Raw genomic sequence first — 72089 nt, 5'->3', positions numbered from 1 at the left:
CAATCTACATAAAGCACTCACTAGAACTAGCTATTAAAGAAAGCAAAGTGGAATTGAATCTGTTGCAGGCAGCTATAATGGAAGGTTATCGGGGTAAAGGAGGCAATGTAGCACTGCTGCTAATACATGCTTACATCAAAGCATATGGTCCAAAAACACTGTAAATAACACAAATGGTGATAGCTCACCTTGAAAAGTTACTGTGAAAATGTACAACTCTAGACACAGTAATCACATGGAACTTCTATTTACATAACCTCAGTGCAGCTAGGTGGAGCCTGGCTGAAAAGAGATGTAACAATTTTTTACAATCTTTCAATGTTGGCTTCAGCAAAAACATATTAAAAGACCAGCCTAGCACACCCTTTGTTCACTCTTACAATAAATGTACCACCCTAGACTGTAGGAAGCTTGCTCTTTATACAGTATATCAAAATGAGGTGTACTGTTTAAAGAGTCCTGGTATTCGCTTATGAGTGGACAGGGGCTTTCACTAGGAAGCCTAAAGTGCTCTCTTTTAGGGGTGAGCGAGGTCGAGCAGCCTTAAGCTTATAGAGAAGTGCAAGACATCTGCAATACACACACAGTTAATAAATGAGACAGACAACTCAATAAGGAGATCAACACCAATTTATAAAAAAAACTCATATCTTTATATATATATTTTGGCATCAAGATCATCAACCATAGGTAAGTATGTTTTGGAATAGAAATACTTTTATGTTTCAAAGGTTTTCAACAACAAGAGGAACTCAAGAGCGGACGATATTTAAATGGGGTCCAGTGTACGTGTCCAGGACTAGAGCGCACAGAAGGATACAAAGTTCCCCTGGGGGGTGGGGGGTAATTTGGAGTGGAGAGATAAATACAGAGTATACAGTCAAGGAACTAGGAGGTTCCTCTGTCGGAATTAGAGAGCCTCACACACCCAGAGCGTTTAGGTGTGAAACACACCCTGACCGTAGAGTGTCCAGTGTCATCATTGGCTCACTGCTCCTCGTCAGACCGGCGCTGCAATGTCTGACGGAGTGCCAGAAGGCACCCTTTTGACGGAGTTCTTTTATTCCTTGCCGATGGTGTGTGTGAGTCAGAAGGAAAGTGGTGTAGTCAGTGCGGAGTATGTGAGTGTTAAAAAGGGTAACCAGTCCACAATAGGATTTATTGGCGTGGCTGCTTCCCTGATTAAAAGGGGGTGAGAGGGGAGCTAGAGACTGTGGTGAAGTTCAGACCCTAACTCTACCCCCTGGTGTGGTCAACATGTTTCTCGCCATCCGGCGATTCGTCAGGACCAAAACAGAGCGCTACACGTGAAAAAGGTTCAAACACAAGGTAAAAAACACAAATACAACCTCACTGGGTCGGTTGAGAAGAGGGCCAGAGGTCCTGCTCTAGTTATGTGACCTAAGGGGTGAAAGAAAAGCAAAAAGACAGAAAAACAGGTACAACCATATCTCAAGATAGTGTTTATACATTGAGATAGTGTAAGGTAACTCTAAGATATATTGCTCTCCACACTGTGGGGTATGAGGGGGCGGAAACGTGCAGGGAGTACATTCATACAGATCATTCATAATCGGTTTAGTATTAGCACGACTATAATCTCTCACTGGAGACTTCAGAATGTAGTGAATACATAATTATTAGCTAAGTAGCCGAATCCGTCCATGCAGCACCCTGGCCAAGGGGACACACAGGAAGACAAACCAGCAATTTCTTACCCTAAGGAGGATTAACAAAGGTCTCGCAGTCTGCTCCCGTGAGGCCAGCGCTGTCTGATGGTTATGCCTGCGGAATGTAAAGGAGCAGGAATGTAGTTGAGAAATCAAGGATATGGGGTAAGACAGAGGTGCCTGATAATGGGGGCTCCCCCAAGGGGGCAGGTGGAGGTCCCAGGCACTGTCAGAGAAAAAGGGTGAGGGCGTTTTTGAGTGTCAAGGGTGGATATTGAGTGACCCTTCCAAGTACAAATGCCGCATGACATAGTCCTGGTAATCTGGTAAATGTGGGCTCCCATGATGTAAACTCCGGGGCATAAGTGGGATTAGGGTCAGGTGAACGCTCCCTGTTTCCAGCGACACCGTCCGTGGTATGGCGAGAGGGCGGGTGGCTCACCGGGCAGAGCTGTAGGTTGAGTCAGCACTCAACTGGGAGCGAGGCTGCTATGGTGTGGTGTAACTTTCACAACAGAAGGCAGATTACAAGGGGAGACAGGTGTAGTGACAGCGAGGGGAAGGGGGGAGGGAAGGGGAGGGAGGGGAAGGGGGGTGGGGGAAAGGGGAAGGGGGGGAAAACAAGGGGAGAGTGAAAGAGCGCTCGGGCTTACCTCAGTCCGGGCGCTGGGACGCTGGAAACACCTACCCCTCACGCTCGCGGCACCTGGTCAGGGTGCGGAGCAACTGGTGGAGAGTCCTGGTGTTTACCGCATATAAGGAGGCTGGGCAATCGTGTCTGTACATGCCACAGGTGCAGTGGCAATTAGCGCGCGTCATCCACATGCGCACCGGCAAACTGGAGCTCGAGGTAGTGGGAAGGAGTGGGTAGCGAACGTGGCGGCCATGATGGAATGGTGCAGTGGTCAGCGTCATGCGCGAAGCGCATGCGCACCTCCGACCCCGCAACTAGGGAGGTCGGTATTAACCGGTGGTGTTTGTCGCGGCCATGATTGAGAGGGCAATGATACTAGCATTGATCGGCTGTGTGGACTGCTTTAGGGCACAAAGTACGCTGTGTACTGCTCAGGAAGATTGAGTAGTGGGTATGGGGTCCAGACAGGTCACCACTTATGCAGAGAGGCTGCATGCCCGCTGAGTGCATTGGAAAAGGATTGACGGGGGGTGGGTTATGAGGTCGGATTGGGGGAGGGGAAAGGAGGGGAAGGGGGAAGAAGGGAAGGAGAGGAGGGGAGGGGGCAAGGTTTTGGTTGCTTGGGATAGGGGGTTAAATGGCCACTAATCCCTAATGTCCACTAGCATTAGTCAGGTATGGATAGAGGGTGTATCAGAACTAGACAGCGGTTCACCTAGAGACGGAGGCCCAGGGGACCGCATCGTTGAGTCCTACTGTGTCCAGCTGTAGGCGATGCACCCATCTCTGTTCCAATTTAAACAATGCCTGTCTGGACATGCCTGGTTGGGACTCAAGCACTAACCACTGAATGCTGTCTGCAGAGTGGTTGTGTTGTTGATAGTGTTCATACAGTCTTGTGTGGGTCCTGGAGCACCGTATGTTACTTTTGTGCTCCGTTATTCTCAATTTTATTTGTCTCATGGTCATACCTACATACAACTTATCACAGGGACAGAGCAGTAGGTAGATGCATTTAGTGCTAAGACAGTTGGTGTGTCTATTGAGTTTCCATGTGTAAGAGTCCGTAAGTCTGATCTCTTTACATTGTCTGGACTGAGGACATACTGAACAGCCACCACACGGGTAGTGTCCAACTACGGGGGGAGGTGCCATAATGTCTGTTGCCCACTGCTATGGTGTTTCTTAGGGCGTGTATGTATCAAGGAGTCTTTGAGGTTTGCTGTACCTTTAAAGGCGAACCTGGGTTTGGGTAGTTCAGTGCCCCCTGAGTTTAGGATGCCCCAGTGTTTGTTCACAGTTCTTTTAATGAAGTTGGAGTCCCTAGTAAAGCTGGTGACACAGGTAATCAAGTCATCACGCTCTTTCTGATGAACTTCAAGAAGGGCCTCTCTATGGTTGTTGAGTGCTCTCTTACTGGAGTCCCGTATTAGTTTCGTGGGGTACCCTCTATCCATCAATTTGTGTTGGAGGGTGTTAGCCTCTTTTCTATAGTCATCCCTGGAGGAGCAATTTCTTCGTACCCGCAAGAATTGGCCAAAGGGTAGATTCTCGTGTAGTGCTCTCGGGTGATGGCTATTAAACAAGAGGAGGCTATTTCTGTCAGTATTCTTCCGGAAAAGGGTAGTGCTCAATCCGGCTGTGCCCAGCCGTATCGTGAGGTCAAGGAAAGGGAGAGCCGTCGCAGACATAGTGCCTGTGAATTTAAGGTATGGATTCTGTTGGTTAATCCATGTGCAGAATTGGGTGCAACTATCTCGATCACCTTTCCATAGAATCAGGATGTCGTCGATGTAACGACGCCACAGTGTCAGATGTTCTCTGAAGGGGTTGGAATCTAGGTAGATAACTAGGTTCTCAAAGGCCGCCATATAAATACAGGCAATGCTAGGAGCAAAAGTAGAACCCATTGACGTGCCCCTGATTTGGTGATACATTTGGGAACCGTATTGGAAGAATTTTTCTGTCAGGGCAATGCTGGCGCATGCCATGACGAACGGTATTGGTGTGGGGGAGGACCATTCATCCTGCATTAAAGCAAATTCCACTGCTTCTAAAGTGGCAGCTTGGGGGATATTCGTGTACAACGCGTCCACATCAAGTGTGAGGAGGAGGTCCACGTCTTCCCTACCATCAATAGAGTCAATCAGACGAAGGACATCTCTAGTGTCCTGTAAGTAGGACACTAGAGATGTCCTTTCTTCCAACACGGTTCCCAAATGTATCACCAAATCAGGGGCACGTCAATGGGTTCTACTTTTGCTCCTAGCATTGCCTGTATTTATATGGCAGCCTTTGAGAACCTAGTTATCTACCTAGATTCCAACCCCTTCAGAGAACATCTGACACTGTGGCGTCGTTACATCGACGACATCCTGATTCTATGGAAAGGTGATCGAGATAGTTGCACCCAATTCTGCACATGGATTAACCAACAGAATCCATACCTTAAATTCACAGGCACTATGTCTGCGACGGCTCTCCCTTTCCTTGACCTCACGATACGGCTGGGCACAGCCGGATTGAGCACTACCCTTTTCCGGAAGAATACTGACAGAAATAGCCTCCTCTTGTTTAATAGCCATCACCCGAGAGCACTACGCGAGAATCTACCCTTTGGCCAATTCTTGCGGGTACGAAGAAATTGCTCCTCCAGGGATGACTATAGACAAGAGGGTAACACCCTCCATCACAAATTGATGGATAGAGGGTACCCCACGAAACTAATACGGGACTCCAGTAAGAGAGCACTCAACAACCATAGAGAGGCCCTTCTTGAAGTTCATCAGAAAGAGCGTGATGACTTGATTACCTGTGTCACCAGCTTTACTAGGAACTCCAACTTCATTAAAAGAACTGTGAACAAACACTGGAGCATCCTAAACTCAGGGGGCACTGTACTACCCAAACCCAGGTTCGCCTTTAAACGTACAGCAAGCCTCAAAGACTCCTTGATACATACACGCCCTAAGAAACACCATAGCAGTGGGCAACAGACATTATGGCACCTCCCCACCGTAGTTGGACACTACCCGTGTGGTGGCTGTGCAGTATGTCCTCAGTCCAGACAATGTAAAGAGATCAGACTTACGGACTCTTACACATGGAAACTCAATAGACACACCAACTGTCTTAGCACTAAATGCATCTACCTACTGATCTGTCCCTGTGATAAGTTGTATGTAGGTATGACCATGAGACAAATAAAATTGAGAATAACGGAGCACAAAAGTAACATACGGTGCTCCAGGACCCACACGAGACTGTATGAACACTATCAACAACACAACCACTCTGCAGACAGCATTCAGTGGTTAGTGCTTGAGTCCCAACAAGGCATGTCCAGACAGGCATTGTTTAAATTGGAACAGAGATGGGTGCATCGCCTACAGCTGGACACAGTAGGACTCAACGATGCGGTCCCCTGGGCCTCCGTCTCTAGGTGAACCGCTGTCTAGTTCTGATACACCCTCTATCCATACCTGACTAATGCTAGTGGACATTAGGGATTAGTGGCCATTTAACCCCCTATCCCAAGCAACCAAAACCTTGCCCCCTCCCCTCCTCTCCTTCCCTTCTTCCCCCTTCCCATCCTTTCCCCTTCCCCCCCCTTTCCCCCCTTTCCCCTCCCATCCCACCTCATAACCCACCCCCGTCAATCCTTTTCCCATGCACTCAGCGGGCATGCAGCCTCTCTGCATAAGTGGTGACCTGTCTGGACCCCACACCTTAAAATAACAACGAAGGGAGGTAGAGTAAAGAGATAGGATTCCTACTCCACAGGCACTGATAAATAAACAAGGAGAATCCTACTTCCAGTGTGCACCACAAGGATGGGGAACACTCAGTGTTGTGTAAAATACCCCTCACACACCAACAGGCCCCTTGGTGTCATGCTTCATCATCGGGGTCTTCGCACCCCGCTAAGGGGATGCGGCACGCTACGACCTGCGACTACGCGGGAGCGTTGACAAGTAATGACTATGTGTGGTGTGTGTTGAGTGCACGTGAGGGGATTAAATGTGAGTGAAGGGTGTGGTGAAAAATTAAAAAGTACCTGGCTAGTGGGTGTTGCGAAAAAAACTTTATTTCATACCCCTAGCTGGTGCTATTAAAAGGTGTGCAAAAGGCGAGGTTCAATGTCTTAATTAGGGACAGGACCTCTGGTGTGCGTCGACATGTTTCGGAACTGGTGTTCCTTCTTCAGGACGGGGCACAACTTCCCAACCCTACTCACGTATTTCTATTAAAAAGTGTTATTCTACTTATCAAAAAGTGATAATAATCTCACGGAGGCTAACAATGTGCCTACAGCGGTATCTTCGGTTCATGCAATTGCATGCCCTGAAAAAAAGAAAAATTCATTTTTAGTTTGGTTGTCAAATAGGACTGGCTCAGACAGGTGCAGTCACCTGGAGCCCCAAACAGTCTAATTGACCTGAAAAAAAGGGGGACATACAAAACACACAACATATAAGACACACTAGAAGGTTTTTTGTATATATTTTCTCTTTTGGACATACTCATAGTCACTGTTGTGAATTGCGTCATGAGCATATCCAGAAACATCAGGGTAGGTAGGTGAATCCACAATCTGTGAGGGTAAAGAAGTAGTTTCAGTACTTTTACTCCTATTACTCACTGTTGGACTCCACATTAGATCAGGATATCTGAGAGTTGTTCTCGTGTTTCATATGCATACTCACGAAATCCGCCTAAATTGGCCTCCTTCTACCACCCTGTGCTGCTCCGCCGTGAATGCGATAGCGAGCACCATTGTGGTATATATTGGGGATTTAGGAGGTCTCTCATTCGTTAATTAGCGGAAATCGGATGATGGCCTAAAAAGGCACATCCGTGTGCCCGCCTGTCATGTCCCTTTGCACGCTCTCCGTGTGGCATGTAGCCTGTTAGCATTGGTTAATTGCCGGGTTTCTTTGTAGACCAAATAAGGAGTGTCCGCTGCCCTGCCTATAGCGAGCCTAAACAACAGTACTTGCCGACCAAGGTCCCACTGCGCATGCCTCGTTGTCGGAATGGTTCCAAAAAAGGACGCGCATGCGCCTCTCGTGATTATAGTGCCCTTGATTTGATGGTTACCCGCGCATGCGCGAAAGCGTACCACTGGTCGTGCGGTGTTCCGGAAACCCCTTAGTTTTTCACCATATCGGAATACTGTTTTTACCTCCATTCTGGGTCATCCAATCGGGCCATCATTTTTCAAAAGGCGCATGCGTATTTCGTGTCTGGTGCGCCCTGGTTTTCTAGTTACCAACGCATGCGCAGATGTGGCAATCGCACTGTTCTCGTGCGGTGTATCTGGATGAGTGTTGCTTTACTTGAACTATGAGTGTTCTTTATTACTTATTTACTGTTTGTCATGACGGAAAAATGAAAATAAAGGGCATGTACCCGAAAGTATTAAAACTGTCCTGGTTTCTTTCCTTTTCCATGACTATTTATACCATTTCAAGGGTAGGAGACATATCAGGATCATGTTGGTATTGTAGGTTCTTATTCCCCTCAACCTTCAAGAGTGGTAGAATGAAATGTTTTCAATTACGGTCCAGTTATTTGGCTCCACGGGATGTCATCATTAAGTCCTGTGACATGGGTTCCCAAGCGAAATACCCACCGTTGTTCTTTCTGGAACAGGCCTGTGTCAGATGTTAGACGTTCGATAACCGTCCAGCGTAAATCATTGACACAATGCTGAAATTCCAAAAAATGTGACGCCATCTTGGTGGTCGTTTTTTTACAACGTATGTTGCTTTTATGTTCACCTATCCTCACTTTGACAGGTCGGGTGGTCATGCCTATATATTCCAAACCGCATGGGCACGTTATCATGTATACCACGTTCTTCGTGTTACAGTTAGAGAACTGGCGTTGTTCCCATGATGTGCCATTCCTAAAGGTTAGGGTTTTGCTTTTTCGGGTTTGATGACAGCAACTGCAATCGCCACAGGGGAAATGTCCCTGAACCCCAGTCACATTCTGTCTTCCTGTGGTGTTTTGTCGTGGTCTGGTATGTACAAGCATGTCTTTGATGTTTTTGCCCCTGCGGTGTGCAAGCATTGGTTTTTCGAAACCCAGGTCTCCACAGTTCAATATTCCCCAATGTTTGTTTATGACTTTCGATACCTGGTTTGATATGGATGTATATGTCGTAACGCAAATTGGTCTTTTGTTTGATCCCTTATCTTTAGGATTGTCTTCTAGAAGTGCCTCCCTGTGGTTGTTTCTTGCGTGCTTCATCGCTTTTTCAATGGTTTTGACAGGGTATTGTCTCTGTATCAGTTTGGTTTTCAAATCTTTTGCCTGCTTGTTGAATTGGTGCAGTTCTGTGCAGTTTCTTCGGAGTCGCAGGAATTGACCATACGGTAGATTCTCCCTAAGGTGTCTGGGATGGAAACTATCGTATCGTAACAAACAGTTTCTGGAGGTGGGTTTAAAATGGGTGGTACTTTTCAGCCTTCCCTCCTCCGTGTATATATTCAAATCCAGGAAGACCATTGATGTGTTGGAAATAGTGCTGGTGAATTTCAGGTACTCATTTTGGTTGTTGAGCCAGGTTACAAAACTGGTAGCACTGTTTACATCCCCATTCCATATAATGAAAATATCATCTATGTACCGTTTCCAGGTGTCAATCTGGGAACGGTATGGGTTATCCTCATGTAGGATCTTATGCTGTTCCAAATGGTGGACGTATAGTCCCGCTAGACTTGGGGCAAAGGTGCTACCCATGCTTGTTCCATGGGTCTGCAGGTATAGGGTATCCTTGTATTTGAAAAAATTGTCTTTCAAAGCCATGGCGATGCATTCTAGGACCAGATTTCTTGGTGTCTGGTACTTCCATGCATTACTGTAGAGGACTTCCTCTATGATCTGTAGTGTCTCCTCATGAGGTAAGCTCGTATATAAGCTCTCCACATCGAGGCTTAGCAGGAGCTGTGTGGATGGATCAAATTCCTTTTCTTCCAGTAGCTGTTATACCGCTTTGGTGTCTTTCAAATAGGTATTTGTGGATTGTACCATTGGTCTAAGGAAAGCGTCAGAGAATTTGGACAAGGGCTCCAGAATTGACCCGATCCCGGAAACAATTGGTCTTCCCGGTGGACTTTCGATGTTTTTGTGTATCTTCGGGATACAATAGAAATATGGTATTTTTGGAGTTGGTTGTTGAAGGAAATCCGCTTCCTTTTTGCTGAGCCAGTCATGGGCTAGGCCTTCCTCTACCATGCCGCCGATCCGGATCCGAAGTCCTTCCGTTGGGTCTCTTTCCAACACTTTGTAGTTCCGTTCATCCGATAGTAAACGTAGGCACTCTTTATCATATGCCTCCAAAGTTTGCAATACTATTGCTCCCCCTTTATCTGCTGGTTTTATAACGAGCTCATTGTTGGTTGACAGTTCTCTGAGGGCTCGTTGTTCATCACCGCTTGTGTTATAGAAGACACTGTTCCCTTTTGTATTCAGTTGGTTGACCTCCGTGGTTACTGCTTTTTCAAAGGCTAGGATTTCTACGGGGATTGTAGAATCTGGTGGGGTGAAGGTGGATTTCAACTTCAGTCCTGTGTCTGTTTTGTCTTCTGGTAAGGGTTTGTCTTTGAAGAAGGCCTGTAGTTTTAGTTTCCTGAAAAAGTCCTGTAACTCTTTGTTGAGTTTGAAAATGTCTGGTTTTTGAGTTGGTACAAACCCCAAGCCTTTGTTTAGAACAGTCTTCTGTGTCGCTGTTAGGGTCATGGGTGTGAGATTCACAACTAAGTCCCTCTCTTGCTGGTTGACGGTTGGTTGGGAAGCGATCCCGTCATGCTCCTGGTTGTCCGGGCGTTGGGCTGTTCCTGATCTTCCCAAGCGAATGTGGAGTCCAACAGTGAGTAATAGGAGTAACAGTACTGAAACTACTTCTTTACCCTCACAGATTGTGGATCCACCTACCTACCCTGATGTTTCTGGATATGCTCATGACGCAATTCACAACAGTGACTATGAGTATGTCCAAAAGAGAAAATATATACAAAAAACCTTCTAGTGTGTCTTATATGTTGTGTGTTTTGTATGTCCCCCTTTTTTTCAGGTCAATTAGACTGTTTGGGGCTCCAGGTGACTGCACCTGTCTGAGCCAGTCCTATTTGACAACCAAACTAAAAATGAATTTTTCTTTTTTTCAGGGCATGCAATTGCATGAACCGAAGATACCGCTGTAGGCACATTGTTAGCCTCCGTGAGATTATTATCACTTTTTGATAAGTAGAATAACACTTTTTAATAGAAATACGTGAGTAGGGTTGGGAAGTTGTGCCCCGTCCTGAAGAAGGAACACCAGTTCCGAAACATGTCGACGCACACCAGAGGTCCTGTCCCTAATTAAGACATTGAACCTCGCCTTTTGCACACCTTTTAATAGCACCAGCTAGGGGTATGAAATAAAGTTTTTTTCGCAACACCCACTAGCCAGGTACTTTTTAATTTTTCACCACACCCTTCACTCACATTTAATCCCCTCATGTGCACTCAACACACACCACACATAGTCATTACTTGTCAACGCTCCCGCGTAGTCGCAGGTCGTAGCGTGCCGCATCCCCTTAGCGGGGTGCGAAGACCCCGATGATGAAGCATGACACCAAGGGGCCTGTTGGTGTGTGAGGGGTATTTTACACAACACTGAGTGTTCCCCATCCTTGTGGTGCACACTGGAAGTTGGACCCCACACCCACTACTCAATCTGCCTGAGCAGTACACAGCGTCCTTTGTGCCCTAAAGCAGTCCACACAGCCGATCAATGCTAGTATCATTGCCCTCTCAATCATGGCCACCACAAACACCACCGGTTAATACCGACCTCCCTAATTCCGGGGTCGGAGGTGTGCATGCGCTTCGTGCATGACGCTGACCACTGCACCATTCCATCATGGCCGCCACGTTCGCTACCCACTCCTTCCCACTACCTCGAGCTCCAGTTTGCCGGTGCGCATGTGGATGACGCGCGCTAATTGCCACTGCACCTGTGGCACGTACAGACACGATTGCCCAGCCTCCTTATATGTGGTAAACACCAGGACTCTCCACCAGTTGCTCCGCACCCTGACCAGGTGCCGCGAGCGTGAGGGGTAGGTGTTTCCAGCGTCCCAGCGCCCGGACTGAGGTTAGTCAGAGCGCTCTTTCACTCTCCCCTTGTTTTCCCCCCTTCCCTTTCTCCCCCCCTTCCCCTCCCTCCCCTTCTCTCCCCCCTTCCCCTCGCTGTCACTACACCTGTCTCCCCTTGTAATCTGCCTTCTGTTGTGAAAGTTACACCACACCCTAGCAGCCTCGCTCCCAGTTGAGTGCTGACTCAACCTACAGCTCTGCCCGGTGAGCCACCCGCCCTCTCGCCATACCACGGACGGTGTCGCTGGAAACAGGGAACGTTCACCTGACCCTAATCCCACTTATGCCCCGGAGTTTACATCATGGGAGCCCACATTTACTAGATTACCAGGACTATGTCATGCGGCATTTGTACTTGGAAGGGCCACTCAATATCCACCCTTGACACTCAAAAACGCCCCCGCCCTTTTTCTCTGACAGTGCCTGGGACCTCCACCTGCCCCCTTGGGGGAGCCCCCATTATCAGGCACCTCTGTCTTACCCCATATCCTTGATTTCTCAACTACATTCCTGCTCCTTTACATTCTGCAGGCATAACCATCAGACAGCGCTGGCCTCACGGGAGCAGACTGCGAGGCCTTTGTTAATCCTCCTTAGGGTAAGAAATTGCTGGTTTGTCTTCCTGTGTGTCCCCTTGGCCAGGGTGCTGCATGGACGGATTCGGCTACTTAGCTAATAATTATGTATTCACTACATTCTGAAGTCTCCAGTGAGAGATTATAGTCGTGCTAATACTAAACCGATTATGAATGATCTGTATGAATGTACTCCCTGCACGTTTCCGCCCCCTCATACCCCACAGTGTGGAGAGCAATATATCTTAGAGTTACCTTACACTATCTCAATGTATAAACACTATCTTGAGATATGGTTGTACCTGTTTTTCTGTCTTTTTGCTTTTCTTTCACCCCTTAGGTCGCATAACTAGAGCAGGACCTCTGGCCCTCTTCTCAACCGACCCAGTGAGGTTGTATTTGTGTTTTTTCCCTTGTGTTTGAACCTTTTTCACGTGTAGTACTCTGTTTTGGTCCTGACGAATCGCCGGATGGCGAGAAACATGTTGACCACACCAGGGGGTAGAGTTAGGTTCTGAACTTCACCACAGTCTCTAGCTCCCCTCTCAACCCCTTTTAATCAGGGAAGCAGCCACGCCAATAAATCCTCCTATTGTGGACTGGTTACCCTTTTTAACACTCACATACCCCGCACTGACTACACCACTTTCCTTCTGACTCACACACACCATCGGCAAGGAATAAAAGAACTCCGTCAAAAGGGTGCCTTCTGGCACTCCGTCAGACATTGCAGCGCCGGTCTGACGAGGAGCAGTGAGCCAATGATGACACTGGACACCCTACGGTCAGGGTGTGTTTCACACCTAAACGCTCTGGGTGTGTGAGGCTCTCTAATTCCGACAGAGGAATCTCCAAGTTCCTTGACTGTATACTCTGTATTTATCTCTCCACTCCAAATTTCCCCCCCCCCCCCAACCCCCGGGGAACTTTGTATCCTTCTGTGCGCTCTATGTTTCAAAGGTTGACACTGCAATTTTCAGAAGCAGAAATGTTATCCTAAGGACGGAAAAGGATGTACTGAATCAAGGTATCATACAGTGGCTTACGAGACCAATCTCCTGGACTCAAGGTAAGTATGAGGCAAGGTTCAAGGCAGCAGCAAGAGTTCACGCTGGGAGTCATTGGGGCAGCTGGGTGCCAAGGTAAAATACAGCGTGGTGAGCCCAATGTTAGTCAATGGGGATTGGTCCGGTTGAAGAGAGGCTGCAGGCTTGGACTGGGGGACCAATCAGGCTGAACCAACAAAGGGGCTCAGGAGTCAGGAAACAGCTCCCCTTCTCCATGGGTGTTCCTGTCAAAGTTGCATCAAATACCAGGCAAAGAAGAGGGGGTGATCATGTTAAAAAGGGCACTTTCCTATGCACACGCCCACCCACAAAAGAAAGAGAATGAGACTAATCTTTGCCAAGAAAGTCCTCTTCTTCTAAGTGGAAAAATCTTGAAAGGCCATCTGCAGTGGCATGGTATTTCCCAGGTATGAGCTCTACTATAAAGTCAATACCCTGTAGGGAGATTGATCACCTCAACAGTTTTTTTTTCACCTTTCATTTGCATTAGCTATCTGAGAGGCCTCAGGTCAGTTTGAACAAGGAAGTGAGAACCAAACAGTTATGGTCTCAGCTTCTTCAGGGACCAAACCATAACAAAGGCTTCCATTTCAATGGCACTTCAATGCTGCTCTCTGGGGAGTAATCTCCTGCTCGTGAAAGCAAAAGGTTGGTCATGTCCCTAATCATTGGTTTGGGATTATACTGTTCCCATCCAATGTTCAGAGGCATATGTTTGCACTCTGAACTGCTTGGAGTAATCTGGAGTTTTTAGAATGGGTGCTGATCATGTTGCTTCTTTCAGCATATCAAAAGCCTTTTGACTGCTCACTGCCAAGATTACCTTATTTGGCATCTTCTGAGAGGTCAATTCTGTGAGGGGTGCCACAACAGTACCATGCCCCAAGCTCCTATAATACCCAGTCAAGAGGGGGAATGCCATGACTTGAGCCTGGGTGGTTAGAGCTAACCCAGTTCATAATTGTCTGAATCTTGGGTTGCAGGAGTTTGACTAGGCCTCCACCTACAAGCTGCCGAAGTATACAACAGAGCCACAGAGCCCTGCCCTAGCTGCATTTGCTTGCCTTGATTCGGAGGCCTGTACTTTTCATAACCTCAAGGGCCTGTCTTAGGTATAGCAGGTGATCCTGTCATGATTAGCTATAATGGTGTGAATTGGTAATGTTCATCTGGGGTTGAGGATGCAGATTTTTCTTTTGCTCCAAGGGTTAGACCAATCAGCCTGTACCCTGATATCAAATCAAAGGTACTGAGAAACCTGGCTGCCCCTAGACTGTCAATAAATTATTCTGCCCTTGGAAGAGAGTGTGCATCTGTCTTAGTGGCAGCATTGAGATCTCTATAGTCCGCACAAAACATCAGCTCTGTTTCCCTCCCTTGGTGTGCGGTTTGAAGACTAAGACCATTGGGCTGGCCCAGGGACTGTCAAAGGGATCAATCACCCATATCTCCAACATCCTGCTGACCTCAGCTCAGATGCTTTCCTTCACATGGTCAGACTGTTAATATATTTTGCTTTTGACAGGCATTTTGACTCAACTGTCAACATCATGGGTACACCAGTGAGTTTGACTAGGGCTGAGGGAAAAGTGCTCTGCATTCTGCCCCAGGACTTGCCTGAAATGAGCTTGCTGTTGAGCAGAGAGGGTGCCTGACCACTCCATCAATTGACCCATCTTTAGGACTGTGGGATAGGAGGTCAGGGAGAGGCTCCCTCTTTTCTTCCTGATCCTTATCAGTATCCATTAGCATGGGCACATCAGCCCTATCATAGCAAGGTTTAAGCCAGTTCACGTGGATCACCCTGTGAGGGGTCCCTCCAGTGTCTAGGTCAACCAAGAAGGCAACCTCATCTTTCTTTTCCAAGATAAGGGAAGGGGCACTCCATTTGCCCTGAAGTGCCCTGGGAGCCATAGTCTCCGGTACCCACACATTCTGCCCTGGTTGGAACTCCACCAGTGCAGCTGTTTGGTCATACCAGAGCTTCTGGAGCTCTTGGCTGGGCTCAAGTTTTTGCATGTTTTCTTCTTGAACATAGGCCAAGCACATGGTCCACTATGTCCTGTGTAAGCTCTTTGAGAGGTCTTTCCCAGCCTTGCTTTACTATACTTCATGTTCCCTTAATAGGATGATCAAACAGAAGTTCAAATGGGGAAACCACCACTCCCTTCAATGTCACTTCCTTGTAGGTGAAAAGCAAGCATGACAGAAGGACATTCCTTCTCCTTCTTAAGTTTTCAGGGAGTCCACCGATCATTCCTTTCATGATTTTTTTGAATCTCTCAAATAAACCATTTGTTTGTGGGTGATATGGGGTGGTAAACTAGTAGGACACCCCACATGACTTTCAGGTAGCCAGGCATGCCGTTACTACCGCTGTCTGACATCACCTCCTGATAGAAACTCACCATAGCAAGATTAATAATTAGGGCCTGGCAACTGCAAGAGCAATGACTGTCCTAAAGGGAATTACTTGAGGGTACCTTGTGGCATGATCCACCTGCACCAGTACAAATCTGTTCCCTGATCATGTTGAAGAGTCCAGGGGGCCAACAACGTAAACCCATTCCCTTTCAAAGGGTACCCCAACCCCTGGAGGTGGAAATAAATGGGCATTTGGTGGTTGCCCGTATTGGCACTGGCTTGACAGGGAATACAGGAGTTAAATAAACCCTTCACCTTCTGGGACATAACTGTCCAGTGGAAGTGGGTAACTAACCTACTACAGGATGAAAGATGCCCAGCTAAAGGGGATATAATATGCTAAAGTACTTCTGAGGCACTACCACTTTCCTAGAGGCGCCAATAGGTTCTGTGGGAGCCACTGACATCCACCATTTCCTTATCAAAAGCTTGCTGTCTTAGACTTTCAAGTGTGGGACAGGTCCTCTGTTCCTGGCAAAGATCTTCCCTAGAGGCTCCCCCTGAACCTAGGAGCTCAGCCTTGTAAGGCCTAAGTTCCTGGGGTTCGTCTCCCTCTGAGGCTGACGTGTTTTCTACCTGAGGAGAGGGAACCTATGCTGGTGTCTGATTAGAAGCTGTTTTCTCATAATTGTTGCCTTTTATTTTGTTGGGTTGGGCCTTTATTCCAGGCTCTAACTCCTCTTTGTCATCCTGGAATTTACATTGTGCACTGTTTGTAACACACACCCATTCAGGTATATCCAGCATAGCTGCATGGGTCGTTCTTTCAAATTCAGCCCATGATGAGGACTCAAGGAAATATCTTAGCAGACAGGCTACAGAAATTGTAGAATATACCACAACCATCATAAATACTTTCTTTCGACTTTAAGTTATAGAAGTTCACTTACAGCACAATGATTTTATTAAATTAGTACAATAAAGTGCAGATCTTGAACTTGAACACTACCTTCTTTTGGTGAGTAATCCCTCCCCACTCTAAGGACACCATTGCCATGGGATGTGCCTTAGCATTATTGTCAAAAGACACACAATTGATAGATGGTATGCAGAAAAAATCAAAACATTCACCCCCAGTACAGAGATCTGAGTTAAATCCATCATTCTTTTGCAGACGATGCCACCCCAATTTAGACCTGGCCATATATAAATCAGCCATGACCCTGTGTGTGGGAACAGTCCAGTTCGAACTGCCAAACCAGGTCCTACCTGGACCGGAAACAAGCAACCTATCCCGGTTTCAGGGTATCACCCCTTATCAGCCAATGGCACAATGGCCAATGAAACCAATGGCACAGTGAGCCCAGTACCCATGTTTGGGCATACCCGGCACACTTGGGGCGAAGAAGCAAAAGACACACAATTGATGGACGGAATGCAGAACAAATCAAAACATTCACTCCCAGTCAAATCAAATCAAATCAAAATACCTTTATTTGGTTATTATGCAGAATAAATTACTATAAAAGTGCAATTAATAAATCACAATTTCAAAATTTAAAAAGGTATAAAAATGGTCCTGGTTCATTAAAAATAGGCTAATTAAGTTTCATACATAAATTGATTTCCGTGATTTAATTTTTTTTTTCAAAGCAGAGTCAGATGCAAAAGTAAATATATTATCTAATTTCTGAATGGCTAAAAAAGTGAGGAGACATTGCCTAAATTCTATACTCTTCAATATTGGTACTATCCATCTTATCCTCGGTGTAGTGTAAAACCTATAGAAATAGAAGATGTGCATATCCGATTGACTGGATAAATCATCGCATGGACATTTACAAAATTGTCATGTTCAGTCATTCATCTTGGGGAAACTCAAGAATCTAAATAAAATGTTTAACCTAAGCCGCGTTAATAGGAACCTTTCAAAATCTCTCATGTGTAGCTTAACATACGGTTATGTATTCAAAGCGGTCATTGTTAGGTGGTGGGCCACCACGGTGGTCTTTGTCATTTCAGAGTTAGTTCTATGATCACTCAGATGCATCATAGAAAGGTTTTTGAGTTTTTTCCTAGAAACCTGACACATCACTAAGGGGTCACTGTAATATTCCTGGTGGCCTATTTGTGTGAGAAACGTCTTTACATAGTATAACCATTTTATCAATGCTCATTGCATCCTTCAGAATAGAACGATTAAAAACATACTCCTCGGTTGTCCATACTCAATGCCACAGAAGAACCGGTTGTACCTTAATAACATCTTCTAGATAAGGTTGTCCAAGTTCAGCATGGCAAATAAACGTGGAGACACTATCTGGGACTGCTAAAAGGTATCTCATAGAACAATTTTCTGCCAACTGTAATGATTTCACGTTTATATAACCCAATATTCCTGCACCATAGATCGGGATTGCAACACAAGTTGCTCTATAAACACATAAAAGTTCCCCAATCGGTCGCCTGCCCATTTTTCTGCTGAAATTAGTCAAAGCCATTAAAGATTTACAGAATAAAAACCTTCTTGCTTTTATCGCATTACTCCATGAACCGGACTGATCGAACAATATTCCTAAATAAGGGAATGTAAGTGTAAAATCCAGCAGTTTAGAATTAATGTACATTACTTTTTTCTTTTTAACTGCCCTAGACCACAATTCATGCAGAATGTTTTCGTACAATTAATTCTCAGGTCCAGATTTGTCATGAATTGAGAGAAAGATGTAACCATCCTTTGCATGGCAATGGGCGTCCGGGCCATCAAAACCGCGTCATCCGCGTATAGGAGTGTGGGGACAGATCTGTTAGCTATCATAGGCATGTCCTTGCATTCCCTCAACAATGTCCTTTCTAGGTCATTAATGTAAATTGCAAACAAGAACACATCCTTGCCGCACTCCTCTTGAGATACTAAATGACTTCATGTACAGTCCCCATTCTTCCCAAACCTAAGTGTGGCACTTGCCCCAGAATAGAGCTCCCTAAGAAAAATAATAATTTTTTCATCCACCCATAATTTTTCCAGGATCAGCCATAACTTACTGTGGGTGACGCAATCAAAGGCTGATGTTAAATCAACAAAGGTTAAAAATATGCGACCTCCCTTGCCTTTTTATTTAATTATCTAAAAGAATCTGTACATTAAGGCCCTGGTCAATAGCGCCAAGGCCCTTCCGAAAAGCCATATTGGAGATCACTAATTATCAAATATTCATCAGCCCATAGCTGTAATCTATTTAAAATTGCACGTCTAATAATCTTAATTGTTGAGTCTAGTAATGATTTAGGGCGATAGCACGAGCAACTTGTTCTATCCCCCTTTTTGAATATAGGTACAATAATAGACTCATATCATGACGGTGACAGTCCGCTCGAACAGCATTCATTGAACAATTGCGTAAGGAGTGTACCCCATAAAGCCACGTTATTTGTATACAGATCAACCGGCACCCCATCCGGGCCCGGCGCCTTTCCTCCCATGCTGGCTTTAATACCCAAGTTAACTTCGTTCAGAGTGATACCCAGATCCACTCTCTTGAAAGTATGTAGGGGCTCCTGGTCCACTACAATCTCAGTAGGTGACTTGTAAATATGTTTCACTTGCTGTCACTCAACTGTTTTGTTCTTTGGTTCTTCAAATACACTTGGGACACTTCGCACTGTTTGAAACCTATTGTGTACAATTTATGTGTTATTCACTCCTTTTGAAAAAAATACAAATTCAAATATGATATGAACCCTGGTGTCGTGAGCTTTATCTCTCTCTCTAACATCCCCTCCGAACCCTCAACTGATATCGCTAATATGCTTTGTACTGACTAAGGAACGTACATATATCGCCCCATTGGAACTGTTGTTTTCTATATAAAATCTCCCCTCACTCGCAGCAGCTGTGGAGAAGCAGTTGCACCTTGGGAGGTGTAGTCCTCCTCCCGGGTGAAGGCGTGCAGGCACCGGGAGTAAACAGCTGGTCTAACCGTGGGAGCTCGTCCCACCAGGGTACAAGTGGCAGCAGCAGCAAAGAGGCGACATTGAAGCCTCAGCAAAGTTAGCAATGTCAATGCGGCAGATTCCCAGTCAAGAGATCGGGGTTAAAGCCATCATGCATTTGCTCACCATGCCACCCCAGTTTAGACCTGGCTATATGCAAATCAGCCGTGACCCTGTGCCTCATGGGACCAGTCAAGCCCGAATTGCCAAGCGAGGTCCTTCCTGGATCGGAAACAAGCATCCAAGGACCGGTTTTAGGTTCTCACCACTCATCAGCCAGGATAGCTTGAATCCAGTGGCACAGGGAGCCCGGGACCTATGTCTGGGCATGCCCGGCACACTTAGAGTGAGGAAGCAAAAGACACACAATTGATGGACGGAATGGAGAACAAATCAAAACATTCACCCCCAGTCAAGCTATCTGGGTTAAATCCATCATTATTTTGCTCACCATGCCACCCCAGTTTAAACCTGGCGATATGCAAATCAACCTTGACCCTGTGCCTCATGGGAACAGTCCAGTCAGAACTGCCAAGCCAGATCCTCCCTGGACCAGAAACAAGAATCCTAGGACCGGTTTGAGTGTTTCCCCCTGACCAGCCATGACAGCTTGAATCCAGTGGCCCAGTGAGTCCTGGACCCATGTCTGGGCATACCCGGCGCACTTACGACAAGGTAGGAAAAGACACATAATTGATGGATGGAATGCAGAACATATCAAAACATTCACTCCCAGTCAAGAGATCTGGGTTAAATCCATCATGCTTTTGCTCACCATGCCACCCCAGTTTAGACCTGGCCATATGCAAATCAACCTTGACCCTGGGCCTCATGGGAACAGTCCAGTCAGAACTGCCAAGCCAGATCCTCCCTGGACCAGAAACAAGAATCCTAGGACCCGTTTGAGTGTTTCCCCCTGACCAGCCATGATAGCTTGAATCCAGTGGCCCAGTGAGTCCTGGACCCATGTCAGGGCATACCCGGCGCACTTACGACGAGGTAGGAAAAGACACATAATTGATGGATGGAATGCATAACATATCAAAACATTCACTCCCAGTCAAGAGATCTGGGTTAAATCCATCATGCTTTTGCTCACCATGCCACGCCAGTTTAGACCTGGCCATATGCAAATCAGTCTTGACCCGGTGTCGCATGGGAACAGTCCAGCCCGAACTGCCAAGCCAGGACCTCCCTAGATCGGAAACAAGAATCCTAGAACCCATTTCAGGGTTTCACCCCTTATCGGCCAGGATAACTTGAATCCAGTGACACAGTGAGCCCGGGACCCAAGTCTGGGCATACTTGGCGCACTCAGGACCAGGAAGCAAAAGACACACAATTGATGGACGGACTACAAAAAAAATCAAAACATTCGCATCCAGTCAAGAGATCTGGGATAGATCCATCATGCTTTTGCTCACCATGCCACCCCAGTTTAGAATTGGCCATATGCAAATCAGCCTTGACCCGGTGCCTCATGGGAACAGTCCAGCCCGAAATGCCAAGACAGGCCCTCCCTGGACAGGAAACAAGCTCCATAGGACTGATTTCAGCTATTTCACGCGTGATCAGGCAGGATATCTTGAATCCAGTGGCACAGTGAGCCCGGGACTCACGTCTAGGCATACCTGGCGCACTTAGGGCGAGGAAGCAAAAGACACACAATTGATGGATGGACTACGGAACAAATTAAAACATTCACTCCCAGTCAAGAGATCTGGGTAAATCTGTCATTCGTTTGCTCACAATGCCACTCCAGTTTTGACTTGATTGTCAGCATTGATGACTGTGAATGTCTCACTGTTCAGATACTGTTCTGGGGGTTTCATGGTGAAACTTGCACCTACATACCTCAGTGCTTCAATTCTAATCAAATTGATATGTGCATGTTGTCTGTACTTTTCCAGGTTACTGGGCCAGACAGTCAGGGCAGCTATATACACCCCAACCACAGAGACTAGAGTTGCTTCAGTGAGCTCCCTGACATGGTCAAGGCCCACCCGGAATCCCATCTGGAGACTTATCACAACATTAGGTACTGCAGGGGGAAGATTTTTGGGACAAAAATGGTCTCCAATTTGGTGCCCTTGTTCTTACATTTAAAGCAATTGAGCAATGCCTGAAAAGTATCTCGGACTGCATGATGGAGAATTGCTTAAATCTAAATACTGAGAAAACTGAGGTGTTATTCTTTAGCCAGGCGGCACCACAACCCTTTATTCGGTGGTGGCCCCTAGAGCTGAACCCACCACCTATCCCGGTGGACTGGGCAAGAAACCTGGGGTTCAAATTGGATGACGACCTCTCTTGTAAGACCCAGGTGTGATATATCTCCTCTACATGCTTCTGGAAGTTAAGAGCGTTGAGTAAATGTTTTTACTTCCTGCCGGACGACTGCGGGAACACTATGGTTGATGCACTGGTGACTTCACAGCTGGACTATTTTAATACCCTCTACCTTGGGTTGACAGCTTATCTGGCTCACAGGCTGCAGATGATTCAAAACGCAGTGGCCAGATTAATTAAGAAAGTGCAGTTTCGCCATCATATTTCCTCTCATTTACAGCACCTCCATTAGCTACTTGCCAATTGGAGATTGAGATCAAGGAACTCATCTTTTTCGCTTACACAGCCACCAGAGATCAGGGCCCAGGCTTCCAGAGGCAGGGTCTGCAAATATTCCAGCATGACTGGGCCCTGAGATCAAACCACCTGCGACTGCTCAGGGTTCTCCGCTTTCTTTTCTTAAGGCCAGGATAGGGGGCAGAGCGTTCACAGCGAAAACTGAAAAACTTTGGAATACTATGCCCTTCCACCTCCTCATGATGGAGTCAGTACAGGTCTTTAGGAATCCCTTAAAAACCTGTCTCTTTACTCTACCTTAGAATGATCCTCTTTTACCCCTCACTGCGAATCTGCAACCTAGCGCCTGGAAACATCTGTTGAGGTAGCTGCCTGCTTTATAAACTCAGATATTAGTAGTATTATTATTATTAAAGCACCAAGCCTTTTTGGGATCTCAGTTTCTATCATAGTTACCATAGTATGTGTATTGTCTCAGGCCCACCCTCCTGAATAGATTTATGAGGCGCTTTGGAGCACTCTTTGTTTTTGTCCCTTGAATGGCCACCATATTTTCCTTGGGGGGGCCTTAGTAACCTCAGTCTTTTGGTCACCCCCGCCATGAGTTGTCTTGGTTACCCTTGTCTTGACCCAGTGGTCTGCCTTCTTTCTTAATTCTTGGGAAGAAACTGGACCATGGTCTACGAGGTACTGATGCAGCTTTTCAGAAAAACAGTTACTTAACGTATGCTCTTGAGATTGTAAGGCCCATCATAGTCTTGCAATGTGTTACCTTTAACCAGCCGCCTAGAGGTTGATTCCGATTCGGGAAAAAACGCTCCGAAAAGCCGTTCGGGGCGTTTTTCCTTTACGAATCGTACCCTGCAACGTCCCCCCGTACGTATGACGAAGTACGATTTGTAGCAGGAGCTGGACTCCGTACGAATCGTACAGAGACCGTACGACTCAAATCCCCATACGAATCTCCCTCGGAACCCGCTGTATGCGACATCGGTAAGGTTCGCGGCTGGTTTTTCCGATCCATCAAGTACGATTCGTGTTGGGTACGCACCGTACGATCCTTTTTCTATGGGAGCTGAAAACAGCCGTAAAAGCAGAGTACGCCTCGAAACAGGTACGGAACGACCCCCCGGGTACGGTGCGTACAGCCCATGATTGCAGGGGTATGGTGCGTACCCCTGCGATCATGGCGTGTACGCACCATACCCTGCAATCATGGGGTGTACGCACCATACCCCATGTTCGCTGGGTGTAAGGTGCGTACACCCTGCGATCGCGGGGTACGGTCCGTATACCCCATGATCGCAGGGGTACGCACCGTACTGCGATCATGGGGTGTACGCACCGTACGGTGTGTATGTGAGTGTAAGCTTTCCCGTACGAATCACCCTTACCTGACGTGGACCGTACGAATCGCGTCCTCATCTCCCGGTCCGGATCGTACTCGTCGGTTCGTATGGCATGTATACGATTCGTACGGAGAGGGCTCCGGATACGAATGGTACGGACAATTTTTTTCCAGGATCGGAATCGGCCCCTTAGTGTTTTAACTGAGAAGACAACACATTCTAGCCAGGTCTGACTTGAGGTTTTATGAGCCTCCCTGAAACTGATTCTGTACTCCTCAGCGGTGAGTCCAAAACCCTCAATCAAAGTGTCCTTCAGTAGGTCATAGGACCCAACATTTCTTCCCACGAGTGTCAAGTGTCTATACCTTTCCTGAGAAAATGTCCTAGAATAGAGAGCCCCAATACTTCTGACTGAGGTTCCTTATCATACAGGCCTCTCAAGGGCTGTAAATCATTTGGTGATATTATTGTCTTCTGTATATTTAAGGACAATGCCTTTGGGGATTTTTGGGTCAAAAGCTACTTCTTTCTCCCTATTTCAGTTATTTCTGTCACGAGAGATGCGTTCTCGGTAAGGGTAGGTGGAGTTTGCGTAGTTTCACACTGTGGGATTCTGCAGAGTTACTGACAAACTCTGCCAAATTCCGCTGAGTTCTGTGAGTGGGCGGAGTAGGCAAGCAGTAGTTAGAGCATGCGCAAAGTCAATACAATGTTCCTGAATGTTTCCAACACTAAGCACTCCAGCTTTGGTTCGACCAATTTGTGGTGTCATGGTGCTACCTTGAGTCAAACAACTGTTAGGCAGACCACCACCATTCTGAGAGAAGAGAGTAGGAAATGGCCTGTGCTGCAGGAAAACTGCAGAGGATGTATTGCAGTCAGTTAGGGCTTAGCACCTCTTTGACTCAAGGGGGATTATGGACAAATGGCAGATCCAGAGCTGCTGTAACTTTGGCCTTCCCTACACAGCATTAGCACTCTCTAACCCTCTTCGCTAATCCTGGCATGTTTTACATTTAACTAGGTACACACGTTACGAGGGAGTCTGTTTTAGTACAGGTGTTAGTGCAGGTGCGGGCGAACCAAGCCAAGCTGATTGCTGACTCTTCTGTTTTGCTATGCCTTAGTCACTGACCTTATTTAGGAATGTGCTGCTGGCCATCCATTCCTTACACTGACTGGCCACCATTCAAGCCCAATCCACCGTTAGCACAATTATCCCTGCTTTTGCCCCTCAAAGCTGGGAACTTGCACTTGCAGGTTAACAAGGCCAATAGAATCACTTCACGCCCCGGCCTCAGTTCAACAGTCCCTAATATCTCCAGTCTCGCAGAGCCCCCCTCTCTGCCACAACTGGAGCAGTGTTGATCTTCCTACCTTTCCCAGGCAGTGCTCTTGCAGCTCCTTCCTTCCGAGGACTTCACCACCCAACCAGTACAGTTCCAGTTTTTCTAGGCTCTGCCCAGTGGTACAACCCTTTACGCAGGGCAGCAAGAATTTCCAGTAGCCCGTCCGATGCTCCTATTTAATGATAGGGTACTCATAGGTAATACAGTGCGGTGGAGAGGCATGGCAAAAAAACTCTCAAGCCAAGCCAAGTACTGACTCTTGGCTGTCTGTAAGGCTTGCATGGGTCCCCCTTCATTTTCTTACCCAGATCCCCTGCAAATCTCAAATTTACTTACAAAGTCATATTTTCCTCACACTCTGTGTGGATAAGCTGTAGTACCACTGGACAGGCACAAATTTCCTACCACCCAGCATTCCCCTTGGTCTACCGAGAAAAATGATGCCTCACTTGTGTAGATGGCCAAAGTAGCGTTGGCGTAAAAACTTATAAACAAACTGCCCTTTGGACCCGCTTTGGGCCCCCTCAAACTTTGGCCCTTCCATGTCATAGGCATTTGGCCCATCCAGATTGAGAGGAACTGAGAGTGGTAGGAAATCAGTTCAGTGCAATGATCCCACAATTTTCCCACAGGAAACCTACCAAATACAGACATTTCCGAAAACTAGACACCGGGGGAGTCCAAGTGTTGAACAAAGAAAACTTCTCAGGGGTCCCACTAATACCTAGTCCTTTTAAACTCACAAAGAAAAAATTGGCACAGAAGCAGAAATATAAAATACATATTTAATAACCTCAAATGAGTGAGACTACGTCACACAGAAGCCTTAGCAACTGAATGAGGCAGTCTTAGGAGTACAGAAAACTGGGGCTGTATATATGCTTAGGGTTACATAGTAATCATAAAACCAAGGAGCAGTCCTGGCACATGTAAGCATGCAAAAATGACTAAGATGGACATACAAGATCTGCTTGCTCAAAAAAGAGGGAGGAGAGTTACTTCTCCATACAGCAGCAAAAATAGCCTGACAGGTATACTAGAGAAGCAGGTGCATTCTACTAGCTAGGCCCTTTTGGGCATGTGCGAAGGTGGAAGATGCTAAACATAGTTTGTCTCTAGGCAGACTACAAGAGCAGTTAACAGAAAGGTAGGAGAGAGCACATGGCAAGCACATGGAAAAAATGTCTGCCAGAAATACAAAATGGCTTTCACAAAGCGGATAAGATAACTTCTAATTACAAGATGGCTTTTGCTAATGCTAACCCATTGCTCCCAGTTTACAAAAGAAGGCTGTGAAGCAAGCATTGATCCCCCAACGTTTTCCTACCCAGAATTCCCTACAAACCTCAAATTTTGCTAAAGAAAATCACATTTGGCACACTGCAAAAAAAAGCTTTTGTTTTACTGCAAAAATGTGATGTACCCACGTTTTGTTTTGGGCTGTTTACTGTCATAGGCACTAGGCCTACCCACACAAGTGAAGTGCCATTTTTATTGAGAGACTTTAGGGAATGCATGGTGCTTGGAAGTTTGTGGATCCAAGCGGATTCCAGAAATTTAAATCACAGAAATGTGAGGAAAATGTGTTTTTGTACAAGGTTTGCAAGGGATTATGGGTAACAGAACTTGGTGAGAGTCACACAAGTCACCCCGGCCTTGATTTTCCTAGGTGACTAGTTTTCAAAAATGCATAGGTTTGCTAGGTTTCCTTAGGTGCCGGCTGCACTAGGGTAAAAATACAAAGCTAGGCACAAGGCAAAAAAGGGCCAGTTTTCACTGACAAAATGTGATGTGTCCATGTTGCGTTTTGGGCCGTTTCCTGTCACAGGTACAAGGCTTACTATACAAGTGAGGTTTCATTTTTATCAGGAGACTTTGGGGAAAGCATGGTGGGTGGAGGTGTGTGGATCCACACAGATTCTAGAACTTCTCATCACAGAAATGTGAGGAAAATGTGTTATTTTGCTGACAAAGTTTGAGGTTTGCAAGGGATTCTGGGTAACAGAACCTGATGAGAGCCACACAAGTCACCCCATCCTGTATTTCCATGGGTGTCTAGTTTTTAAAAATATATAGGATTGCTAAGTTTCCTTAAGTGGCGGTTGAGCTAGGGTTCAACATCCAAAGCTAGGCACTTTGTAAAAAAAAAAAAGATCAGTTTTTACTGGAAAAATGTGATATGTCCACGTTGCGTTTTGGGCGGTTTCCTGTTGCAGGCACTAGGCATACCCACACAAGTGAGGTACCATTTCTATTGATAGTTTTGTGGAAATGGTTAGTGCATGGAAGTTTGTGGCTACTTGCACATTCAAAAACTTTTAGTCACAGAATAGTGAGGAAAGTTTTTATTGACAAAGTTTGAGGTTTGCAAGGGATTCTGGGACACAGAACCTGGCGAGAATCACACATGTTACCACGTCCTGGAATTTCCTGGGTCTCTAGATATAAAAAATGCATAGGTTTGGTAGGTTTCCCTAGTTACCCGCTGAGCGAGGGTTCACAATCCACAGTTAGGCACATTACAAAAAGAAGGTCAATTTTCAATTGAAAAATGTGATGTGTCCACGTTGCATTTTGGGCCATTTCCTGTCGCGGGCACTTGGCCTACCCACACTAATGTGGTACCATTTTTATTGAGAGACTTAGTAGAACAAAGAAGTGTAGAACAACTGTTATTACCTATTGACTTTCTATGCATATCAGCCTTACTAATGTAGGACAATGTGTAAAAAAGAAGTCCCTTTCAAAAATGTCTTAAAATTCACATGCTAGTATGGTTACCCACAATTTCGGAGATGTGCAAATAACTGCGGCTTCTTAACTCTAGATTTTGCTTCCAATTTGGAAATACATAGATATCCTTGATACCTATTTTTCACTCTTTATATAATTGCTGTATTCCAGGTACACTATGAAAATCCAGGGTACCTCATTTTTTTGGTGAACTTAAAAGTCCTATTTATCACCACAACCAGAAGGGTCCAGCAGACATAATGGTATATTGGGGAGAGGAGTTGGCCTAACGGCTAGGGCGCTCAACCTTGGGCCCGGGGAACTGGTATCGAGTCTCAGTAATGACGCTAAAACATCCTGAGATTCTGGGCAAATCACTTAATATCCCCGTGATAAACAAAAATGAATGTGTGTCCTCATGTAACGTAACTAGTGCTATGTAAAGCACTCTGATACCCAATTCAGATTTGGGTCAAGTTCGCGCTTCATAAAACTCTGCAGAAAAAACTATTGCTTTAAAAAATCTGCCATAGTTTGAAGAAGTATAAGGTGAAAATGTTGGCACAAATTGCAGTTTTTTTCAACTCAATTTCAATATTGTTTTATTTCAACTGTTAGTTTCGATAGGAAAATCTTGAAGGATCTACACAAAGGCTAAATTCAGACTTTTGTCAAATTTTCTGAAATGTATAGTTTTCTGGGATCCATTATTGCTTTTACACCCATTGCTACCACTAACTAAAAGGAGGTTGAAAGCACACAAAATTGTAAAAATAGGCTATGTCCCATTAAAATACCAAAATTGTGTAGAACCTTTTCGTTTTCTTACAAAATTCTGCCTGTCCCTGAACTATGGGAAGATGGTGATTTCCGCACCACAAATCCTTTGTTGGTACCATTTGTAGGGAAAAAACATACGCTTCCTTCTGCAGCACTTTTTCCCCATTTGTCCCCAAATACTAAAATGTTGCTGTGTTTTGGCCAGCTTCTGGCTCCCCTCAAGGGGAATTCACAAACCCTGGGTACCTTTAAAATCCTTATGATGTTGGACGAAAAGGACGCAAATTTGGCATAGATACCTTTTGTGGACAAAACTTTACACGGGTCTAAGGTCGAGCTACCCCAAATAGCGGGGACTCTGCTCACACATTGCGGAGCACTTGTGGGGTTGATTTCAGGTAGATACACCTACCTGGCAGCACTTGTGACCACGCTGATAGTATCCCCCGCCACCGCCTACCCGATCACGCGGCCACTGTGCGTGGAGACTGCAGCTCCCAGGAACCTCAGTGGTCACGCACACCTACACTGACTATCCCGCCCGGAGGGGCACAAAAGGGGGAAGCCCCTGCAGCTGAGCGGGGGACTCTGCTCACACATCGCGGAGCACTTGTGGGGTTGATTTCTGGCAGATACACCTACCTGGGAGCACTGTTGACCACGCTGATAGTCTCCCCCGCCACCGCCTACCCCATTACGCGGCCGCTGTGCGGGGAGACTACAGCTCCCAGGAACCTCGGCGGTCACGCCCACCTACACTGACTATCCCGCCCGGAGGGGCACAAAAGGGAGAAGCCCCTGCAGCTGAGCGGGGGACTCTGCTCACACATCGCGGAGCACTTGTGGGGTTGATTTCTGGCAGTTACACCTACTTGGGAGCACTGGTGACCACGCTGATAGTCTCCCCCGCCACTGCCTACCCCATCATGCAGCCGCTGTGTGGGGAGACTACAGCTACCAGAAACCTCGCCCACCTACACTGACTATCCCGCACGGAGGCGCACAAAAGGGAGAAGCATCTCCCACCTCGTGGGACGTGCGTGGGCGGCGCCGGGCTGAACCCGGGCAGAGGGCGGGCCGTCTGTGGCTGTCGGGTGTCAGCGAGGGTCGGGTCGGGCCACCCCACTGACGTGCACGGAACAACATGTGTAAGCGAAAACTGCAAACTTCTATTAATGGAGGGGGAGTCAAAGCGAAAATCCCTCGTAACTCTGCCAGCATAATTTCATATTTAAGTTCCGCTGTCTGGAAACTAACTAATGAAATCGCAAACACTGAATGAGAACTGGGTCTGGAAGGCATTCTCTCACAAACACAGGGGTTGCCCGTCAATGTCAGTCCTCTTAGCAGGCTTATCCCCTTGGAACCAAGGATTATAATCGAACCACCCAAAAGCATCATACCATCGGACTCTACCACCCCACTCGACCCAGAGGAGGTCAACCTTGTTAACACCCCGACCGCGCTGGGGCCATCAGGGGGAGGGCGAAACACAGCAAAGAAATGCGGGAAGAGGCAGTATAAAAAGTCTAAGCTGCCAAATGATACCCTACCGAACAGAGGAACAATTTTATCTAGTCACCTAGAAAGCTCCTTAAGGGACTTGGTGGAGAACATTTCTACAGAGATATTGGAAGCTACATTGATACAGGTATCTAAAGACATTATCGACACTTTGAATGATTGTGTAGCAGGGATTTTAAATAAATGTGAGCGTTTGAACGCCTTTTTGTTAGCAAAGGAACAACCCCCTTCCCAGACAATAGATACCTCTCTAACAAATCCCCAAGCCCAAAAAGTTCGGGTTCCAGGAGGGAGGGGAGTGAGCGCAATACCATCCTTCACTAACCCTCAAAGTCCGGAAACGCTCCCTAACAATACAGTAGCACCCCGGGATGTCAATGGCCCCAAGGGTCAGTTGATGGACTTATGCCCTAAAAGCCCCACCTCTCCCAAGAGTATTTTAAAAATCAGGTGGGATTCCGGGAAGGATAAAGTTTTGGTACCCCATCCTACTATTGATCTTCCCCCCGAAGCTACCCCCTTTGTTGCTATACTAGTCAATGTCCCCCCACTGAAAGATGGAGAGGTAGAGTCCTCGGATACACTGTTAACAAACCTAAAGAACTGGTGTAATTGTTCCGGGGAAAAAAAACATCTCTTCTAGTATAAACATGGGTAGACGTGTAGGGTGGTTGGGTTATACAAAAAAACATCTGAAGGGAGATTGCCTTATTGTGAATTTTAACAAACCCAACGAGGCGACACGTCTTCTCTGGGATGCTTCAAAATTAGATTCTGAGGATGGAGGTATTAGAGCTATGCCACTGGGTTTTTTCTATCCACGGGCTAGACTGAGTAACTCGGGAGAGAAGAGATACCCGGCTCGGAACTCTTGTGACCCAAGTAGGCCTACTGAAAGAAGCCCTGTATATCAACTTAGCTGGGTAACACAAAAATCGGAGTTGTTACCTAAGCCTCCCAACTCATTCAGCAAGGAGCCCAAGGAGGCTCTGGTACTATCTAATCGGTTTTCTCCTTTGTCCAGGGTGGGGGAGATTGATTGACTGGTTGGCCCACGTAGTTCGTCCCAAAATACACAACATAATATTGCAAACAACATAGAGGGGACGGGGGAGACAGTAAAAAGGTTAAGTTGGAATGTTGCAGGACTACTCACAAAAAGGGACGATAATGTCTGGTTAAATTTTGTGAAACTGTATGATGTAGTTGCGTTACAGGAGACCTGGGATAGGGAGTGTAATTTCTGGGTAAATGGGTACACTTTGTATGTTACAGCTGCCCGCAGCTCGACGGCTGGGAGAGACAGAGGGGGACTTATGTTTTTGATTGCAGTCAATATAGCAGGCATAGCTAAGGTGCTCGACTCCCTTTTCTCCATATTACCTAATAGTGGAAGTAAGTCTGACAAACAACACCAAAGTATTACTGATTCATTTTTATAACTCAATGCAGCGAGAGTCCCCAAATGAGCATCTCCACTCATTGACCAACTTTTTAATGTTATATAAGGAAAATCAAACCACTTTTGTTCATTATATCTTGATGGGTGATTTTAACGTTCATTTATGCAATTTAAAGTGCCAGTATAGAGATAATGATGGTCCCGACTACTCAACCCCCCAACATTTTGAACATAACACCAAGGGGGAAGCTCTGAAAGATCTCCTTTCAAATACTGATCTATTCAAGGTATGGTTTTTTGATAGGAGTGACCGTGTTGTAACGTACAGAGCCAGGGACAGCGAATCAATTATAGATTACATGTTTATATCTCCTGGACTCTTAAGTTTTGTAATTTTTTATAATGCCATACATTCAACTTTTAGTGACAATAATCCAGTAGTGTTCGAACTCGATAATAAAATCTCTTTCCTTAATAAAACGGCCACCTCAGAAATCTTAATTGAGGTTAAAGCTAAAGCTCAAGGGAGGAGGCTAAAATGGAACAAAGTCACTCCCGAAGATTTTTTTAATACGATTAGTATGAAGGTCGGGGTTGAATTAAATACAAGTGCTGATCCACTTAAGTATGGAGGAGATGTAATTGCCTCTTATGAAGCGATTTGTCCAGGTGGCAAATGAACTTACAGTAAAGACCCAACATAAAGTACATCCAGAAAAGGGCTGGTTTGATCACAATTGCACTAGAGCTCACAACCAGCTCATGAAGGCCCTTAAAAAGAAACCTAGGGATAAACATCAAGTATCTCTGATCAGGAAAGAGTATAAATCCATTGTGCAGGCACGCAAAAATGAAATTAAAAAAGAGGCTTGGGTAGCATTAATGGACAAGGCCACAATGAGGGATAGCTCTAAGTTTTGGGCAATTGTCAACAATCCGCTGTTTACTGGCAACGAGAACGCATTCCTAGAAGTTAACATTGCAGAGAAGGACTGGCTAAGTCACTTCGAAAAGATCTATGGGTGCAACTTAGAGCTAGAAGTATTTGAGCCCCCTATCACCGAGTCTCCATTGCTACCTTTGAGATTCACTGTAGAGGAAGTGGGGAAAGCGATAGAGGGTACGGCTGGACATAAAGCCCCGGGCCCTGATGGTGTGCCCCCTGATATGTATAAGGCCAACCCCAAATACTGGGCCATAATTTTAGCTAATGTTTTTAATTCATCTGTTTCATCTACTGCAAAAGGGTTTCCGGCATCATGGTCACGTTCCATAATTATCCCCGTGTTTAAAAAGGGCCAAAGGGGGGATCCTAGGTGCTACAGGCCAATATCTGTATTAGATTCTTCGATTAAAATACTAGGGAAAATAAATTTAGCCAAAATAACAGCTTGGGCCTCTGAGAAAGACATCCTATCAAACGCGCAATATGGCTTTAGAGCTGGCAGAGCCAGGGAGGACCAATGTCTTAATTTACATTTAATAATAAATAAATATACGGTCGCTGCTAAGGGCTCAATTTTCTTGGGCTTTATGGATCTGTCCACGGCCTTTGACTAGTTAATAGGTCGAGGCTGTGGACCATGCTTCTGGATCTAGGCCTTGATCGGGCATTGGTGTATTTTCTGGCCGAGTTACATAGGGATCTGTCTGCATCTATAAGGATGACACAGGAGGGGAAATGTACGGCAAGGTTTAAATCAGGAAGGGGGGTGCGCCAAGGGTGCATATTGGCCCCAATGTTATTTACTTTATACATTAACTCCCTGGAAGATAATTTGGCAATGGCGACAGCAGACATTCTGCGTATGGGAGGAACGCCCATCCCAGTACTCCTATACGCGGATGATGCCTTTTTATTAGCACGGACCCCATTAGGGTTACAAAGACTACTTAATTCCTTTGGTGATTTTATGAAATCATTGGACTTAGTGATAACAATGGGAAATCGCACGTTATATCACTGGGCACAAGAAAGAACAGTATTAAAACATTTTACTGTAATGATTCTGCAATCTCCAGAGTGAAAGTCTTTACGTACCTGGGGGTCGTTTTTGACGACAAAGGGTCTTGGGTCCCTCAACTTTCCACTAAAGTTACAGCTGTGAGAAGATCGTCCGCTGCAATTCTAGGCTTCGCTAAGAGGCTGGGGGGTAAACCGTGTTAGGCGATTTTATCCACATACAAAGCAAAAACTATCGCAATTGCAAGGTATGGGGCTGCAATATGGGGCTATAAACAACCTGATTCCATCCAGAGAGAGGAAAATGAATTCCTCCGTGCCCTTTTAGCTCTTCCCCAATCAACAGCCACCTTTGCGGTCCATCTTGAGTTGGGTAAGGGCTATATTTCAGACATAATAAACATGACCACTGACTCATTGTCAGTGAAATTGCTCTCCCACCCTCGCAGCTCCACCATTAAGTGAGGTGCCCCTGCCCCTGCACTCTTGAGTGTTGGTGATCGAGGCCCTCCTCCACCCGGAGGTTTCCCTGCGCCTCATCCCTGGTGGTCCAGTGGACCTCTGTCTCCTTTCTTTCTTTCTGCTCCTTCACTCGTTTTTCTCCCCTTTCTATCTTTCACCTTTCTGCACCTCTGCTCTTTTGCGCCTTATTTCTGCCCATTTTCCCTTTCTCTCCCTCTGCTCCTTCACTCGTTTTCACTCGTTTTTTTACCCTTTCTATCTTTCAACTTGCTGCACCTCTGCTCTTTTGTGCCTTATTTCTGCCCGTTTTCCCTTTCTCTCCCTCTGCTCCTTCACTCGTTTTCACTCGTTTTTTTACCCTTTCTATCTTTCACCTTTCTGCTCTTTTCTGCATCTCTGCTCTTTTGTGCCTTATTTCTGCTTATCTTCCCTCTTTTCTTTATCCCTTCTTTCCTCCCTTTACCTTTCCCCGCCGCTGCTGCCCCCGCGGCCCCTCCCCCCCCAGCACGACCGGCCCAATCCAGCTCCCCTCCCCGCTCCCGCCTCCCAGCTGTCCAGCCCTCCCCGACCCCTACTTAATGGCGGCCACTGCGGGGACAGGCGAGCAAGACCACTGACTCATTGTCAGTGAAATTGCTCTCCCACCCTCGCAGCTCCACCTTTAAGTGAGGTGCCCCTGCCCCTGCACTCTTGAGTGTTGGTGATCGAGGCCCTCCTCCACCCGCAGGTTTCCCTGCGCCTCATCCCTGGTGGTCCAGTGGACCTCTGTCTCCTTTCTTTCTTTCTGCTCCTTCACTCGTTTTTCTCCCCTTTCTATCTTTCACCTTTCTGCACCTCTGCTCTTTTGCGCCTTATTTCTGCCCATTTTTCCTTTCTCTCCCTCTGCTCCTTCACTCGTTTTCACTCGTTTTTTTACCCTTTCTATCTTTCACCTTTCTGCACCTCTGCTCTTTTGTGCCTTATTTCTGCCCATTTTCCCTTTCTCTCCCTCTGCTCCTTCACTCGTTTTCACTCGTTTTTTTACCCTTTCTATCTTCCACTGCGCCTACGGCCTGGTCACCCCCACGCTCCTGTGCCTGCTGCCGCTGCCACAGCCCCAGCCTCCCGAGGGCCGCCGAGCCCACACCAGCTTTTCCCGCCGCCCCAGCCTCCCGAGGGCCGCCGAGCCCACACCAGCTTTTCCCGCCGCCCCAGCCCGTGGCCCCGCCCCCCCGACAGCCGATTGGCTCGCGCTCCCGCCTCCCCGCAGACCCTCCCGACCGGCTCCCTTCTTATGACGTCCCCAGAGCGACTGCGCAGCGGAAGCACCGATTGAGCGCCGAAGGTGCGCCAAAGGTAAGCCCGTCTGCGCCCGTCCGCGCCTGGCCCGCGCCCAGCGCCAGGACCCCTGGCCCCCGCAGACCCCAGCCCACCCGCCGGACGTACGACGCCGCCACCCTCAACGCACTCAACGCCGGCCGAACCCCTGGATGCTACCGAGCCACCCCGAGACGCACCCACGAAACCTTCATCTGCCAGTCCTGCAAGTTCTCCTGCACCCGGACCTGCACTGCACCAGCACCCACCAAGCCAAACTCCAGCAGCACCCACCTGAAGTGCATCCTGCTCAACACCCGCTCCGTCCACAGACACGCCGTCGAGCTCTGGAACCTGCTCGACACCACAGCCCCAGACGTCGCCTTCCTCACGGAAACCTGGATGAACGCCTCCTCAGCGCCCGACATCGCCATCGCCATCCCGGACGGCTACAAGATCATCCGGAGAGACCGCGTCAACCAGACAGGAGGAGGCATCGCCATCATTCACAGGAACACCATCCGCATCACGACCAACACCGACGACACCATCGCACCCGCCGAACACCTGCACTTCCAGATCCACGTCAACCCCAAGACCACCCTCAGAGGCACCCTCATCTACAGACCCCCGGGACCACGCACACAATTCAGCGAGGACATCACCGACTTCATCAGCCCGCTCGCCCTCCCCTCAGCCGACTACATCCTCCTCGGGGACCTCAACTTCCACCTGGAGAACAACGACGACCGCAACACCACCACCCTGCTGGAAAACCTCGCAAACCTGGGACTCAAGCAGCTGGTGACCACCCCCACCCACCTCGCCGGACACACACTCGACGCCGTCTTCTCATCCAGCAAAGACATCGCCTTCAGCCACGCCACAGGACTCCACTGGACGGACCACAGCTGCGTCCACTTCACCTTCAGAAGAACGACGACCCACCACCACCAGCAACAGGTTGCCCGAAGAAGCTGGAACAAGATCACAGCTGACCAGCTCGCCGCTTCCCTGAGTCAGCACCCTCCCGCCAGCTCAGCGAACCCCAGCCAGGCCGCCGACAACCTCACGAAGTGGATCAGCAACTGCGCGGACGAACTCGCCCCTCTGAGGACCCCGCCCAGCAGACCCGGCAGCAAGAAAGCCCCATGGTTCACCGACGAACTCAAGAGCTCCAAGAAGAACTGCCGAGCCCTCGAGAAAGTCTGGAGAAGGGAACCAACACCGGACAACATGACCACCCTCAAGCTTGCCACCCGGAAGCACCACCAACTGATCCGCGCCACCAAGAAAACTGCATTCAAGGACCGACTGGACAACAACGCACACAACTGCAAGGAACTCTTCAACATCGTGAAAGAGCTCTCCAACCCCAACGCCGGAAACAACGACATCACCCCATCGCAAGACCTCTGCAACTCCCTCGCCTCCTACTTCTACAACAAGATCGCGGACATACACAACAGCTTCAGCATTCAACCATCGCACACAAGGACCGCAGCAACGCCGCCCACCACCACCCTCCGCGCCTGGACTCCGATCAGCACCGATGACACCGTCCGCATGATGAACTCCATCCACTCCGGATCTCCGACCGACCCCTGCCCTCACCACGTCTTCATCAAGGCCGACGCTGTCATCGCACCCCACCTGCGGGACATCGTCAATACCTCCTTCGACACCGCCACCTTCCCGGAGAGCTGGAAGCACGCCGAACTCAGCGCTCTACTAAAGAAACCAACAGCGGACCCCACCGAACTCAAGAACTACCGCCCCATCTCGCTCCTCCCGTTTCCAGCCAAAGTCATCGAGAAGACCGTCAACAAACAGCTGGCCGCCTTCCTCGAGACAAATGGATCCCTCGACCCCTCACAGTCTGGCTTCCGAGCCAACCACAGCACCGAGACCGCCCTCATCGCTGCCACCGATGACATCCGAGCCCTGATGGACAACGGAGAAACAGCGGCCCTCATCCTCCTAGACCTCTCCGCGGCATTCGACACTGTCTGCCACCGCACCCTAGTGCAGCGCCTCAGCAACGTCGGAATTCAGGAGAAGGCACTGGAATGGATCGTCTCCTTCCTCGACGGAAGAACACAGAGAGTCCGTCTACCACCGTACAAGTCAGAGGCCACCGAAGTCATCTGCGGCGTCCCTCAAGGATCCTCGCTGAGCCCCGCCCTCTTCAACGTCTACATGAGCCCCCTCGCGCCCATCGCACGCCAACACAACCTGAACATCATCTCCTACGCTGATGACACCCAGCTGATCCTCTCACTGACCAACGACCCCGCCGCTTCCAGAGCCAACCTTCACGAAGGGATGAAAGATGTAGCCGAGTGGATGACGACCAGCCGCCTGAAACTGAACTCAGACAAGACGGAAGTCCTCATCCTGGGCTCCTCGCCCTCCGCCTGGGATGACTCCTGGTGGCCCCCCGCCCTGGGCACCGCACCCACACCGACAGACCACGCACGCAACCTGGGCTTCATCCTGGACTCCTCCCTCTCCATGACCAGACAAGTCAACGCCGTCTCCTCGTCATGCTTCAACATCCTGCGCATGCTACGGAAGATCTTCCGGTGGATCCCCACCGAGACCAGGAAGACGGTCACCCAGGCCCTCGTCACCAGCCGACTGGACTACGGCAACGCCCTCTATGCCGGAACCACCGCCAAGCTCCAGAAGAGACTCCAGCGGATCCAGAACGCCTCAGCCAGACTCATCCTCGACATCCCCCGACGCAGCCACATCTCCGGACATCTGAGAGACCTGCACTGGCTCCCCGTCAACAAGAGAATCACCTTCCGTCTCCTCACCCACGCACACAAAGCCCTACACGATCAAGGCCCGAGCTACCTCAACAACCGCATCAACTTCTACGCTCCCAAACGCCTCCTCCGATCAGCCAGTCACGCCCTCGCCGCCGTCCCCCGCATCCGAAGAACGACAACAGGAGGAAGGTCCTTCTCCCATCTGGCCGCCAAGACCTGGAACTCCCTCCCGACCGACCTGCGCCTGACCCAAGACCACCTCTCCTTCAGGAAGAAGCTCAAGACCTGGCTGTTCGAGCAGTAGCAGCACCCCCCCCCCCCAAGCGCCTTGAGACCCTCCGGGTAAGTAGTGCGCTCTATAAATGTCCTTGATTGATTGATTGATTGGCCCCTATCTTATTATGGATTTGAACTTGGTTGAATACCAATCTTACCCTGAACCATAAGATCTTTAGGGACTGTATGAAATTAGAGAAAGCTAAGGAAATCCAATGGTTGTCCTTTATTAAAATAACATCTAGGATCCTGGGGCGTCCAGAGATGTATACAAACCCAGAGGGTTTGATAAAAGCTGACCTAAACTGGGTTAAAACTAATTTCATAAAGATTAGAGAGCTGGAGCGGGAAGCGGTAAAATTAAGAAAACCGATGGTAAGGGCCCATTACCTGCTTATTTCGTCTCTATCCATTCAACCATATCTTACTATTGTAACGATTCCCTTTCACCGATGGCTGCTAACGAAATTCCCATTTAATCAAATTCATTTGTTATTAAGTGATCTTAAGGGGTGGAGTAGGCCGGAGGATGCTGCACCTTGTAAGTATGATGACCACTCACTCCAAGACACGATGCATTTCATGTTTTTTTCCCCTTTTTATAATGGGGTAGGCTAAAGTTTATTTTTCCATTGTTAAAAGACAAGGGATTTTTGCAGGTTAAACCAGCACTACTCTATTTACAATTAATGAAATTCCCGGCAGTCATGTTTGGTGTTGCAAGCTTCCTTGTTGCATCTATTCGAAGTAGGAAAACTAGATTGGCAGTCCAAATGGCACCGGATCACCTAACATATTGAATTATATTGAAAGGGATAAATTGATTTATTTGTAAAATCGTTTTCTTATTTGCCGCAATTTTAAGAAATTCTGGTATTACCTTTGTATGTATAGTATACAGACAAACCTATTTTTCTGTGTAACTGTTATTAAACTGTTTTCTGATGAGATTCCATCAAACTCTGACACTATTTTGTATTATGTATAGTATACTTTTATGATTTTTATTAATCGAATAAAGTGGTTTTTGAATTGAATTGAATACCCCAAATAGCCTAAAAATGACTTAGAACAGGAAGGAAAGGTCTAGCAGGGAAAGGGTTAATGGCTGAAGTGGGCTGTTCCATTATCTATACCTCCTAGTGGGGTGGGAGGGAGCACATTTTGAGTGACAGAAAAATTGAAGAAGAGTGGGTATTGGGAGCTCCTACATATGTATGAATTTTTGCATTATATTTTTGGAAATACATGATGCTGGCAAGACAGTTAAAGCGGTCTTCAGGCCAAACCAAAAATGATGAAACCCACACACTTGTTTTCATGTGGTTTCATGTTATGGGAGGAAAAGGTTTTCTCATGGCACGAGCAGCTGTGCTTTCCAGGATTAGAGCTGAAAAGAACTAAATTGTAGAAGTTTCTGAGAAAAATGTGTTCCTCAGCTCACACAAAAACTGGGGGTATAAAAACACTTTTTGTGTTGCTTGTCACCTGTAAAAATATACATCTATTGCAATTCTGCATGCAGCAATACATCTGAGTGCTCATGGTTATAAATTGCTTAGCTCTCCAAGAGTTCACTTGACAAGCTATCTGGATTACTAAAAGGCAAAAAGTAGTTCTTTCCAAAGGTTTTGTTAATTGGTCATTTAGAGAAGATGAGATTCTATGAGCTCTGATCGCCCCACAGCTTTCTCTAATAGCTAATTTCCTCAGTACTTTGTATACATGTTTCTACTCTTCTTTTCTCCCTGTGATACATTTCATGTTATCTTTATAGGTTCCAGTCACATCAAGAAAGCATTAAACCATACCTGGCGACATGAGAGCTACACGTAGCACCTAAGAAATCAACGATGAATGAATAAATAGATGATCTGCTACAAACTTACCAGGGAGATGAAGAGGACCCGGTTGCTGGCCCAGTGTCCTGTACTGTGTGTTCTTGGGTGCATGTTTATAACTTGTATACAAAGAGTCTGTGATATGCCTATGATTTTCCAAATGCTGCCTCATTTCCCTGCAAATTGAATAAACAGTGCTCGTCTGATAACAGACCAAATTTTTCCACAACCGAGTACTCTATTTTCAGAAGATGGGGGAGTTTGTCTCACTGGACAGTACCTGTCTGTTTCTGGTGTCAAAGGGGCATATTATCAAGGGGGTTTATCTCCGCTTTTTTGGCTTTAAAAGCCAAGAAAGCGGAGATAAAATGATCTCCCTATTACCAAGCTGTCGCTAACACCAGTTAGCGACAGCTAGTAGGAGATAGCGACCATCTTGGGCCCCGCTTTGCATGTCAGTGAAATTTATCACTAATGACATGCAAAGTGGGCGTGCCAAGATGTTAGCGACTGGAAACAGTCGCTAACATCGCTATCTCGTATTACCAACTTTTGGAGATATTCGCGCTAAGCGCGATTATCTCCAAAAGCTAACACCTGCCCCTGAGCAGTTCTTAGCCATGTTACCCAATGGGAGGTGGATAACATGGCTAAGAGCATTAGCTCGGTAATGCATGAATATCGCTGACTTTTCTGCGATATTCATGCATTTCGGCCGATTTTTATCGCTTAGGAGATAAACCTTGATAATAGCAAGGTTCCTAAGCGATAAAATTCGCCGCAGCTCGGCGATAAAAATATTGCCGCTAAGCCAACATAGCGATAATTATCGCTAGTTGTTGGTAATATGCCCCAGGAATCCCCCTGAATATTTTAAAGGTCCATCCAGGGAAGCAGGAGTTCTCTCTACCCAGTCCTGCATCATTAACAAAAACCAATTCAAGAACGTCCCTTTGTTTGATGAGTTCTACTGTTGAGACATAATATGACATTATTTACAGAGTAGTCTATTTAAAAATGGACTTTGAACTTTTCAGCTGTTGCATCCCTTGAGACTTCCTTTGTCAGAGACCCCTTAACCCCTTGCATGCCCGGTGAATTTTCGCACTGTGCGGGACTTTTATTGAGTGGGCGGAGTTCGGATGGCCCCTGGCCATACTCCGCACTCGCCCACCGTGACACATGACAGCCGTGGGCCGTCATGAGCACGCAAGGGGTTAAAGGCCCTTGAGAAACATGTTCATAGTGATGAGAATCACGCTGTGCATCAATTGAGAGAGCCATGGACCCATTCACCTTAATTCTCAGAGAGATGTGCTGCTTTCACCTGCTGCCTTTCCTGCTTACCTCTTCACTATGTAACAGTAGGAAAACACAGCAAAACAAAAGAAATATGTATAGGGACAATCTCATCAACAGACAATAAATATAATAATATCTGTACATTGGTGCTCTACACCATTTTAGGGAATAGTCAGAATTTTATCTTTAGTTGTACATATTGTTAAAGATGAACAAGTTACTTACCTTTGGTAACTCCTTTTCTGGTAGGGACTCTTTCTAGTAGCAGCCATCGCTCTGAGAGGGTGAGCATGCAGTCCGCGTGGTGGCTGCTTCTTGTTCAGCTCGGTGAAGATTCTAATGCATAGCGCAATCTGGATTGACATTGTTATCTGTGGCAGTGTTTATCCTTTCTTAGCCCCAAAGAACCCAATGAACAGTTGGTACTCCCCTTGATAGTGTCTAGTGCAGTCCACATAGAAGCTAAGTGCCCATTTAGGGTCAAGGCTGTAAAGCCATTCATTGACCTTGGAGGAATGAGGCGTTGCTTAGAAAGCCAGTGAGATGCTTGATAGTCCTAAATAAAAGAGCATGACTAATTTTGGCTGGAATGCCGCTTCTGTCCTGAGATTTAATTTGTCTGGTTACAAAGATGTATATGTGGGCCACAGGCAATGTCTGGAGTTGGCTCACTCACCTGGTGGATGTTATGGCGAAGAGGAATGCCATGGTTTCAAAGGAAGTGCACAATAATTGAGTACCAAGGTAAGGTCCAGCGATGGCATGATAAATGAAGTGAGAAGGAACAAATGGACCAGCCCCAAAAAAACACATCACAACTGGCAATTTGTAGATAGTTGGCTGGTCAGGAAAAACATAAGTAGGCCTAATTTTTACTTACATAAATCAATTATGATGAAGGGTGCCTGGCTGCTAAGAAGAAACCAACCGTTTCGGGAGAAAGCTCACAAGCCATCAACTGTTGCTGCTCAAACTCCACTTATGGAGGTGTAGATTGTAGAGATTAGGTGCAATATTCAGCCCTGCTGCTGAGACCAGAGGCCCTCCTGAAAAGGCTGTCATTTTTGAGGACATATGACCATGGATTAAGTTTACAATTCCCCAAGTCTATGTTGTCCACACAAATGCACAGTAGGTACCACTGAGGTACAGTCCTCACTACATGGTGCCCAATGTGATAGGCTGGGTACTTATTTATTGAGTTGCCTGAGTAGCATTCCCGAATATACCCAGAGACCCCTACACACCTTCAATCGGAGCCATCTGTGGTGGTAAGGAAAATCATCAGCTGAGTAGGGGACCCCTATGTTTTGGCTGTAGGTTGATCCAAGCCTAAGCATTTCAAAGGATAACATTCCATTGTGCCTTACCCTTCTCTGGGGGGAAAATAATGATGATATACACGTCACTGAGAACTGCAGACAAGTACAATAACATAGTTTCACACTTACGGGTGGATATGTTTGGTTTGTGGTTGAGGCACATGAGGCTTACAGGACAGAGGTGGTCTATTCTTGTGTTACATTACGAGTAGCAAATACTACAACATGCCTGTTTCACAATTTTAAATTACACAGTCCCCCGCAGCCTTGGGGACTGCCACCTCCCTGGGGCTATTCTTAATTATAATGCATGGGGAGCTCCAGCCCCCCATGCAGCCCTAGCGACCGCTATCTCTCTGGGGCTAGTTTTTTTTAATGTGTGGGGCCAAGTGACCCCCCCCGCAGCCCCAGGGACCACCACCTCCCCATAGCTATATTTAATTAGAGTGTGTGGGGGCTCCAGACCCCACGCAGCCCTGGGGACCACCACCTTCCCAGGGCTACAAGGTAGATGTGTGGCGGCCCTCCTCCAGGAGCCCTCCATGGCACTAGGTACTGCCGCCCCCCAGGGCCGGCTCGAGCAATGTCCCAGGGTGCCCACCCCTGGAACATTGCAATTTGATATGGCTTGACGGGAGCACTGCTCTTCTTAGCTTCATGGAAGTGAGTGCCTTGAAAAATGCTCTTGCTTTCATGAAGCGGAGCAGAATTGTTTTTGGGGAGAGTAAGCTGCATTTTTGCAGCTCCCTCTGGCTAAAAGCAATGTCGACTCCTGCAGGAGGCGGGAAGCCTGCAGGGACCGCCGGGGCCGCGCAGTCCCCCCTACCCATTTTTGTTTTTTGATAGTAAGTCACCTGGACCATGGAAATGCCCTAATCGTCAGTATAAATGAAGGCCTTTTTGCTAGGTTACAGGTGGTGCAGAATACGGCAGCATGCCTCATCTCCAATTTTCCTCTGTGTTCCTTATTGGAACCCCTTCTGCGCTGCCGCTATGGGTTACCTATAAAAACATGCGCTCTTCAAATTTCTCTGTCTGGTCTCCAAAACTCTGCACGAAAAGGGAACTTGTTATCTGAAAAAAACTACAGCCGAATATCCCAGTTTGTAGGCTCTGATCCAGTGATCTATTACTGCTTTGCCCCAAATATATCCATATGACCAGATTTGGAGTTGCTCCTTTTTTTTCTTAGCTCTGCATCACTGGAAATGGCTGCCTATGTCCATCCACTCTTGTCCCGATTTTAATCTTTTTAAAAAACTTATGAAAACCTGGCTGTTTAATCTCCAGACTTATTATTGCACTGCAAATTGTCTTCCGCAGCTATGGCACTGAGAGATCCCTTCATAGATTATTTGAGTGTCTAACAAATAAACAAAGTAAAAAAAAGGATAAGGCTTGGCCCCAGGAGATGGGGTCCCCGTGGACGAAATTGGCCTCAGGAAGGTGCCACACGCCCCCTCTCTAAAATTAAAAACAAATTTAAAACAGGGCAGGCCCCGGGGGAATGGGGTGCCCAGGGCCAAATATTCCCCCGGGGAAGGGGGCAACATGGCCCCCCTTCATTTATTTAAGTTTTTTTAAAAGGCCTTGCTCGGGGGGTTGGGGTCCCCGGGATCAAAATAGGCCTAAGGTGGGGGGCCACGTGGCCAGCCTCACTTTTTATTTTCATTAAAAAAAATTAGTGAGGCCTCAGGATGGGGTCCAAAAAGGTCAAGGAAAGGGGGTGCACACAGCCCCAATCCTAAAATGAGAAATACAAAAATGAAGCCAGTGACTCGCCGGAGGCCCCGCCCCTTTCTCCATTACTCTGCAAATGCGCCTCCTGGCATGCTCTTGGTTGAAGGTCCTCAGGCGCCAACTAGCCCACCCGTTACCTCCAGTAAGCCCCACACAGTGGGATTGGTGAGAGGTGGTCAGAGACCACGCCCCTTTTCCGACTACTCTACAAACGCACCACTTGGCGCACTGATGGTGGTGTGAAGTCTTGTAGAACTCACATTTATCTGCATTCAAAGTGAAACCTGAATCCACAAGTAAACTACATACTTGTGTATGAGGTTTATTATGCTCTTTTTGTGTAGGTTCTAAAACTAATATGTCATTGCTATAATTCAACTCATTAATGACAGGCTGTGTAATACGTTGAATGACGTCTTGAAAGAATTTTGCAGCTGATGACACACCAAACCTTAATCTTTTGTATCAAAACAGACCAACATGTAGGAAAAAGATTGTAATGTACCTGCAATTTTCTTTGAGTTCCGAATGCCGATAGCCTTTATTCAAATCAAGGCAAGAGAATATTTTGGCACCATTTAATGATGTTATCATGTCAGCACTGCGTGGCATGGATGTCGTTCTTGTTCAGTTGCCTTGTTTGCCTGAGACATGTCAACGCATATACGTACAGCTCCTTCACTGACTTTTTTTAACACTACCACTATGGGAGAAACTCATGGCGAGGGACCAGTAAACTGATCAATGATATCATGCTTAAGTAGTGCTTCAAGTTCTTTTTCAACAGAATCTTGTAAATGAAAAGCAATTCTTCTATGCCATTAAGCAACCAGATGGACATCCTGTTTAATATGTAGTTTTACTTTCATAGTCTTAAACTTTTGTAAACCTTGAAATAATTAAGGAAACTGATTTACTATTTCGTTGTGAGTATTCATGTTGTAATTTATGGAAATCAGTCCCATATCAACAGACACTTAACTCTGTATCTTGAAGGTCAATGATGGGTGCTTGCACCTTGGTTTTTTTAAATAATAGAACACTTCATTATATTTCTACTCAGATGTAATGTTTATCGAAGCTTCACTGTCAATGATGAAAGGTATCAAACAACCATTTACTTTCAGAGTAATCTTCTGACAATGTTTGAATGACTTTGATAATTTGGCATGTCGACTTTTCTTTGACTTAAATTTTTCTTCACATGTGGCCAGTCAAAAATGCACACGCTTTTCTTAGGTAAACTTCAACATGGCACAATCATCTTCTTTCACTTGTTACTGGTATAGAAGTATTGTTTGACAATGGTTTGAATGACAATCAACTTCATTCTGTGTCAATTTGTCTTAACTGATGTCGCTGCAACACCCTCTAACACAATGCTCAGAAGGGTAGGATAAGATCTCAAAGGAGCGAAGAAACGTAGTTGGACCGCCCAGAAACTTCCTGATCCTTTCGCAGGAATGAGGGACACGACTAGAGACAGAAGGAACCTGTAACTTTAAACAAAAAGATAAAGACACTAGTTACATCGAGATACACCATCTAAAATAGGTAATCTGTGACTATTCGGCGTGTGTGCTTCCACATACTTACACAATTGTATCAACTGGAGAGACTTGTAGAGAAGTTGCCAATAAATCCACACAACAAAAGATATGTAAGAGGCAAGAACTATTTCCAACAGGAGAAGAAGGTTTGTCTTTCTAGTCTTTCTCCAAAGGCATACGTCTGCCACAGTCCCATAAAAGCAGTCTTCAAAAAGTATTGTCCGTAGCTCCCAAAGAAAGCAAAACTTCTGAAACTCCTATTGTTGCATAGAGAGGCAGTAATAAAGTTGTAAAAAAAGAATTACTCACAAGTCCAGACTGTGAAACGATGCTGGCAGCACAGGGAAGAGATCGCTGTAGTTGTGTCTTCACTAATCACCAGGAGTAAAAAAAGGGATAGAACAGGAGAGCTCCTAAACAGAAAAAATGTAAAAATGAAAATTCCCCAAAGCACCCAGAACCACACAGGTGCGGGGAGGAGAGATAAACACTGCGCAATCTAGCGATTGGAAGTCACCATGGATTTAGGGAATAACAAACAAAAGGCTTCTAGAGCGCTAAATCGCGTTTGCCGGCAAGCGATAAAAAAATAAAGCACTGCGCGCCAAACATGCGAGGCAAAAAAAAATAGAACAAAGCTTCTGCGCGACCTCGCGCCAGTTACTGGAGGCAAGAAACACACGGGCGTTCAAAGGGGGAGAATCCGGGAATGTAAATAGCGCGACCTCGTGCTAATCTCTGAAGAATGCCAATAATAATTTTGGTTAACTGGAACAAAGGACAGGGATGATGTGATTCACCAGGAGCTGAAAATAGGAGCAAGGAAATGAACGTACAACTCGGGGCTAAAGCATGGTCCAACTGGATTCAAAGCCAAGCTTTCGAAGCAGGATTCTCAGTGCTGATAAGCTGCAAGGAGTCAGCTGGCAGTTACCTGTGCAGTATGGGAAAGCACACCAGAGCCTTACAATCCTGATGCTTTATGGGAGATGTAGTTCAGAACCGCATATGGAACAAGATAGTTAACAGGTGCTTGACCTTGTCGATGTGTGTCACATGGTGCTTCTGGAATGTTCCAGCCGCTGTTTTGTGTTCTTGCTGTGACTCACTTGCTTTGCCTTTTGTTTTGCAAACTGTCACAAAATGGTTCTCCTTCCCACAGCCTTAACATATCGGTCCAATTGCAGGATATTTGCCTTAGAATGGAAACAAAAATGCACATCTAGAACAATGCTTTTTTTTATGTGTAGACATCATTTTGTGTCCTTAAGTCTTTTGCATTGGCCTACTTTTCACACTCATGATCACCTCATTCTGGGCACCTTCGGCCTCCATGTCAGTAGCTTGTCTATTGGCATGCTCTTCAGCTCTGGCAGCCATTAACACTCGCTCGTGAGATAGGGTTTCTCTCAGCATAAATTGTTTGAATGAATCTGACAAGCATTCATCAATATCGCTAATACCTAGAGCTGCTTCATAAATACATTTGTTTGTGTTGAGCCACGGGAGTAGAGCAAGCAGTAGCAGCAGAAGCAGCGGGAGAGGGAGCTCAGCGGGAGCGGATGCCCAGCAGGGAGCCCCGCAACCCAGCAGCCTACCAGTTCAGTCCGCCCCAGCAGCGACCCAGCAGTGGAAGCCGCGTCTGCCAGGTAAGAATAGCGGAGTTGTAAGAACTGTGAGCGGCGAGAGAGCTGTGGGAACTGCGGCGTCAGCCCAGCAGGAGCCGTAGCAGGCAATCAGGCCTACAGGCAGAGAGAAAAATGCCGATCCTCAAGAGACGTGGGGAGAGAGATCTGAAAAAGCTGTAAAAGTTGCAGTAGGTCAACAGAAACAGCGGCGGCCCAGTAGATGGTTGCAGGAGCCCCACAGGACCCCCGCAGGAGCCCCACAAGGAACGGCACTAGAGCTGCAAGAGCCCCAGGAGAGCCGTAGGAGCCCAGTGTGGGCCACATGCAGTGCGAGAGCAGCAGTGTGGTTCACCAGAGCCCCTCCAATATAGTCAGAGCCACAAGAGAGCAACGGGAGTGCCCACACCCCTTAGCCCACCAGGGGGTCTCCAGAAGTCAGAACCCAAACCAGCAGGAACCACAAGAGGAGCAGGCGGGGCGGGTAGTGCAGGAGGTGAGCTAGGTTGCAGGAGGAGAGCCGTAGCTGCAAGGAGCAGAACGGATGCTCACAAATCATCCATTCCTACCCCCCAGGTGAGGTGAGGTCGCCGCTGCTTGTACCAGAGGAGGACCTCCTACCGCCAACTGCTCAACAGCATACCGCCCCCCCCCCTGTGGACAGAGGCTTGTTAACCGTGAGACGCTGAGACCTTGACACCCGATAACCGGATAACCGTGTGGCGTGGTATACCGGGTAGAGCACAGCGAGGAGCACCCAGCGCCATGCGGGAGCGGCACAGGGCGCACGGGTGAAAGGAAAATGGAGCAGGAGCTGAAGCAGGTGTGGGGTAGGAGCAGGAGTAGGAGTTAGGGGGGGGGGGCACAACCAGTCCCCCGCATTCCCACCCAGCCAGCCCCAAGTGTTGAGTAAGACTCCCCCAAAAGGAACCCAAGGAGAGTGACAACACCGAAGTCTACCATGATAGCAGGCAGAGACAGAGTCAGAACAGAGACCAAAACAAAATTTAAAAAAAGAAACCAACTGAATAGAGGCAAGTCGAGTGAAGGAGCAAGCGCTTCCATAGAGGAAGACAAAGCGCAGGAGATTAACACCAATATCCTTTCTCATTTTGTTAAGACGCAATTGAACACACCAGGTCTCTCAAATTCAAAGATCACTAGTGTTACGAGCTCAGAAAACAAAAACCGTAACCAGCACCCAGGACCCCGGGACCCCAAAAAAAGAAAGTCCCAATCAGTTGGCTCCATGTCTAACCTATCACAGCCACAGTTCAGCACCTCATCACAGTTCAATACTTCATTATAGAATAGCTAAAGCCCTCAGAAAACCCCATAAACCCTAAAAAATGACCACCAACAGAATAATAGTGACAGCACAAATAAACACAAATGAAGCAGTAAACAATGGTCTTACAAACCTGCGCAAAATACCCTTAGAGGCATCAAAGAAAAAAACACCAAAGGCAAAAACTAAGTAATGATCTATAAGCCTTGGATCACTCCTCTGTGCTCAGGGGCCTGATTTCGGGGGAGAAATCATAGCATATCAAGCAGGGGACTAGCCAAAAAATAAAGTTTATTTAAACTTGGCAACACAAAAGGCTTAGAAGCTTTCAACAAGCACTCAGGAGCTACCACAGGAAGCACAAACAATAAAATCTACTTCAGTTTCAGTAACACAGGAAGCACATGATAGTTTAATCAGCTCAATAATTTGCCATGAGCCAAACAAAATTCCACCAAATGGCCCGATAGGGCTCTCTCACACCTACCACACCATTCTTTCACCAATCAAGGTCCAACTAGCGAACAGTCCTTGCTCCCAAACAAAAAGGGACAAACCAACAAAACCCGAAACAGGCATTTGCCGGGGAAAAGACCCACAGTATAATATCTGGAACAAATCAGGGGAGGATACCTGGTCAAGCCAGCAAGTAGGTGCCAATCAAACAGAACATTTCCTACCATCACAGGCCCCATTGTGGATGCCATTATTAGGCCTCATGGAAACTATATCTTTAGCACTATTGCAACACTCAGAAAAACTAGAGCTACAAATCGATCTCCTGCAAATTTTGGCATCCCACGTGGTTGGTATAGACAGAAAATTATAAGATTTATATTCACTCATCGAACAGGTACACAAAGACCCCCACACAATGTATCATGAATGCCAATGTTCTGGAACAATGAACCAACTTAAAGCCCTTCCGGCAATTCTAACAGACATTTTGGTAGAGGTAAAAAACAGAACAACTGACCACCATTACAACATCTCAAGCCCCCGCACAGATAATGAATTTGAAGCACACTACTAGCCTTGACACTTCAGCAAATGAGGAAACAAGTGTGGACGCAATGGAAGGCACATCAAAAAATCTTACATCAGACACCCTGACAGTAACATCCCAAAGTATGCCATTGCAAAACATTCACAAAGACACACAAGATCACGACGATCAACTGACTGAAGAAACAAGGCTAAAATCAAATGTGCAACAAGAGTGTTATAACCCTTCAACCAAACGCAAATGGGAAAGATTGAGAAAAACTAGACAAAATAAGCAACAGAATAAAAAAGCAGCAGCACTTTTCACTCAGCTCAAGAGACATCACTGGAAAGCCACCAGCATATAACTTTGCCCGGACCAACTCCAGTACTTGGGACGAAGGGAAAAGAGTCAAGCAAAAGGGTCCAGGAAGGGCTAAGGGAAGTTAGTCAAGTACGTGATCATCACAGATCAAAGACACCCTCAACAGACTTAACTACAGTATAGTTAAGCAGTCTAAAAGACTCTCAGTCTATCCAAGGCATCACAAAAAAACATCTTGCAGATGGCTCACCAAAACAGAAGACCCAAGTAGAACAAAACAGCATATCCCATTATTTTTCAAAAATTACAAGTTCATGGCAAAGCGCACCAACCATTAACTATAACACAAGGGCCAGAGATTACACTCGCCGGCATTTGGCATCGAGGCAATAGTACAGGACAAGGTCACCAATCAGGATAATCCAGTCAACAAATAAAAACAAGCGCTTAAAATATGTTTTGGACCCAGAAGAATACAAAGATCTAACTAACCCAGTAAGCCTACCAATACTTGAAATTATCCCGCATTATAGCTCCAGAGGAAATCATGACATCCTTAATCGGAGTGCTATTTTAAAACTCACCAACTCAATTGAAACACTAAAACACCTGAATACAAATCATATTGAAAGAATTCCATTTAAACCACTCTCCAATGCAAAGGGGAGAGGTAAGACAGTGGTAACTTGGAGTGATCCAAAATATGCCAAAGACCTTTGGCAGCACAGAGAAGAGTTCGCCAAATGGGGAATTGAAATTAGATTAACAGAAACTGAAAGATATCCAGGCCCGTTATGCCCGATGGCAGAGTCAAGATCGGCCTTCGACATCAGAGAAGTACGCGGCTTGACCACGATACAGGATCCACCATACATGGGGACCTGAGATCGTTATTCGCAGAGGCACTATTGGGCTCTATTATAGCCAACGAAGCTAAGATAATAAAACACGGATGATTAAGGATAACACTACAGGATACCAATTGCAGAACAGATTCATGAAGCATAATTCCTAATCTGGAGAATATAAGCGGTGTCTTCTGGAAGTGATTTTACAAGGCTCCAAAGGGTGTGTGGAAACAAGAAACACCTCGGAATCTTGCCATGGAGTAAACTGATATCCGGCAAGCCTCGTGTTTTTAGATAAAATTGTCGAATCAATTTATGGTTATGAAAGAGACTGAAAATCTAGTCTTGATAAAGGTGGTACACATTGAGTTATACACCGAAACGCGTCGACGCATCTGTTACAAGTCACACTCAAGGAACTATGTACCAGAACTGATCCACTGGATTCTAGTGTTGCTTGTCTTGATTCCTATGAATTGACATATTGATGATTGTATTTGACATCACGAACTTAGAGTCTCTTTCTTGGTTTTAATTGTATATGTATGCTAATGTTTATGAAATAACATTCTTGCTGGATTGTTTTTAATGTTTTTAACTTATGTTTGATATCAATAAATATACAGACTGTGATATTGAATTGTTCAGGTTTTGTTCATAACTATTATGGAGAGGTGATTTAGATTTAGGACTTCAGAACATATAGATGACCTGAGTGACAACTAAAGGGTGAGGTATGAATGTGTGTATGTATAACTTGTAGTCTAATTGATTGACCCAAGAGATATTTTACTTCGTGACAGAGTCAAGATCACAAACTGACATCGGTCTACTCCGGGGGACAGTTGGTAGTACCGCCAGCACCAAGGAAGGATGGCCCAACCTCCGTCTCATCCATCAAGGTTCATTAGGAGCAACCAGTCAGATTTGGAAAGAGCTACCCCAACATCAAGTTTCATGGACCACAGGAAAAATGTAGCATGAAAATGCAACTTGAAAATGGGCTCCTGGAACATAAATGGACTAGGCAGCAAAACAGAGGATGCAGAACTATTAGTATTCCTAAAACTATTTGATATCTTATTACTCCGAGACCTCGTCTATAACATCAGTTCAGATAAACGGCTTTAAAGAATTCCAGCAACATGCCACCAATAGAGGCTCTCTTGGTAGGGCAGCCGGCGGATTATCAATCTACCTGAACACCAGTATACCATGGACGTATGATCTAATTGGCTCAGGACAGACATGGATTCAGTGCATCAAAATTGAACTACCACCAGACCCCAGCCCAGGATCGCAGGCCTCTCCAGACATATGGTCATTGGTAATTTGTAACACCTACATTCATCCAGAATCTAAGAAGAAACAAGAGAACATTGCAACCCTAAAAGCACTAGTCAAATCTCTGCAATCCACCTTCCCTCTGGCGGGATTGGTAGTGTCAGGGGACTTTATCATGTTTTTATTACAAGTAGACCACATACAAAAAAATCCAACAAAACCTACTGAAAGGTAAAATTATTCCACCACTGATAACATAATCGGAAAAAGGACAGACATTGAATAGCTAAACAAACTCAATCAGTCCTAGATTATACTATACTGGACCTAGAGGTACTTCAAAGGATCACCAGTTTCCAAATAATACACCAATTGGAGAGCGATCACAGTCGGCAATCAATTGAGCTTACCCTTCAATATGTAAGGGCACCAGCAAGTAACGACTTGACGGAAACCCCTGGCCCATATAACCTAAAAAGACTCGCATGGAATGGAAAGAATGTTGAAGAAATGATGACCCATGTTAAAAAGGTGCAGGAAAAATGCAAAGAAAAAGAGCGGTAGAGCATCGGGCCAACTGGGAAAAGATCATCATAAGTTTAACAGACAAATTTGGTTCTCAACAGAAAAGCCATAAAAGAAAACCAATGACAGCATCCTTGGCACATCTTGGCTCCATGGTGTGTAAAAAAAGGATTTTAAACCAGGAAATTAGAAAGTTACAAGGAAAAGATCAGATCATGGGTGAAGACACAAAGCGAAAAATCCATAAATTAAGGCAAAAATATAAAAAAGAGGTTTGGATAGCAAAGAAAAATCAACAAACAGAACCTTGGCAAAAACTATTGGAAACAAATAAATCAAATAATAATAGGATATTTTGTGCAGAAATTAACAAAATAGAAAACGGAGCATTCCATGAACACAATGCAAATATACTAGAGGCCGATTGGAGACATCACCTAGGGCAAAATCAAGGGAACAATTGCAACCCTCAATTAATGAGATCACACTTCTCATCACCAACATAAAAGGGAAGAACCTGAACAAAACTTTGGTAAAAATTGGACCAGACCAAATCAAGCACAAATGGTTATAAAAAGACTGAGGACTACTACGCACCCGGCCCAAATGGCTTGCCAAATGGGCTCTTTAAACACGACCAATCGTTCTAGGCAGAATACATCACCCCAGTGTTCAGCCATGCCTTCCAAACGGGGAGTATACCACCATCATGGAGAGGGAGCATTTTGCACCCAATTTTTTAAGCAGGTGCTAGATCGGACTGGCGAACTATAGGCTGATCGCTCTCATTGACATAGAGGCCAAAATCTATGCATCAAACCTTCTGACAGCACTGGAAGAATCGGTCACCAAGAACAAGATCCTTCCAATAACACAGACCGGGTTCAGGCTAGGAACAAACACGTTGTGCAACTTGCTCACCTTAAATCTTCTTGTCGAAAAAGCAAAGGAGAAATCAACATCTGTTTCGTTGATTTAAAAGCAGCCTTCGACACAGTACCAAGGGAGATCCTATGGCAAAAGATGGTAAACTGGGGTATTCCACCAAGGTTACTGAAGGCCATCATCAACCTATACACATCCACCTGGGTCAAGGTAAAATTAGGGAATGGTGAAAGAACAACAGCAAAGATTCCAACCCACATTGGCCTAAAGCAGGGATGTGTACTGGCCCCCACCCACTTTACATTTTTTACTGCAGACCTGGACAAGAGGATTTCGGAAATTCAAAGCGATCCCCCAAAGCCAGCACACCACAAAATAAGTGGCATGCAGTATGCAGATGACATCGTCCTATGCAGCAAGACCCTAATGGGCCTACAGCGTTCCATCATGAGGTTGCACGAATACACCAGGGAGCATGGTTTGCTCATCAATCACAAAAAAATTAAAGTCATCTGTTTGTCATCATGTACAGGTCGGCAAAAATTTAAATGGCACGCAGCAGAAAACATCATAGAGCAAAGTGTCACATACAAGTACTTAGGAGTAGTGGTAGACTCAAGGTTGACTCTAAAAGATCACTTATTGTACAGAATATCCCAGGCTAACAAACTACGGGGGCATATTATCAAGGAGCAGTGTTAAAATCATCGCCATTTTATCGGCAGGAAACTGACGATAAAACGGCGATAATGGGCTTGATAATACGCCCTTGTTAATTCCCATAGAAGCCCATGTTCTGGTGTTAACATGGGCTTCTATGGAATTAACAAGGGCGTATTATCAAGCCCATTATAGCCGTTTTATCTGCAGTTTCCTGCCGATAAAACGGCAATATTTTAACACTTGATAATATGCCCCTACGTTTTTCTCTAAATTTATTAAAAACAAAATTGAAGTGTCCATCCAACTCATACTTGCTCAAAAGTAATCGCAGCCAAATTTCTCCCAACGCTCATGTACGGCTCGGAACTATTTAGAGGACAAGATGCAAACTTCCTGAATCTTCAACAATCAGAGGTATTCAAATACATCTTTCAGATCCCGAAGTTTGTATCACAAGCACAAGTACGTCTGGAATTTGGGTTATCAAACCAGCATCCAGTAAGACAAGCAGCAATATTAAAAACATGTTGGAAACTAAAAGCAGCACAAGAGGATTCGTTGATGGGGCCTTGCTGGTTCGAAATAAAGAATCGAAACAAAAGGAAAAAATGCCTGGAACACAGTCCTAGAAGAAGCATTGACAAACCTCAAAACGCAAGAAGCATGCAACACTAATTACACCTTTGCAGCTTTTCAAAAAATAGCCAATAATGCGGCTAAACAAAAAGCCTGGATCACAGATAAAGCCGCATTAGCAAAGACGGCTGACGGTATTAGCTACATACGAGAGACACCCCCCCACAACCATATTTGGTCAACCACATCTCAACCGTGACCCAACAATTGCTACTTCGAACCCAGATGGGGGCTTTTATCTCAAAAGTTCAGGCTCCAGCATGGAAAACAGACACATTACATGCATTTCGCACATTTCAAATTAGATCATGTCGCCCAGCAGTCATGTTAGCATTGAACAGCCAACTGTTACAGATAGCATGCAGGACCACCAGATTCTTGCAGAAAGTTAGCTTCTTAATACAGAAAAACGAAAAATAGTGTATGAGATCAAATGTTTAAAACCAAAGGACCGAGGTGCAAATAACAGTTTAGAACCTAAGATAACTTCAAATATTTTTTAAATATGACAATATAGATTGCCTGTGTATTTATTTATCTTTTAAATGGCAATCGGAGGATTTTAGCACAAAAACTTTGTAAAGGTTATAATTATCTACATACAATACAATTTACTTACTTACCTATAAATAAATTAATAAAACGTACAGTGTTTGATGAGTCAAGTTTTTCCAAAAATGTGTCGAGGGTTTCACCAACCTTCTGTCATGCTTGACTGAAAATGTATCTTTCGTAATCTACATTGGGCCTTGGATTGAATTTGAGATTCAAAGCTCTTTTAATCTGATGGTATCTGATTTCTTCGTCAGTTTGAGCATCTTCCTTATGACTTCTTTCACACCATAACCAGCAAGATTTTTGTGGTATATGAAAATCTTTTTGTTATCAGTCTCTTCAAGTGATCAATGAAAACTTCAAATGTCTCTACCCACACAATCCATCTATCACCATTATTTTGCTTGTGGTGGTATCAAAAGGTGGTGGTGGTTTCAGGAACGCAGCAAGTTTGTAGACCAGTCTGGAACTTAATGACACTTGGTTCAATGCAACTTGGTTTATGCAAGGCATCCGTAAGGCTTTGTGAAGTGCTGGCATCTGGATCATGTTATGTTAGGGATTACTTGTATAGCGCCTATCACCGCCGGTCTCTAAGCGCTTACCTGAAAAAACATAACACACTAATAACCCTAGAACCTCAGTAGTTTCACCTCCTATGATGTCATAAAGGCCTTTCTGAAAAGATAGGTTTTTAGTTTCTTTCTGAAAGGTAGGAGCTGCGATTCCTCTTTCAAGGTAGGTGGGAGCTCGTTCCACAATTGTGGAAGGAGCACAGATAAGGCCCTGCCTCCTTTGGTCTTTAATTTGAACCTGGGTTGAAACAGGTTGGAAGTTGTTCCTGAGCGCAATAGCCTCCCAGGAATGTACCTCTTTAGACGTTGCTTAATGTACTCTGGGGCTTTCCCAAAGAGTGCCTTATGGGCCACACAGAGACATTTGAACTGCACTCGGAATTTCACTGGGAGCCAATGCAGCTTCTGCAGCAGTGGAGTTACGTGCGAGTTTCTCGGCAAAGAATAAATCAACCTGGCTGTATCATTTTGTATTACCTGTAGCTTCCTCAGCAGCTTCTGTGGTAAGCCTAGGTATAAGGCATTGCCATAGTCAAGTCTTGAGATAACTGTGGCGGATACGATCGGTTGCAGGGTGGAGGCGGATAGAATGGGGACTAGCTTTCGCAGTTGCCTCAACACACCTATGCAAGATCCGACCACAGCAGAAACTTGAGGGGCCATTGAGAGATCTGCATCGATCCTTAACCCCAAGCTTTTTACCACAGGGCCAGGAGACGGAGTGGTTCCTATCTCGGGGGGCCAGTACAGGTCACTCCAGGGATCCTCTTTGTTGCTAATCCCAAGCACCTCCGTCTTGTCAGCATTCACTTTCAACAGATTGTTAGTCATCCAGTTGACTGTGAATGAGAGCAGATTCCTCACTGATACCTGGGCCTCTTTGGTGTTATCCAGCCGGAGTAAGAGCTGAGTATCATCTGCGTAATTGAAAATTTCGCAGTTCATACCCATGAGCTCCTCCACCAATGGTTGTAGATAGATGTTAAAAAGCAGGGGGGATAGCGCTGACCCCTGGGGCACTCCCCAGGTCACGTCGCGAATCTCAGACAGTTGGACTCCTAGCTGCACTCTCTGGGTTTGACCTGACAGGAAGGATTCTAGCCACTTTAGCACCTGGCCTGTGATCCCCAATTTCGCGACACGGTCTAGCAAGATGGTGTGGCTGACCGTGTCGAAGGCCGCCGAGAGGTCTAATAGAATCAAGGCACAGGGCTGTTTGTTATCTGCCCTGACTCTCAACTCATCGGCGACCGAGGCCATGACTAATTCTGTGCTGTGTTGGGGCCGGAATCCAGTCTGCCTGGTGTGAAGGAGATTGTGTTCTTCCAGATGGCCGGCTAGAGTGTTGAGAACGTGCTTTTCTAAGATCTTGCTTAGAAAAGGCAACTGCGAGATAGGCCTATAATTTTTTAAGGCTGTCGTGTCCGTTCCTGCTTTCTTCAGAAGTGGGGAGACCCTGGCTTCTTTCATCTGAGTCGGCAGATAGCCTGAATTAAGTGAGTTATTCAGTAGACTCAGTACCTGGGGCTGAATGCCTGGCAGAGCCATTTTATAGATTTTGAGGGGACATGGATCCATGCTAGAGCCTGATTTAGTTTGACTGACCAATTGCATTAAGCACTTGTCGTTAATGGGAGGGAAACCATCTAAAGTCATGGATGGCACCTCAACATTCTGGCTAGGCAGCATGGTTGTGACTGGCCGTGCCCTGATGTCAGTGATGATGTCCTGTACCTTCCGGAGGAAGAAGGATTGAAAGGAGTCGCCGTCAGGTTGGTCGCCCACTGAGATTTTCCCTTCACGTTGTGTGAGTTCCCTTAGAATGGTAAATGTCTCTCGCTGTAGGTTAATAGCCTCCCTAATTCTACCCTCATAAAAAGCAGCCTTTTTTCCCAAAATGTCTGCCTTGTATTTTGAGAGCAGGGTTTTGAAAGTTTCGGCGTCAGATTGGCTATAATGGAGTCTCCACCTTCTCTCTGCCTTACGAAGGGCTTGCTTCTTTTGTTTCAGGGAGGCGTCAAACCAAAGCGCTCCTCTCCCTTTGGTTCTAGTGCTCTCTAACTGCTCAGGGACAAGTTTGTCCAGGGCGGCGAGCATCCAGGTATTCAAGATCCTAAGATCATGGTCCAGATCTATACCATTCATATTGGGGGGGGTAAAGGAGAGCAGGGTTGAGATTAGGAGGTTTGCTTCCATCTTACTCCAGGATCTAATTTTTCTCCGTGACTTATTAGGGGCAGCCCTCACAGGGTCGCCTGAAACCCAGCACTTTATCATAAAGTGATCTGACCAGATGCATGGGCTTATCTCCGTGATTTCAATGTTGGGTAAAGAAGACCAAACAAGGTCCAGTGTATGGCCTTTCACATGAGTAGGACCCACCACTAGCTGTCGCAGATTAAGCAGCGAGAGATTAGCCTCAAACTCGGTCTCCGTGGGGCCTCTGGGTACCTTGTCCCAGTGGTAATTGAAATCGCCAACCACCAGAAGGGACTTATATCTGGTGGCCAAGTCCGTTAAAAGCTCAAAAAAGGCCTTATTGAAATCCGGAGAGCTTTGTGGCGGGCGATAGACCACTATTATATATTACCATTATTGTGATACATGAGGATTTGAATGAGACTTTTATCCCTAGCAGCTCTGCACTGGCACAGTTTTGTGCTATAATCTCTTTCACTATGAGACATTTCTTAAACAAAAAGGCCACACACCCTCCCCTACAATCATTTGGGCGGTTATGCCAAATTGCGTCATAATCTGGGGGTAGGGCGGCCAAAATGTCAGGCAGGGAGGCAGAGCCCAGCCATGTCTCGGAAAGTGCAAGGATGTCAATGTCTCCATCAAGCAGTAGAGAAAAGACTTCCAGATGGTGCTTTTGTAAGGAGCGCGTATTGAGTATCGCCAATCTGAGGCCATGTAATTGCTGGCTAGCAACAGGGGGACGAGTTCTGGGGCATGAACCTGTGTTATCCACCAGGGCTTCAGCTAACAGATTGGCCAAAGTACTATCATCAAGACGGGTGGAGTCTGTCTTTAAGGCCCACAGAGCTTCGGGCGAATATGAGCGAATTTGACCAGAGGTTTTGGCCCCTGGGCCCGTCCTGGCCCGGACGGGCACAGACGGGCTTTCCTCTGGCGCTCCTCCGGCACGATGCTGCGCGCGATCGCTGCGCGCCTGCATTCTGGCTAACAATTATAGAGTGTGGCTGGGGCACGTGCAAAGACTAGCCCGCTAACACACAGAGCGTGGTGTCAGCGTCTCTAGCTTACCTCCAAGATGGCGGGCGGCGTGAGGCGGCAAAGGAATTACCCAAATGGTGAACTATGCTGTTTTTACCTATATTATTCCTATTGTAGTGCTTGCAAAGTGAAGGCAAGGGGGAGCGTGTCACTGTGCAATACTAAAGCAGACTAAGCTTTTTAAAAACGATTTCGATCTCCAAGTAAATTCGAGCAACAATAGATTTCTCAACAATACGTTTCTGCAAGATTACAATTTTACAAAATTACAATCATCCCTCGATAAGGTCAGGAAATGGGACCCCTTTCTTGGTCTCTATTGGAAAGGCAAACTGTCAGGATTCTGATTGCCGCTCTCAGCTTTCTGCACTTCAGAAACATTTGGAGTTGTTCTGAGCCCCACTCTGCAGCTCCGATGGGGTGCCGCTTTCTCTATGGATGTCTCTGCAAGCACACCCCTGGCGCTTTCTCTGTGGTCACTCCCTCCAGCACTATGTTGTGATGATTCTCTTTACCGGCGGCCAGGTTGTAAGTACTCAGGGGCATATTATCAAGGGGGTTTATCTCCGCTTTTTTGGCTTTAAAAGCCAAGAAAGCGGAGATAAAATTATCTCCCTATTACCAAGCTGTCGCTAACACCAGTTAGTGACAGCTAATAGGAGATAGCGACCATCTTGGGCCCCGCTTTGCATGTCAGTGATATTTATCACTTATGACATGCAAAGTGGGCGTGCCAAGATGTTAGCGACTGGAAACAGTCGCTAACATCGCTATCTCCTATTACCAACTTTTGGAGATATTCGCGCTAAGCGCGAATATCTCCAAAAGCTAACACCTGCCCTGAGCAGTTCTTCACCATGTTATCCAATGGGAGGTGGATAACATGGCTAAGAGCATTTGCTCGATAATGCATGAATATCGCTGACTTTTCAGCGATATTCATGCATTGCGGCCGTTTTTTATCGCATTTGCGATAAACCTTGCTAATAGCAAGGTTTATCTGCGATAAAAATCGCCGATGTGCGGCGATAATTTTTGTCTCTAAACAAGTTAGAGACAAAAATTATCGCTAGTTGTTGGTAATATGCCCCTCAGTGAGTCATATTTTGTTGAACTGTACTCTTCCTTGAGGCCAGGTGGAAGTTTCTCTGACACATTTTGTATGTAACTTGAACACATGATGAAGGACATGTGATCTCAGGTTTCAGGATGAAGCTATTGCTACTGGCAAATTCTTGCGAAAAATTGTAACCTCCTATACCAGACCTTGTCTTGTCAGCTGATTCAGACAGAAGGTAGGGTTTGTCCTACCTGGTTTGGTAGGGGTTTACTTTTATTATTTGACAGACTGACCCTAAATACGATATGAGGCTGCTCAAAGGGGAGACCTGGGAATATGGTACTTGTCCTGCAGACTGTACATCTAATGTTGGTTGGCAAAATCAGATACATTCTTTGGGTTATTGCCAAGCCTTCTTAATGCTGCCAACAGGTATGTGAAAATGGGATTGGTTTGTATGCTGCACTTTACATTGCTCTAAAAGTTGAAATGGGTTGCTGACCTAGGGTAATATATTTCCCCCTTCTAAGAAAGTATGGTCCGGACCCTTACACTTTATAATGTTTTACCTGCTTAAAATAATTATACGTCTTGGGTTATTAATGATATCTTAAATGTTCTTAATTGGTATGTGTTACTGGTTTGACCCTTGATTGAGTTTTAACGTGAAAGAATTTTACATTTTATATTGTAACGGGTAGATGCATCAACGTTTTTTTTTTGCGATTCCTAAATTGCGAAAATTAAGGAATCGCAATTTAGGAATCGCAAAATGCAATGCATTAACAATTCGCAATTAAGGAAAACCCTTCCCATTGATTCCTATGGGCCAAAAGGCCCATAGGAATCAATGGGAAGGCATTCACATTTTGCGAATTTCAAATTGCGATTCGCAAAATGTGAATGCAATTTCAAGGGTGCAGGGGGGGTCCAAAGAACCCCTCCCTGCACCCCCGAAATGTAATTGTAAATGCAATTTACACACACACATGCCCCAAGGGCATGTGTGTGTGTACATTATAACTTTCAAAAATGCAATTTGTGCATATTTGACAGTTTTCCGTAAATTAGCATGAAGTTCAACTTCATGCTAATTTACCACTTCCAAATTGCGAATTCGCAATTAAAAAATGATCATGCATTGCATTTAAGAAATCTGTAATTGCGATTTCTTAAATGCAATCGCAATTTTAGAAATCGCAACATGGTTGCGATTTCTAAAATTGCGAAATTCATGATGCATTCCAGATTAGTCAATTGCATTCGCAAACGGCCGAAAAATGCGATTCGCACCGTTTGCGAATGCAATTCTCAATGATGCATCTAGGCATAAGTCTTTTACTTCAGGCTGATGATAAGTGTTGATGGATTTATCAAATGAATCGTTATGCAAGGATTTTATGTTGTTTGTAATTGTGTATGTCAAATGAAGTTTATGTAATATTTCTATAAGATTTTTTTTTTAAATAAAGGATTTTGACTTTGACTCTTTACTCAGTGCATGTAACAATATAAAACCTTATAAATAAATAAATGACCGCTTCTTGTATCACTTGGCTTTTAGGCATCTCTTTGTGCTGTCTGACACCTGGTTGATCTCTTCCTCACAGCGCTTCTGTTCCCAGTGTTATCTTGAACTTTGTGGTAGTTTTAAAACCTGGTTGCATCTCCTTATAGCGTTATCACTCAATATGAATGTATGGCTTTGAGTTACAGCATTTGTTTGCTGTAGTACATCTTTGTGTGGGCTTCTTAGCAGGCTGTCAACCACCCATGTGTAAAATTCTCAGTAAAGCTTTCATTAACTTCAAATGCATTACATGGAACTTGGGTTGTGCTTTGGATCCACACATGGCAGATGCCGATTTTGAACTTAGACGAATGCACATGTGGCACGCGCAAGCAGTTTGCTGGACCACGGCAAACGCTCTGGGAGAGCACTCTCAATCTTTGATTATATATCCCCTATATCATCGCCATTTGTAGCGTCCTTCCCAGCACGGGTGCTGACCAATGACTATGCCACACACAGAGCTTAGTATAACACTTCTTGATTCTGCTGCTTGTAACTGTGAACCCAATATTCTAAATCAGCTTCATTGCATTCTGCTCTAACACTTACCTCACAGTTCTACGGAGTGCATCAGCAACCAAAAGGGTTCTGTGGTATCTTCCACTGTGTTCACCCACCACCCTCCTGTCCCAGGACGCCGTGGAACGCTCCGTGGTGACATCCTGTAGAATGTCACCACTGCGAGCGTTCTAAGGCCATTGGAGCCGTGTGTCACGGTGACTCCAGCTGTGGCTGAGGTTGTGTGCTATATGACTGACTGATCTTCACACCAGAATAAATACTTGGAGATTATTACCAACACCTCCCTCGCCTCCTTTGGTGCACACTACACTGGCGAGGAGGACAAAGGGGAAAGCACAGAAGACCTCAACACTGAACATTGCGGAGTTGGAGAACGGAAATGTTTTAAGGCCAGGAGAACAACAAATGGTGAAAGAAGAATAAAGAGGCATTACGAGAAGATGAAGGTAGTGTCCCTAAAAGAGTAATACATGTGTGTGACTGAGTAATTTACACGTGCGTTTGAAGTCTGGAGGGAGAGCGTTGGAAGTGCTGCGCGACTGCCCACACACAAAAAGCGGTGAGATCGCTAAAGGAAAGCCGGCGGTCACTGGTAGAGAGCAATACCGGAGCATACTGTGTGAAGCGAAACAAGAGGGAAAAGAATTGCGGGCTGAGGCGTGAGGTGTGGTGCTCGTCACCGGCAATTGCTAGGAAGATTATCGAGCGGATACGAGTTGTGGAAGAGGAAGAGTGCTGCGGGGGGAACTAAAACGAATTATAGCCCCACCATGTGTTTGCGAGCGGAGCACCGAACGGCGTCTAAGAGGAAGAGTGCTGCAGAGGAAGCGAGAAAGAATTATAGCCCCACCGTGTGTTTGCGAGCAGAGAAGCAAACGGCATCTCAGGAGTGCGGCGTGGGAGGCAGAGAGGAACACTGTTAAGCGTAACGGGACAGAGCTTTGTGCGGAAGTAGTGGAGAGCAGAAACAGTTAACACACGCATAAGATTATTTAAAAAAAACATACCTTTAAAGTCAGTTTTGGAACAAACCAACGCATGTACTGTCTAACAAGCTTCTGGCTGCAGTCGAGCACCGAGAGGAAGAAATTGGGATGGGCGTGTTGTCTGTTTGAAGAGAAAAACGTTCTCCACATCTCTGCTAGGGCACTTACTGTCACTAACTAATACCATTAAACAAGAGTGGGAGTATGACCGAATGAGAGCTTCCACACCAACATTGCCACCTTGTGGGCTCCAGTGTATATTTTCGTAGTTTACATGTTTTAAAATGGAATTGTGTTTGGTCCTTTAGGAACAGAAGTTATCTTCTTAGTGTAACCCACACCCTGTGTAAGCAATATAACTCCATATTAATATCTCTGTCTGAACTATGCAGAACGTAACGCCACCCCCCATGTTTCTGGTGAGTCCAGAGGACCCTGCAATACAGTGGAAGAAATGGAAAAAGATGTTTATGAACTATGCTGTTGTATGCGGGCCAAATCTGGGATTAGAGAGAAAGGTAGCGTTACTAGCATATTATTTGGGGGCGGAGGGTGAAGAAGTTCTAGAGCACCTCCCAGAGCTAGGTACACATGAGGCTAGAGGTCTGAATTAGTTTGAAATAAGCATAAAAAAACTAGACCTACACTACCTCCCAAAGACCAGCACCATCATGGAAAGGTACCATTTTGGGAAAAGAGGACAGAAGGAAGGTGAATCTATAGAAGACTTTGTGTCTGATTTGCGAAAACTTGCCGCAACATGCAAATTTGGGGGATCGAGTGAAGAGAGAATCAGGGACCAGTTTGTGTTAGCGTGCAGAACAGAACGCGTACGGGAGGAGTTGTGGTTAAAAGATGACCCTCCACTAAGAGAAGTACTCATAGTTGCAAAGCAGGTAGAACACATGATGCGGGCAATGTGTGAGTGAAATAAAACAAGACAGTGAGAACAAAGACAGTGAGGGGAAGGTCAAGGTCAGTGAAGTAGTAGCAGAAGGGGACAGTGTACTAGAAGTCAAAGGGCAGAAGTTGGGTCATAGAGAGCGGAAGGAAGGCAAAGTGGGATGGTCCTTTAAAGGGAATTGTTATAGGTGTGGTAAGCTAGGTCACATGGCGAATGACAAAGATTGCCCCGCGCTCAAGTACACATGTAACAAGTGTGGCAAGAAGGGCCATTTCTGACAGTATTTGAGGAGTGGTCAGGATTTTAAGAGGCAGACAAGAGAAAACATGAACAGAGTGTGTGATGAAATGGTCCTACATGTTGAGAGTGGTCAAGTCAACAGTCCCAAAGACACCATTACGATTGAGGGGACCGACATTGAGGCCATGTTTGACTCATGCTCCAAAATCACGATCATTAATGCAAAAGAGTTTGAAAGGTTGGCCAAGGGCAAGATCAGGTTGAGCAGAATGGACGTTAAACCAGGGGGGTACAGTGGTCAACCCATTAGCATGAAGGGCTACTTCTGGGGCACAATAGAGTATAAAGATAGACTCACAGCGGCGAAGGTGTACGTATCCTCCAAGGGAGACAACTTCCTGGGGTGGCAAGCACAAAAGGAGTTAGGCATATACCTTGACCCTAACAAAACCCCACAAATATTGGTACAAGAAGTGAAAGGAACCAGGGACTGCATTGAGAAGGAATACAAGGAGGTGTTCAATGACGAATTGGGGTGCCTGAAGAACTACTCCAACAGGATAAAACTGAAGGAAGGCGCTGTACCGGTGGTAGCCAAGGTGAGGAAACTTCCGTTAGCCATTCAAGAAGCAGTCAGAGGTGAACTAGAAAAGCTGTGCACCCTGGGGGTCATAGAGCCAGTAGAAGCAACGGAATGGCTCGCGCCGATCGTCGCAGCAAGAAAAAAAGATGGAACGGTCCGCCTATGTATCGACCTCAGGGCATTGAACAAGGAGGTGGTCGTGGACAAATTTCCCCTGCCAAACATCACACAAATGATGAGTATGCTGGAAGGAGCTAGGATATTCTCAACGCTGGATCTAACCTCGGCCTACTTCCAGATCAAGTGCCACGAAGACTCACAAGAACTTACTTCATTTGTGACTCCCATGGGTGCATTTAAATTCAAGAGAATGCCTTTTGGGCTGGTCTCAGCCGCTGCGGTGTTCCAGAGAATCATGGGGAGCATACTTAGAGGTATTTCCGGCGTCTTATGTTACCAGGACGACGTACTCGTGTTTGGTAGAGACGACAAACAACATGACAGAAGGTTGAGGCAAGTACTGGCGAGATTTAAAGACCAAGGCCTCACTGTGAAAAGGGAAAAGTGCAGGATTGGGTGCAAGGAGCTAGACTTTTTGGGGCACCAAGTGATGCCAGATGGAATCCGCCCGAAAGCTGAGTTGAAGAACACCATAACAAACCTGATGCCTCCAAAGAACAAGGAGGAAATAAAGTCGTTCATGGGAATGCTGGAATTCTACAGTAAGTTCGTAAGGAACTTCGAAGGCAGAACATTTACAATACGACACGTGCACAAGAAAGATGTGGTGTTCGATTGGGATGAAGAGTGTCAGAAATAGTTTGAGGAGGTACAGTGAGCACTGGCAGAAGCACCCAGCCTGAAAGCATTTATTCTAAACAGAAAGACCGTGGTAACCATTGATGCGAGTTCGAAAGGACTAGGAGCTGTCCTTTCTCAAGTAGGGGCGAAGGGAGAAGAAACCATAGTCTTCGCATCTAGATCACTACAGAAGTCCGAGACAAACTACTCGGTGATCGAGAAAGAGGCGTTGGCGGCACACTGGGCCATGAGCAAATTCAGAGACTTCATCTGGGGTACCCAGTTCACCCTGCGTACAGATCACAAGCCTCTAGTTGAAGTGTTTAACAAGAAGAGACTTGACGCGATTTCGAGCAGAATCAGGCGATGGGTGGTAAACCTGCAGGAATACACATTCTGTGTTGAATATGTACCTGGAACGAAGAACCTTGCGGCAGACTGCCTCTCGCGACTGGTAGAAGAAAAGGCGGAAGACGAGTCCGAAGACAAGAGTAGTGAAGACAAGGAAGACTTCCAAACAGAGAACGTGTGTGTGATCACTCAAGGGGCCATAAGTGAAGAATTGTGGAAAGAGGCCTTGGAGGCAGACGACCTATTGATGAGAGTATGTGAGAGAGTAAAAGGGACGTGGAGACACGAAGACAAGCGAAGCGAAACTCTACGCCCATTTTGGATGGTCAGGGAAGAACTGTGTGAGGTTGACGGATGTCTGTTCAGAGGCACAAGGCTGATCCCGCCCAGAGCGGTGAGAGAACAATTTGGTGAATTTAGCCCACGACGGACATGACATAGTGTATTTGTACTCAAGGTGGCCAGAGGTGAAGATAGTACCGGAAATCACCACTAAAACTGTCGTCGAGGTCTTGCGGGAGCTATTCCTCAGGGAAGGATCACCAAGCAGCTTACTGACAGACAATGGAGTACAGCTGTGCTCAAGGGAGCTGAACAACTTCCTTGAGAGCTATGGGATTGTACACAAGCGCTGTGCGCTTTACCACCCCGAAACCAACAGAATGGTAGAACGATTCAATAAGACCCTGAAAGATAGCATCCAACTAGCCAAAACCTATGGCCTGAACTGGAAAGAAGAAATCACAAAACGTCTGGAAGCCTACCGTCTGACCCCACACCAGACAATGGGAGCAACCCCTTTTGAATTACTCAGAGCGAGAAGACCTAAGACCAAACGTTCACCTGGGTGGATGGGTTGGCACAATGGATGGGCTGATCACTCTAGAGAGGCGAAAGCGCTAGACAGACAGGGCAAAGCCATGTTGGAAAGGAAGGAAAGGTATGATAGATTGCACTCCACCCTTGATGCGGGGTTCAGGGTGGGAGATGACATAAAAATCAGAGCACCCACAGGGAGGGGGAGTTGGTCGGAGTTCAGCAGACCTACAAAGATTGTTAAATTGTTCAGAAACGCAGTGAAAACCCAGGAGGGGAGAATTTGGAACTTGGGAAGAGTTGTGAGGTACCATCCCCCCAAGAAAGACTCTGGCAGGGTGGGGGTGAGAGAGGAGAAGCCCCAGGTGCAAGGAGAAATGCCTCCTAGGAAGCGTTTTATAATAACTCACTCAGCAGGACAAGCCAGAGAGTGGTTAGACCGCCCAGACATCTGGAGCGATTTATGACTAAATAATTGTGGGGTATGTCCTGATAATGTTCTTGTTGACTATTTGCATTGGTGTTATGTAGGGAAGGGGGATGTGTGGTATCTTCCACTGTGTTCACCCGCCACCCTCCTGTCCCAGGACGCCGTGGAACGCTCCGTGGTGACATCATGTAGAATGTCACCACTGCGAGCGTTCCAAGGCGAGCGCCGCGTCTGCCATTGGAGCCGTGTGTCACGGTGAGTCCAGCTGTGGCTGAGGTCGTGTGCAAAATGACTGACTGATCTTCATACCTGAATAAATACTTCGAGATTATTACCAACGCCTCCCTCGCCTCCTTTGGTGCACACTACAGGTTCCATCATGCTAACTCGCTAGATACTAGAGTAAACATTTCTTTAACTGCATGGGTTATAAATATTGAAGAATATACCTAGACTCCAACCTGCATAGTTGCCTGTGATAGGCTGCTGCCCAGGAAAATCTTCTAAACCCCCACATCCAGAGAGTCCAGGGTTGGTGTGCCTCAAATGAATCTCACAGTGCTTTCCTACAATTAACTTAGTTTCAGATTGTAACCTCCTATACCAGGCCTTCTCTTGTCAGCTGATTCAGACAGAGGGTAGGATTTGTACCCCCTGGTTTAGTAGGCTCTTACTTTTATTATTTAACAGACTGATCTGCAATACGATAGGAGGCTGCTTAAAGGGAAGACCTGGGGCAGTGGTAGTTGTTCTGCATACTGTACTTCTAAAGTTGGTTAGCAAAATCAGATATATTCTTCGGACTATTGCCAAGCATTCCTAATGCTCCCAACCCAGGTGCTATAACCTGCATAGTTGCCTGTGATAAGCTGCTGCCCAGAAAAATCTACCAAATTTCAACAATGAACTCAGTTGCCTCCATTCCTGTTACATGGAACTAGGCCCAACCACACACATATGGTAAAATTGTATTGTGGGATGATACTGGGTAGTATGAATTTTGTGAATTCCTGCAAATTCCAGAAGTTTACAGAATGCTGCTGAGCATGTCCTCAAATACTGCAACTACCAATATATAGCCAATCTCCCCAGGTTGCATTTTAGGGTTTTTGTGTCATGGTCTCTTGGCCACCTTACCAAGTCAGATACCATTCTTATCTTGAGTTGTGTGGGAAGTCAGAGTGGTAGGAAATGTGTTGCTCCCTGCAGATTCTAGGACTTTGTTTCAGGTTTGAGGTTTGCAAGTGCTTCTGGGTAAAATTACCCATCGTCCTACATATTGAGAGTGGTCAAGTCAACAGTCCCAAAGACACCATTACGATTGAGGGGACCGACATTGAGGCCATGTTTGACTCATGCTCCAAAATCACGATCATTAATGCAAAAGAGTTTGAAAGGGTGGCCAAGGGCAAGATCAGGTTGAGCAGAATGGACGTTAAACCAGGGGGGTACAGTGGTCAACCCATTAGCATGAAGGGCTACTTCTGGGGCACAATAGAGTATAAAGATAGACTCACAGCGGCGAAGGTGTACGTATCCTCCAAGGGAGATAACTTCCTGGGGTGGCAAGCACAAAAGGAGTTAGGCATATACCTTGACCCTAACAAAACCCCACAAATCTTGGTACAAGAAGTGAAAGGAACCAGGGACAGCATTGAGACGGAATACAAGGAGGTGTTCAACGACGAATTGGGGTGCCTGAAGAACTACTCCCACAGGATAAAACTGAAGGAAGGCGCTGTACCGGTGGTAGCCAAGGTGAGGAAACTTCCGTTAGCCATTCAAGAAGCAGTCAGAGGTGAACTAGAAAAGCTGTGCACCCTGGGGGTCATAGAGCCAGTGGAAGCAACGGAATGGCTCGCGCCGATCGTCGCAGCAAGAAAAAAAGATGGATCGGTCCGCCTATGTATCGACCTCAGGGCATTGAACAAGGAGGTGGTCGTGGACAAATTTCCCCTGCCAAACATCACACAAATAGTGAGTATGCTGGAAGGAGCTAGGATATTCTCAACGCTGGATCTAACCTCGGCCTACTTCCAGATCAAGCGCCACAAAGACTCACAAGAACTTACTTCATTTGTGACTCCCATGGGTGCAATTAAATTCAAGAGAATGCCTTTTGGGCTGGTCTCCGCAGCTGCGGTGTTCCAGAGAATCATGGGGAGCATACTTAGAGGTATTTCCGGCGTCTTATGTTACCAGGACGACGTACTCGTGTTTGGTAGAGATGACAAACAACATAACAGAAGGTTGAGGCAAGTACTGGCGAGATTTAAAGACCAAGGCCTCACCGTGAAAAGGGAAAAGTGCAGGATTGGGTGCAAGGAGCTAGACTTTTTGGGGCACCAAGTGACGCCAGATGGGATCCGCCCGAAAGCTGAGTTGCAGAACACCATAACAAACCTGATGCCTCCAAAGAACAAGGAGGAAATAAAGTCGTTCATGGGAATGCTGGAATTCTACAGTAAGTTTGTGCACAGGTGCAAGGAGAAATGCCTCCTAGGAAGCGTTTTATAATAACTCACTCAGCAGGACAAGCCAGAGAGTGGTTAGACCGCCCAGACATCTGGAGCGATTTATGACTAAATAATTGTGGGGTATGTCCTGATAATGTTCTTGTTGACTATTTGCATTGGTGTTATGTAGGGAAGGGGGATGTGTGGTATCTTCCACTGTGTTCACCCGCCACGCTCCTGTCCCAGGACGCCGTGGAACGCTCCGTGGTGACATCATGTAGAATGTCACCACTGCGAGCGTTCCAAGGCGAGCGCCGCGTCTGCCATTGGAGCCGTGTGTCACGGTGAGTCCAGCTGTGGCTGAGGTCGTGTGCAATATGACTGACTGATCTTCATACCTGAATAAATACTTCGAGATTATTACCAACGCCTCCCTCGCCTCCTTTGGTGCACACTACAGGTTCCATCATGCTAACTCGCTAGACACTAGAGTAAACATTTCTTTAACTGCATGGGTTATAAATATTGAAGAATATACCTAGACTCCAACCTGCATAGTTGCCTGTGATAGGCTGCTGCCCAGGAAAATCTTCTAAACCCCCACATCCAGAGAGTCCAGGGTTGGTGTGCCTCAAATGAATCTCACAGTGCTTTCCTACAATTAACTTAGTTTCAGATTGTAACCTCCTATACCAGGCCTTCTCTTGTCAGCTGATTCAGACAGAGGGTAGGATTTGTACCCCCTGGTTTAGTAGGCTCTTACTTTTATTATTTAACAGACTGATCTGCAATACGATAGGAGGCTGCTTAAAGGAAAGACCTGGGGCAGTGGTAGTTGTTCTGCATACTGTACTTCTAAAGTTGGTTAGCAAAATCAGATATATTCTTCGGACTATTGCCAAGCATTCCTAATGCTCCCAACCCAGGTGCTATAACCTGCATAGTTGCCTGTGATAAGCTGCTGCCCAGGAAAATCTACCAAATTTCAACAATGAACTCACTTGCCTCCATTCCTGTTACATGGAACTAGGCCCAACCACACACATATGGTAAAAGTTTTATTGTGGGATGATACTGGGTAGTATGAATTTTGTGAATTCCTGCAAATTCCAGAAGTTTACAGAATGCTGCTGAGCATGTCCTCAAATACTGCAACTACCTATATAGCCAATCTCCCCAGGTTGCATTTTAGGGTTTTTGTGTAATGGTCTCTTGGCCACCTTACCAAGTCAGATACCATTCTTATCTTGAGTTGTGTAGGAAGTCAGAGTGGTAGGAAATGTGTTGCTCCCTGCAGATTCTAGAACTTTGTTTCAGGTTTGAGGTTTTCAAGTGCTTCTGGGTAAAATTACCTAGTGAAAGCCTTGCAAGTAATGCACCCCTGGACTTTCCTGGTTGTCTAGTTTTCAGAAATGTGCGGGTTTGAATGTTTTCCTGGGTGGAGACACAAACAAGCCCCAAAAGCCACAGCTACACACATTGCGAATACAAGGTCATTTTCTGTAGAAACATTTGGTATGTCCATGTTGCTTTTTTTTGGCCCTTTACAGTCGTGGGAGCTAGGCTCACTCACAAAAACTGGGTTTTATTTTCATGTGGAGATGTGGGAATACTGGATGGTTGCAAACCAGTGAATCTCAAAAGATTCTAGAGATTTCCAATACCAAATGTGACCAAATGAGAGAGTGGAGCCATTTGCACATATTCAGGTTTTGAACGGCATTAAGAGAAAGTGAGTCATATCAATGCAAGTTACATCAGCCTGGACATTCAGGAGTTTAGTTTGGAAAAAAAAGAGTTCTTGAGAAGGGCCAGATTTACATTTTGGTGGACATAATATTCAACATCAGACTAGCGGAGAACTTAACATCGGCTAGGCCTACACTACTCCACCTGCCAAATTTAGAAATGCCAGTCATTTTAAAAGAATTGGCAGGACCCGGGGTCCACATAAAAGCATCATCAGCTTAAAATATTTTGTTTTCAAAACCAAAATTCCTCACCAGAATTCCTCACCTTAAAAGCTTATATCCCTGCAGTGACGGACAGTAAAAACTGGGAGGACATAGACTTCAGCCTCCGATACCCTTTAGGTGAACCATAAAGCTGTGTCACACCACAAATAAGACTTTCATACTGCCAGCCACCACCCCAATCAAACACATCATATTTGCATCTAGACTCACTCTTAGAACCGTATCTCGCTACAAAGAGGTTTACATT

Source organism: Lissotriton helveticus, chromosome 1_2 (assembly GCF_964261635.1).
Source record: "Lissotriton helveticus chromosome 1_2, aLisHel1.1, whole genome shotgun sequence".
Lineage (NCBI taxonomy): Eukaryota > Metazoa > Chordata > Amphibia > Caudata > Salamandridae > Lissotriton > Lissotriton helveticus.
This window is presented reverse-complemented; position numbering follows the sequence as displayed.